The sequence below is a fragment of the Mytilus galloprovincialis genome, chromosome 4, assembly GCF_965363235.1.
Source record: "Mytilus galloprovincialis chromosome 4, xbMytGall1.hap1.1, whole genome shotgun sequence".
Classification (NCBI taxonomy): Eukaryota; Metazoa; Mollusca; class Bivalvia; order Mytilida; family Mytilidae; genus Mytilus; species Mytilus galloprovincialis.
Window position 1 is genome coordinate 68,894,790 of NC_134841.1, and position 72,089 is coordinate 68,966,878.

The 72,089-nt window shown below is 33.5% G+C and overlaps 1 protein-coding gene, 4 long non-coding RNA genes and 1 pseudogene across 5 annotated transcripts; 5 read left to right on the forward strand and 1 right to left on the reverse strand.

Moving 5' to 3' along the window:
- Positions 1-15,369: 15,369 nt before the first annotated feature.
- Positions 15,370-17,594, forward strand: LOC143070727 (uncharacterized). Its single transcript, XR_012976665.1, has 2 exons — positions 15,370-15,859; positions 16,631-17,594. It is a non-coding gene; the product is annotated as an uncharacterized LOC143070727 (long non-coding RNA).
- A 73-nt stretch (positions 17,595-17,667) lies between these two features.
- Positions 17,668-19,838, forward strand: LOC143070728 (uncharacterized). Its single transcript, XR_012976666.1, has 3 exons — positions 17,668-17,777; positions 18,228-18,401; positions 19,427-19,838. It is a non-coding gene; the product is annotated as an uncharacterized LOC143070728 (long non-coding RNA).
- Positions 19,839-26,657: 6,819 nt separating this feature from the next.
- LOC143072807 (uncharacterized) lies at positions 26,658-36,362 on the forward strand. Its single transcript, XR_012977321.1, has 4 exons — positions 26,658-26,736; positions 27,803-27,923; positions 28,413-28,623; positions 35,993-36,362. It is a non-coding gene; the product is annotated as an uncharacterized LOC143072807 (long non-coding RNA).
- LOC143072808 (uncharacterized) lies at positions 29,078-35,546 on the forward strand. The gene is made up of 2 exons (XR_012977322.1): positions 29,078-29,306; positions 30,014-35,546. It is a non-coding gene; the product is annotated as an uncharacterized LOC143072808 (long non-coding RNA).
- A 1,054-nt stretch (positions 36,363-37,416) lies between the features above and the next one.
- LOC143073744 (zinc finger MYM-type protein 3-like) lies at positions 37,417-39,384 on the reverse strand (annotated as a pseudogene).
- Positions 39,385-42,419: 3,035 nt separating this feature from the next.
- Positions 42,420-52,669, forward strand: LOC143072809 (uncharacterized). The gene is made up of 8 exons (XM_076247913.1): positions 42,420-42,557; positions 43,924-43,947; positions 44,639-44,743; positions 45,612-45,712; positions 46,753-46,858; positions 48,446-48,619; positions 49,451-49,611; positions 52,470-52,669. The coding sequence occupies exons 1-8, from the start codon at positions 42,485-42,487 to the stop codon at positions 52,566-52,568; spliced, it is 843 nt and encodes a 280-aa protein (XP_076104028.1). The 5' UTR covers positions 42,420-42,484; the 3' UTR covers positions 52,569-52,669.
- Positions 52,670-72,089: the final 19,420 nt, after the last annotated feature.

Sequence of the window (72,089 nt, forward strand, 5' to 3'; positions counted from 1 at the left end):
ATTAAGGTGTGGTGTTTCCTAAAGCTTCAAAGCATCGGTAGTGTTTACTTACCTAAATCATCAATTAATATGCAGTGTAGGTAATTAAATTGATAAATTTACATTCTCCATTTTAATCATACTAATTGGACTTCTTTGAAAAACCAGTAATTAAGTTTGATGTCTATACTCTGAAACAAACGTCTCATTTAATGAATATACATTTCTGTTTAATGAGCGTTATAAAAAATTAATAACAAGCCAGATTGAAAAGAGAAAATAATCATTTGTTACACGAAAATCAGTATATGCTAAACAAAACGCACAAAAAGCACAATTGGCGCTTTCAGAAAATGCTGTATATTTGTAAATAAATCCATCAAATTGCTTGCTTATAGAAATAAGACGTTACCGTTGGTAAACGGATTCTACATATTCAAATAAGTACTTGGTCAAACAAGTCCACTGCTTATATCTACCATTTGGCGGAATGAGACAAATTGTTTAAGTAATGATAATTTTATCCGGTCTTTTTTACATACATAGAAACGACCTGTAAATAACAACCGCCATATTCTTAATTTTTTAGAGAGCATTTGAAGAACAAATGGTAGGTTGAACCTAGTTGTATGGCTAGCCAAACTTCCCGCTGATATGACATGAACAGTGGGATGTGCATAATTTCTGTGACCGTGATATTTATTTCGTCGAGCAGAAGTTTTATATAATTGTAATTTATTGATAGCACTACATCTTGGACTAGAGAAAATACCTGCAACGTTGTCATTCCACCACTGACTTGTCTCCAACTCTCTTATCCATAGTCTTCTCTCTCTAACGATATAGTGTGTTTGATATAGGGTCATTTGTTGAATGATTTTCAACAATAATCCGGACTTTCATTGAAACAACAAGAAATAGTCAGGGTGATTAGAATATTAAAAGGGAAATTTGTTATTATGATCACTAACACAAGACCGATGGCCATGTATTTTAAATCGAGTCTTTGTCGAGTTTCCCCGAAAAAAGAGCACATTCAGTACCGTACACAATATTGGAAAAAGTACTGTACAGTTTAAATCCTCATGACTGTGTGTTTTGAAGCTTTAGGTGTTCAAGTTACCTTGAACCTCGGTAGATATTGTATACCATAGGTTTCACGATTTGACGGTGACATTTGGAAATAAAGAGTAATATTTCAAAAGATCATTGAAATCTAAAAATATATGAAATTTGAATATAAATAAATTCTCTGATTTTTTTACAAAACAATAAGGAATCTGAAAACTGCACACGTGTTGTTTTCATTTCATCCTTTATTAAGTATGATTCTGTGATACGTGTACCCGATATAATCGGTGTTGTAACCATGAAAACATCCGATCGATACCTGTTTTTCATGGGCGATGTGTTCAGTATAATATTATCTATTCTTGTTGTGTGCATACAGTTAGACTACCAGACTAATATAATCAATATCGCATCTATAATACTAAAATTACGAGGTCCAATTTGTCAGCCGTCATCACGTAAAAACGACGAATCAAAGAATTCAACTTTATATACAAGTAATATAGTACAAAGGTGTAGATTAAAAATTACACCACTCCAGGCCCTTTTGTTTTCCACGTAATTAATATGGCCAATAATTGGGAAGTTCCGGGTCGAGTCCGATAACGATACCAATAGTATAATCACCTGTTACCTATTACCTTATCTGTACGTTCCGCATCTGACAGGCGCACCACCAAACGGTGTATTCAGGATTAATATGCTATATACACGGGTCATAATCACAGGGTTGGCACTACTAAATTGTCAAATTGTTACCTATTGTAGTATTTTAATCCGTAAGACTTTCTAAGATAACAATACGAATACTAAAAATCTGGACTAAAAATAAGTTTCAATTTGTTAGCAGGCATGACGTAAAACAGCGAATCAAAGCATGAATGCAACTTTATTTATAACTAATATAGGACAATGCTGTTGATTAAAAAAATACTCCATTCCAGGACCTTTTGTTTTCCAAATAATTAGTATTACCAATAATTGAAACTTTATTTATAACTAATATAGGACAATGCTGTTGATTAAAAACTACTCCATTCCAGGACCTTTTGTTTTCCAAATAATTAATATTACCAATAATTGATAAGTTCCAGTTCGACGGGTTCAAACAGAAAGATTTGAAAGCAGAGAAAATTGTGAATCTTATAATCGGCATGACTTTATCAGATGACAGTACTAATACTAAGATAAGGCTTGCGCATAGTTATATACTTTAATTCAGTCACGGACCCGAGATATCACGGGTGTGTTCTAGTGTATTCTATTCATACGCATATCTCTGTAGTCTCTGTTGTTAATACTAGCATAACCTTCGTCAATTAAAATTTCAGATTTATTTATGAATTTAATTGACTTGTTGTATAAAGTAAAGATTGCTTTATTAAAATCAAAATATATTGTTCAGATATACATGTACTTATCATTAATATTGATATCATAATGATGCAGGATGAACGAAATACGAAATATTTATAGATACGTACATTTATTCTGTTCTGTGCCTTTTTTGCAGCTTACATATAATTACTGTGTTCTGTGCATTTTAATTTTTGTAGTTTTAATTTTCACATTTTACATTTCGTTTCTCTGAGTGTTGGCGTTTGTTTTTGTTGCACTCCAGTGCCTCTAATGTTGTTTTTTTTTTGTTTCGTCTTATAGTTATCTGATTCCCTCGGTTTTAGTTTTAGTTTGTAATCCGGGTTTATTTCCTCTCAATCAATTTATGACTTTTGAACACCGGTGCACTACTGCTTCCTTTATTTGTATGAATCAAGTGTCGAAAACTTTTTCGCGAAAACTAAATTTTTCGTTAAACCGATATTGCAACATCACTCGATCTACGTAACAGTAACATTGAAGGAGAAATCACTGAAGTATTCTATTTTCAAACTTTTAAATAAGCTCATGTGGACCAAGGGGTCAGTAAAATCTAGCACTTTAGTACGTCATTTATCGTCCGTTTATATTTCTAAAAAAAATATCCTGAAACAACTGAGCCATATAACTGGAACCTTCATCCAGCCTGCAAACTAATTTTACTGCCATTACTGAACAATTGAACAAAGGGTGTTTAAAGCTAGTATTGTCTATTGTCGTCAACCGTTAAAGATCCGATAAAGTCAGACAAATGCAGAAATGTTTCTGGACATCATTTCACCAAAAAATATTGAGATAAATCAATCTTACGAGTATCGTGAGAGAAATCTTAAGTCATTTTCACAAAGGCGGTCGTAAAATAATTTTTTATCTTAAGAGTATTCTTAAGATGTTATCTTATGTTAACACTTACGACTACTTGTACTTAGATAAACAATTGCATTGCAACTTTGTTTCACTTTCGTTTCACATGGCATGATGCGCAATTACAACTTTCGATTATCACTTCAATCCAAAATGGAAACACAAGGACAAGTTCTGTTTGTTTTAAATAAGTATTGTGCTGCAAGAAACAATATCTGTCTAAATCTAACAAACAACGCAAAATGTTTACTTTATTCTGGTTTATGTATGTTGATAACGCTAAACGTGATATTCGTATGTCTGTCCCTGTTTGTCAATCTATCTTCCAGTTCCAAGCCCCATTCACAGAAATTGATGAATGAAAATAATTTATAGATGTGAAACCACACTGACCATGTCTGCTTGAGATTTTTATAGATTGGCTTTTTATACCGTTTGTGTACCTTTGTGAACAAAAACTTATGGGTATCATTTGATATATAAGGTTAGATACAAATATTACACATGTTGCACAAAGAGAACTGACAGAATGTCGTCTGTTGGAAAGGGGGAATATGTCAAAGAGGTTATATGGACATGTAAATAAGAACACGTACACGTACATATTTTCGAACATTAATTTTATTTTGGTTAAAAACCATTTATAGTTAATTTATACAATGTTGTTCATTTTGTTTAATTACTGAAGATGAACTTATAAAAATAACTTACTTAAATTCTGCATCACAGATGGCCTTCAAATTTAATACGCGGTACTGTTTTCTACACACATGATTTGGCTCATCATCCCCTGACATCCCTTTGATGAGAATCAGCGTCCCATCAATGGCACCCAACACATTTGGAGAGCTACCGATGTCGAAAACTCCGAACAGGATCGTTCCGGAACTATTTTCCTTTACTCCATCAATCACTGCCACCGGCTTTCGAAATTAGTTCCAAATTTTGGAACGAATATCTACGCAAAAAATAATAATTTCCTCTGAACCATTAATAATTAAGTTCCTCTGGTAGATGCAGCTGAAAGTTATAATGAAATAAAGATGAGTATAATTAATATTAAAATTCTATGTTGAAATAAAAGCAATATATTATTTTTTGATATGTAATCAATCTGGAAAATCCAAGAGAGGGATATATGTAAGTGTATATTTGAAATGTGACGTATTATAAAAGTTTTCATGTGTCAAACGCAAGTCGTCTGGCACATACATCTATCAGTTTCTTCGAATATAAAAAAATAATGACATATTTTTAGTGTTTTTGTGTCACATGTTTTTATATAAGAGGGACGAAAGTTACAAGAGGGACAACTCATACATCGAAAACAAACACGAGAATATCGTATCAATTGGGAGATGTATACCCCATATGCAGGTGCTGCTGGAATGTTGCTATTTAGAAATGGAAAGTTCACAATTGGAAAGTTGAAATCATCTCTTTTGTTGTAAAGTTTTGTTTTCAACCGACCCTCATTTGCAATTTCTAGATGTAAATCAAGATATGAGGCCGACTTAACTGTATCTGTTGTATCCTTTATCTCTAGCTCGATGGGATAAATGCGTTCAACATAATCACCAAATTTTGAATTATTTAGTGAAATTATAAACTGATTAATCATAGATTGACTTCAAAATCAGACTTCAGAACACATAATGGCATGATTGCTTTTCCTTCATAATTCAATTTGTAAATATTGTGCAAAAGTTTTTGTTTTATTTAAACTGCAAATTGCGATACATTTAATAGCAATTTATAATAATTTGATAAAGAAATTAATTCATGCGAATAACACAATATCAGACACAAATAATTTTTTTATATCTGACAATATTAAAAAAAATTCTATTACCTATTATATCAACTATATATTTTGTTTTCTTTAATGAAGTTCATTTTCCCCTTTCTAGCTATTCTTCACTTCACTTCTATGCGACATTGTCATTCTACCTATCTCGCCAACATCTATATTTAGCATAAAAGAATGCATAACTGTTGTACTGGTATTATATTTAAAGTACATAGTCTATTGCAGGAATACGTCCTTGTTTGTTCGTTACAACCATGGCCTTGAGGCCATATGTTGTGACATTAATATTTGAAGCCATACATGTATGTTTGCATCCCCCCCTTTTCCCCCCTTTAAAAATTATCACGATTTTGCCGGTGTGCATTTTTGTCTTTTATAATGGAAATAAGTGTTTTACAAAATATTTGCAAATCCTTTTTTTATAATTTTCTAAAGATCTTCTCAGTAAATTTAATCTGTCACGGCATTTTTACTGCCAGTAATACTGATAGCAGTAAGGGCCAAAGACTGTCTGCCACTTTTATGGGGCATCAGACTTGAGGTAAATTGTGAAGACTGTTAAATTGTCTGCATACGTTTATGTTCAATTTGCAATAATTATGTTTTCAGTGTATATGATTGAGAAATGTCAACACAAAAAAAATATGATTTTCTACTGCATACTGTGAAGAAGAACTTTTCCCTATTATTTGTATGCATTTTTCTTTTTAGCTTAAAACTATTATTTTGTGAACACAACTGGTGTCGATTAAAGCTTATTCACCAGTTTTCAGCCATATTGACTTCAGTAGCAACGAACGGTCAATCCGGGTCAAATATCTTGAAGAGCGTGTAACGAAAAAAGCCGAAGGCAGTGATTAGTGAAGAGTAGTATGCGAACCCGTATGCCGATCGGAGCTGGAACTGCCGCGGAGTTTGCTGATGTCGTAGAACCTTTCTTTACCCTCCTCTGTTCGGCTTCTTTTCTTGGGAACTTGATGTTCTGAATCTTCTCACAAATAGCAACGCAATCAGAATGAACTACTCTAGATGCAGACGCAATGGAAATGCTATGCAAATCTGCAACATTTGACAAATAGTCACTCTTTGCAATTATTCTCAATGTTGTCATAACCTACGAAATATATATATTACACGCTGCAGCAATATGTAGTACACCACCGGCAAATTCCGGTTTACGAGGATATATAATGAGTGGGTAAATAGGATTTGTTCAAATCTTTTATACTTGCAACGAGTGTGTTGGTCTTTTCTTCCTTGCTTGGATTATCTTTTACATCGTCGTTGATATCATTAACTCCGTCGTTACTCTTCTCGTCAAGGACGCCATTCGAAAATAATTGTACGTCAACATTTCTTACTATTTTTATTTCTGCATTACATTTTTTGTTCAAACGTGATCACTTTCTCTTGCATTTAATTTTAGATTGCTCTTTCATGGCACTGCCCATGTTTACAATAGTTATCAAAGCTACCAGGATTATAATTTAGTAAGCCAGACGCGCGTTTCGTCATCATATCAAAATATTTACAAAGCCAAACAAGTACAAAGTTGAAGAGCATTGAGGATCTAAAATTCCGAAAAGTTGTGCCAAATACGGCTAAGGTAAGAAATACCTCTGCTAATTTTATATTTTGTTTTCAGATATACAAGGAATATTTTTTTTTTTATTTATCGGTAAGCGTTTACTTGTAAAAGAAAAACCGAGTGTGGATCTGTTGGTTTTGTTATAACTAGTTCCAAGTGATTGTCTTTGTATATCAAATAATTGCTGACAGAGTGTATAAGGTTCTTTTTACATTCAGATACTAAAACACATGAGCAATAAATTTCAAATGAAAATATAAATATGTACAAATTTTCAAACAATTCATGAATAGAAAGAAGAGTTTATTTTAACCCCAAGTAGACGTCTTTACTCAAAATTTAAGTATAGATGTCTGTTTACCTGTAGTATAATACCCGCAATGAGAATAATGTAGCTGAAATATAACCATTTAGGGACATGTCACCGTGAATTTAAGTTTGAAAGTTGTTCATGTTTAATGAATGTTCAGAGGTGCAGTGACCATAAAGGATGATGCATCGTGGATTAAGTGGAATGCTGAGTTCACCAACCTTTCCCATATCCAACCGGTAATTTTAAAAGGAAATATTTTGTTCCTTCATGGTGTAAATACTCCAGTGCTTCCGCTTGTTTAACTTTTGAACTAACACCTAAAATACACGTTATCATCCCATGCATCTCCTTTCGGTCTTATTTGTGGAATGCTTGGTACACCAAGCTTTTCCTTTAAACCGGTAAATTCAGAACTAAATCTCCTATTCCTTCGTTGAGTAAATTCTCCAGTGCTTTTGCTTGTTATATCGTTCAAATCAGTTGCCTTAGTACCAACATCTTCTGATGTCTTTATAATCTCATTGTATGATTCTGTTGTTTCAATAAAAGTTCCCTCTGCTGGTGGTATAATGAAAGCCTCATTGTCTTCTGTTCTCAAATCGTTCACACTGTTAAACTTATACCAACATCTTCTGTTGTCTTTCTGAAATCACTGCATGATTCAATATAAGTTCCTTCTGTTGCTGCTGGTGATATAATGAAAGTTTTCTGTCTTCTACTATTCTTAAATCGTTCAAATCTGCAACATCTCCTGATGTCTTTCTGAAATCACTGCATGATTCAATAGCAGTTCCCTCTGTTGCTGATAGTGATATAACGGGAGTGTCCTGGTCTACTACTGTTCTTAAATCGTTCATATCTGTTGCCTCGGTACCAATATCATCTGATGCTGTTTTTATTATCTCACTGTACGATTCTGTTGATTCAATAGACGATTCCTCTGTTGCTGCCTTTAAATCTTCCTTAAGAACTGCACTTATATTACTTGCTTTTGATTCTTTTATTCCCCTTGCAATACATTAGTATCATACCATCATAAAATATATGAGTAAGACCATAACCCGTATATCATCATAAAATTTATGAGAAGAACATAACCCGTATCATTCCAAAACTGGTTTTAGAATAAATGTGTTTATTTCCGATGCAAAGACCCCATGAGTGCACTAATGTTAATGCCAAAATTTGCCATCCTGAATGATTGACAACAGTATCGTAACTATATTTCTTCTGAATAAGTCTAATAAAAGATTTGGTTAGCTTTTAGATAATTGTCAACATTTTTGTGCTTTGTAAAGAATATTACTATGAAAGATTGGATGCGCAATACCACGCCACCTCTAGAATATTTAGTTTCACAATATCTTTGATCCCAGTTTTGATTGTTGATGAAACTTGAGGTCTTGACTCAACAGTGACAGCCTAAATTGATCGCCTTTTAAGCCGGAATTTCCCCAGTTGATAACCTACATTATATATATATAATGTTTAAATTATTTTTTCTCGACCACATTATTCATGAAATAATTGTCTTTGGTCAACGAGCAGGCAATGATTATTCACTCATTTAATTGATATTCATTTTATTCATGAATGTATAAATTGAGGAGAGGTGTATTTAATAAAAGTCCCCATATGGATCTGAACAATGAATAAAAAGTAAAATCACAAAAATACTGAACTCAGAGGAAAATCCAATCGGAAAGTCCATAATCACATGGCAAAATTAAATGACAAAACACATCAAAAACAAATGGACAAGAACTGTCATATTCCTGACTTGGTACAGGCATTTTCAAATGTAGAAAATGGTGAATTAAACCTGGGTTAAAAGCGCTAAACCGCTCACTTCGATGACAGTCTCATCAAATTCCGTTATATTTACAATGGTGCGTGAATTTAACAGACATAATAAATAAAATAGTCAAAATATGGGTACATCAGTCATCAACGTGTAACAATTTTAAAAGGAATAATTTAACAGAACACAAAAAAAACATCTTTCTACAAACACATTCATTAATTCGCGTGTCTGACGTCAGAAAATTTTATTTGTTACATAAATTTGCCGTTCAATGTGTATACCAACAACCCATTTAAAAATTTCACATGGGCAATGTTAGCATCCAGGGTTAAAAAATCAAAGTATGTAAGAATTAATTACAGAAGTATACGGATATTTAAATAGTCCAAAAATTATATAGAATTTATAAGAATCCACAAATAGTTCATTCCACTACACGATTGAATAATTTTGACGTTTGTGGGTTCAACGTATTTTCTGATTCATAATAGAAATATATCATAATGACATAAAATAGAACAATATCATATTGACAGGATCTTTTAAAGTACAGAGTCAAGTTATAAGGACCTCAGAAATACAAAAAGTCGCATATACAAAACACACCAGCAACAAATGAAAGACAATACAAACACATTGACGGGATGTTTAAGTACAGAGCCACGTTACACGGTTATCACATAAAACAATCCAACAGTTAAAGTAATATTAATAATAGAACAAAGACAAATTAAAGAACAATATAACACGTTGTTAAGATGATAAACAACATCAGTACGCAAAATCTATACATCAAGACCATCATGTATTATTTGTGACGTTGATACGGAATGTTTATCAACAAGGTTTTGGTACCTTCCGATGAACTTTTTTAGAAAAAGAACGAGACGTTCTTTGACATACTCCTGGTTCATCAACTTTCTACTCAGGACACTGATGACGTTTTACAAAGTCTGAGTAGGAGCTGCAACTCTTGAATATCGAATAAGTTAGGAAATATGTATCCCATATGTAGGTGAAGTTGGTATATTGCTAGTAAGGTGGGGGAAATTTATAATTTCAAAATTAAAATCGTCTCGTTTGTCATGGATTCTGATACTGAGATGACTGTGTAAGTCAAATTCGAGATATGTCTAAAATTGAGGCGGAGGAAGCCGTGTCTGTTGTTTCTTTAATTTCTAGTTCTGGGGGATATATTGTAACGCCGCCTCTCTGGTGCTAGAGTCGGCCACCAGATAACACAGGATCACAAAGAAAAAGAGAGTAAAAGAATCTATAAAGTGTCGGGCCAAAACACGTTACAGAAAGGGAGATCGTATACTTGTGTTAATCTATAATTCTCAGTTATGAAATAAAATATCTAAATAAATAAAGTTTCATATTTTATTAGTACGAAAAGAAATAATCTCCGTTGGAGAGAATGGGTCTTGCAGGCTCTGTCACTGGTCTGGTCGAGTTCCCGGTAATGATTGGTTTACGTAGACATACAACACTAGTATATTTCTCAACAGTCAAGTCTCAAAGTTGTCCTTTATTCAGACTATTTCTATAATCTCCCTATATAAAGATTTTACTACCATATTCCACCTTATACCACACCAACTTGGTATAATAAAAACATCGAAAATATTAAGTGCTGAGACCAATAACTTTAGCACCGTGAACCACAACCTTAGCACCGTCACTGGCAACCTGATTTAGCACCAGCACCGATAACCTTAGCACCGTCACCGGCAACCTTAGCACCAGCACCCACAACCTTATTTAGCACCAGCATCCACAACCTTAGCACCGTCACCGACAACCTTATTTAAATTTGCCGCTTTCCAACTTTGTCAACCCAACAATCTCTAGTTTCAGTTGTTGTTTTTGTATTTACACTTTCGACTGACCAATGGCAGAGCTTGTTACATATTGTTTACCAATCGGCAACCATGGATCACATAAGGGAAATTCCCGTAATGTTGATATTGTTTGTAAACATGGATTGATCTTCATCAATAAAGATGGGTTTTGACTTTAAATTTATTAGTAGATCATTAGAGCAGTTTTATTTGAGTTTATAGTATAATAAGGTAACTACCGCGAAAATACGGAATCTGTATGTGAAATAAAACTTCTTAACAAACTAACATACACAAATCTGTCGTATCATGGAAACAACAGCCAAAATAGCAAATTACAAGTCCAACTTTGCTTGCAACATTAAACATCTCAGTAACAACTATCGTTTATTCTCAATAATTTCAAGAAACTATACAGACGTAGGTTTATATATAAAAGGGGGGAATGTCGGCATTACAATATTAATGGAACACAATCAGAAAAGTTCGGATTGTTTATGGAAAGAACATCTTCAATATATTTGAAAGTGAAATTAAATAATCTGGCTTCTTTGATCCTCTTGTTTTTGACAAGTGTCTGAAGGAACTCAGATTCATATGAAAATAAAAAGAGGTCGGCAAGAAGAGGCGCACAGTTTGTTCCCATAGGAATGTCGATAATTTGTTGGAAAAGTCTACCGCCAAACTCAACAAATATGTTGTTGATAAGAAACTCCAGCATACTGACCACTTGTTCTTCTGTGTAGCATGTTTTACCTATTTGTTTGTCACTATTAATGAAATATGCCTTATGATATCCCAAAGTAATAAATGTATAGCATATGCTACCATTTTTATGTTGAAAGGCATTGTGAATTATATCTTTTAGGCGATTTTTTAATTTCACATGGGGAATGGTGGTATACAGAGTTGAAAAATCAAAAGTTTTGATAGAACTTATTTCAGAAAAGACCGAGATTTAAAATTGTCTAGAAGTTCTTTAGAATGTTTAAGAATCCACATATGGTTAATACCACTACGCGAGTAAACAGTTTCACAGTATTTCTGAAGACCCTCTTTCACTGAGCACAGGTTTTTAGTCAATCTAATCGACAATTCTTTAGTGGATCATGAAGATGAGCCAGCAATATACTGTTGTTTGTACGGAATTTTATGAAGCATTGGTATCCAATGCAAACAAGGTTAGTCCTCTGATTTGCTGTTCAATGTAATGTTTATTGAAGCCATGAAGGACTTATGATTTGCCATTATCTCATTCTAGTCAAATGATATGTCTTTGTATGTGGGACTACCCGAGTGCTCATTTATACCTAATTCTTTTACAAGGCATTCGTAAAAGCTTTGTCCGCAGGAACAACAACATACCTATCATGAAGAGATGATAGACATTTCATGGCCTCTTTGTCTCTGAAAACTGACTTTGAATGGTTTTACACTAGTAATTTTGGGGCCCTTTATAGCTTGTTGTTCGGTGTGAGCCAAGGGTCCGTGTTGAAGGCCGTACATTGACCTATAATGGTTTACTTTTTTTAAATTGTTATTTGGATGGAGAGTTGTCTCATTGGCACTCACATCACATCTTCCTATATCTATTTGGTCGATCGTTCAGTTTTTCAACTTGTGAATGCGACGTTTAATCAGAGACCTGATAGTATTAACCCATTCTGACAGAGTGTCCAGTTCAACTTCTTCTCACTTAGCCCATGCTCTGGCGTAGTCCTGAATGGAATCCATTTTGAAGTTATGGTTCCAATTGATGTGTTGGGGTTCTCTAAACTTAGAACAATGAGAAATCACCTTTCGGAGATTTTCATGTTGAATTATGTTTAGATCCCCAGTTATAACATGACCAGAGGGGCTGTAATTGTAAGGCGAGTGGGAACAGTCACATGTCGGAGGATTTTTTAGGTATTGTTCTAAGTCTAGGTCCTGCAATGCTTGTTTATAGTTAAATATTTTAGGTGCAATGGTTTTGGTGTAACTGTAGGATACAATAGGAACAGACTGATTTTGAAAATAGATAGGAATTTTAGATGTTACCTCCTTGTGATGTAGAACGTTGCAGATGTTGATTGCATCAATTTCTCTATTGGCAAAGTCAACAGGAAGGAATTTCCTTTTTTCCTCATGTAAAGGTTCCGATCTTATTGGTTTGAAAAGACGGAAAAGAGCTACATCACAAATAATACTGACTAGTCTGTATATTGAAGAAAATGTATTGGTGCCTCCTTTGTCAAGTGCATAATATCTCAAATGTTTTAGAAAATTAACTGGCAGTGAAAATAGAATAGTTCTAATGTAATGTAACCCTAGTGGATGATGAAGATGAGAAAGAAGGTCATTAAAGCTCCCAGAGGGTGATCTAGATTTGGAAGACTTTTTTACATTAGGCCGATAGTAATGTTTTTGCCCAGGACTACGTTCTTGTCGTAAGGTAGTATTAAATAAACTCATTACATTAACATCACTGCAGGCAGGACTTGAGAAATATCCTACTCCTTTGATATTATCATTGCAACCATATGGCATTGCAGTCCCTAATTCCCTTATCCAGAAATTTTCTCTATCTTTGCGGAAATGAGTACTTAATAGAGGGCTATTTGCAGTGATTTGTGTGGTGATAAATTTTCTCGGTGATGCGTACTTTCATAGAGAGAAGGATTATGGTCCGGTTGATTAAAATGGTTAAAAGAACCCTAAATTGCGGATTTTTATTATCAGACAGGTGTTGAATCATTCTTTTACGCAAAGTGTGACGAGTTTCACCAACATAAAGAAGTCCACACAAAGTACATTCGATTCCGTACACGACATTGTCCGTGGAACAGTCCAGAGGCTCGAAAGATTTAGTATAATATCTTTTAGATGTTAAATTACTAGTAAAATCAGGAGTCGTGATTGGACGTGTTAACATATCACATGTCTTACACGTGCTCCTTTTTCCTTTTTTATGTTTACAAGAAGAAATGATAGGTGTTGATTCACTTGTAGCCGGTGTCTTTAAAAAGTCGAAAATATTGACGCAACATGGCTTTAATTTATGAAAGGTATCTGAATTTTTAAAATAGTAATTACCTTCTGGCTGAATATAAGTCAAATCAGGGGTATCCCGGAGGATATTCCGTGGAACACAAAAAATCAAATGCTACAGTGTTCCGTGCAGCAAAAGAGGACCTTGGTAACCCGGGCGACGTCCCAGCCAGTTTGTTCTTTGTGTCATTTGTATACATCATGCATAAAGCTACCAAGTTAATGATGCCCTCGGGGAATAAAAACCATTGGTTGCTATACTCGGCTCCGACAAGACAAAATGTAAAACAATTCGCACAAGAAAATCAACGTTCAGATTTATGATATAACACCGTAATCAACGGCACAAATTATGATAACAGTAGCCAACGACATTCGTGGTAGCACTAACCTACATATTCGTCCCTTTATATAAGCACAGGCACGTCCAGAATTCGGCGTGATTACAGAAACCGGACTACATAGCTGTCAATGTGACTTAACCATATCTCCCCACACAAGTCAAGCAAACATTGTGGTCGATCACACGAACTCCTTCACTTGGTGGAAGAACACCCATGAGTATCCTGTTTGACTGGGTGTTTTTTTTTTTTTATTAAAGGTTAAATGCAAAAAGGTAAACAAAATTCGCAGGCATTTGTGTCTTAAATGTGGAAAATTATTCTTATCCGTAAATTCCAAACCTCGCTGGTACTAAAATTAACAGATAAATATCAGTGTTGAAAATCGCGGGAAATACCAACCTTGTTTATCTCCCTTTACTTCCTTCTCGGTGAGACCTCATATGAGTCCATCGTTACGCTATCAATATCTATCATTCGATCGTAAAATTGTAAACGAATTGAACAAGCTATGGTGTATTGTGTGGCATTCAACTGCAATACTAGGTCAGGTCAAGGATATTGGTTGTTTACGTTCCCGAAAGATATGGATACAAAAGCAAAGGTGAAAAGACAGAACTTCCTTCCTACAGAGCATTCCAGATTGTTCTTTACACTTTGACTTCGATCAGTTTGTAATAGATGCAAAGATTGCCGCGTCCGTGAAGTTTACACCAAAACAAAAAGACTGAAGACAAATGCTATACGCATAATATTTAATACAAGTCGGGGGGAAGACTTCTACCCTGGGCTCTCGGTCATAAAACTTTACTCAGTACTCCGAGTACAAAATACAAAACACAAAATTCAGTATTTTAATTGGTTGATTCTTGAGTCTGAGTGCAAAAATCGTGCTCGAATGTTTTAGGACCACAAGGCCTGGGAGCCAGCCCGAGTAAAAGGAAGAGAGTCAGACATGCATCTAATTTAAATTCGATGAATAAATACACAGAACAAAAAGAAATTGGGAAACACACTTCCCCTTCATCAGAGACCTATATATGTATCTGCTTTCATCAATATACATTGACATTGGACTCCTTGTAACACATTAATTAAAACAGCAAGAATTAATACCAGTTTATGAAATGATCTGCATACATGGTTAGTATTATACTGTAGAGTAATCCCATTGTTTGTTTCACGATCTTTGGTTAAAAAAACAGTATAAATTCCAATTTTATTTTAATTTTTTTTTCGACCTCCTACCCTATACTTTTTCATTGTTTTTATTTTTATTTTTTTTTTCGACCTCCTACCCTTCCTTTTTTTAGAGGAATCCCGTAAACCAACTAATAAAAAAGTGGCCTTACAAATGGATAAGTCAATAAATGCTGTGAATCATTGAACAATGTACATGTATATGAAAGTGCAAGATGGGAATGTCATTATAAAAGTCATTAAAAAAATTGTTTAACCTGCATGAAGCTAAGAATAAGAAAAACAAATTTTTTTGGGGCATAAGTTGAAATATATATACCACGAGCTCTAAGGAGCTTAATTTTGACTGAATAGATCTATATACATGTAAATTTCTTCAGTATTCAGTATTGCAATTTCATTTCAGATATTTCAGGGATTCAGTGAAGGCAAGGTGTCATCATAGTCATTTGATACTGAGAGTGAATTGACATAAGTGTTGGATATGAGTGCTGATGATTAACATGTAGAAGAATCTGAAAGTAGTTGTTTGAGTGAATTAGTACTACATGATCTGGAGAAGTATGCCACTTCCATCTTGTATGACAGACAACAGACAGACATTTAAAATGTTTTACCAGACTGATAACAAAATAGTGGTAGGTTTGAATGTCAATCACTGATCTTTTTCTAAATGTACCAGGAAAAAATAATCTGCTTTTAGGTTGCTGTCTCATTTACCATATATGCACACATTATATACCCAAACAAGTGATATACTGAACTTTCAGTGTACATGTACATGTCAAGATAAAACTTTGAAAATTAGAATTGAGAATGGAATCAGTATCAAAGAGACAATTTTAACCCAAACAAAAAAGAGCAGAAAATAGCCCAATGCCTCCTATATGGGTCTTCAAGCAGGAATTAATACATTTATAAATATCAACAAAAACGTAACAGTAAGGATGTATACACTATTAATTCAATTTAAAGCTTTTTAAAAATTACCCCCTCCCCCCCAGAAAAAAAATTAACAACAGTTGTTTTGCATTACATTTTCTAGTGAATGTGTCTGTATGTGATCACAAAGTAAATATAATTACAATATAGTTTTGCAATGAAAATGCAGTCATTGCAATTTGAAACTTATTAATAAACACAGTCATATTTAAATAAGATGATGTGATATGATTACCAATGAGACATCCTGTAGAAAATGTTTATTATATGGTGAACAAAATGTAGAATTATTTGTCAAATTAAACTTTTGTTACTTCCTACATGCTTGCAGGTTAATTAATACATGAAAATGGAACAGCATTTTAACATATATGTATTTAAAATTGTATATGAGTAAAACATGTATGAATTATTTATTCTGATTCATTTATATTTAAAGCTAAGTAATGTCTCCTTCTTTTATTTAGTATCCTCAACAAAATGCCAAGATTCAAGCTTACATTCCAATGACTGACAGTAGTACACAAACAGAACATATTGTCATACCACCAGAACTACTTGGAAGTAATGCCAGCAGCCAACTTACAACAATACATCTTATCGCTATTTAGTCCAATCCGGGAAAAACAGTCATTTATACAACTTCCTGTTTGGAGGCTTCCAAAAAATAGAGGTAATCAGTAGTGAGCTGAGGGAGGGAAAACTTTAGAAAGCGATCTTTAGGAAATTTTGATAGATTATGATCTACTTTTTTCGAAATTAAAATTGAAGTAAAAAATATTTTGTTTGAAGTATTTACGATAGTTTAAACAGGGTCCAAGATAGCTTCAACTGGATTAAAAAGTTTTGTAATTTTAGAACTTATCCGGAATGGAATAAATAGCGATTAGGTGTATTGAGGAGGAGGATGAATTGAGTGATTCAGATGATCCTGAATGGGTACCATCAGATGAAGAGGATGAAATTGAGTGATTCAGATGATTCTGAATGGGTACCATCAGATGAAGAGGATGAAATTGAGGGGGTTATAGATATCAATGAACAGAAAAATGAGGCTAAGGAAAGAAAGTTTATTGTTTTTCAGACCGAATTAAATTATTTATTTAGGGAATTTATAGAATGTAGGAAAACCCGTACCTCAAAGGAAATAGTAATAATAGTGACTGGAACATTCATTCAGATCAATATAAAGTGTGATTGTGGGTATTTAAAAAGTTGAAAGAGTCAACCAATTTCTTAATACCATGCCAGTTGGAAATGTAGTTTTGGCTGGTGCCATTCTGTTTTCAGGCAGTAATCTTAGAAAGGCATTAAACTTTATGAAACATCCTGGAGTTCAGTTTTTTCACTGAGCACTTATAATTATATGCAAACTGTCTACTTAGTTCCTGCAATAAACTCAGTCTGGAGTAGAAAACAGCTAGAACTAGTTGTGTCGTAGTTCTCTTATATTTGATGCGTTTCCTTCAGTTTTAGTTTGTAACTCGGATTTTTTTTTTTTTTTTTTTTTTTTTTCTCTATAGATTTATGAATTTCGAACAGCGGTATACCACTCGGTTGCCTTTATTTATGGATTTGACAACATCAAAAGTGATAGATATGCAGTTGGTACAGGTAAGTGTGTGGTTAAAACATCATAGTAAATATAAAAAAAAGAAAATGTGGTATGATTGCTAATTTCATCACTCTCCACACGAGACTAAATGTCACAGAGATGAATAACTAAAAGTTACTGCACAGCCTTGAACAATAAGCAATTATTGAGAATATATATATAATATACATACTGGTTCAAAATTATCCAGAACATGCATGCAATATTTGCTATTGGATGTTAAGCAAACATTAACCAACTTATCTATTAAATTGAGCAAACTATAGATGCTAATTTAAAAGACGTTTTATTTTTAGATAAAAGAAAATATAAAATAACCTTTCTGCTCATGAGGATTATCAGTTTTACTGTCGTTAATATCACTTTGATATTTTTATTATAATAATAATAATAGTATGAATAAATTTTAACCTCTTCTTTTAACTAACTTGATTCACATATTTTTTCAGAGCAATGAGGTAAAAGATAGTTATGCAATGGAATAAGAGGGGTTAATAAGATGTTTGAACTGTCTTCACAACCAACACGTTCAAGTATCCCACCTCATCACAGATATACATAGCCAGGTGAAGAAATTCATGAGAGAAAAAGGAACCAAGCATCCAACACATGTTTGATGTATGGTATGTAGAAAAATGTATTCATCAGTCTTATGATGTTTTAATTGGTTGTTAGAACATAGTTACATTAGGTATGCCAGATGAAAAAATAAGAGTATTTATTTGTTCAAAAAGAGTATTTGTTTGTACTAATACATAAATTTCGTATGGAAGGTCGTGAAAAAACAAGAGTTTTGGTGGTTAAATACTCTGAATATCTTCTTCCATTCAAAAGTTACGGCAATTTTAATTTATATAAATTGGCCACTTTTTAAGTCTTTATGACGAAAATATAGCTAAATTGGTAAAATATCAATTTCCAAGGTATCTTCTCTATTTGAATTCCCTCACCTCACATAATTGGTATTCCTGTTATTTAGTCAAAAATGTCTAAGTATAGAAACATTTTTACACATGTAATGCATTTTTTTCATTTTTTTTTCGAAGTCAAATATTGCTTTCCAGCACTGCGAAAAATTTGTCCGCTTCAGTGAACTGACTAATGACTAAGTCGAATGTTAATTTCACCTTAATTGGATATTAACACTTATTATAACTGCTACATCCCTACAAATTGGTACATAGAGTAATTTTGCAATGCCTGATCATATAAACCTATCACAATTAATTTAGCATCAGCAGAAATGAGTTTTGGACACATAAAATGAGGATTTTGATGAAAAATGTTGTGTGTGAGGATAGTTCTCTATCTTACACCAACTTTTATAGCTTATATAGTCCTGAAAATTTGCATCTATGGTTTATTTGGCATATTCCTTCAAGTGAACACCTCAAGTTTGATGTATCTTGTTGGAAAAGAAGTGTAAAGTACCCTTGATAACCAAAAAAAGCCTGAAAAATGACTACATCCACTAAATTTACATCTCCCAAAAAGTTATACATGTATTATACTGCTTCAACTCAAAACGTGAAATATTGGTTCTAACACATGTCACATCAAAAAGACATTCTAAAATATATTGTTTTGTTACTTTTTAACCGTATGTGTAACCCAAAATTGTGTTGAATATTTTCTTTTGCTTTTGTAGGTAGGACTGTTTGATACACATTACATGTTCAGAATTTTGACACATGACCTCAGTTTTCAAGAAGTTCATAACCTTACCAAACTGAAGCATTGAAGATTACAACAAATGTTACAAAGACTAAATTTAAACACAGATATGATAATGATTTCCAACCATATAGTTTACGAGATGAAAATAATTAATAAACATGATGAATGTCTGAATCGAGTTTTTATTTCAAGACAAACAAGCTAGCAAGAAAATTGAATAACAAATTGCAAATAACTTTTTTGTAAATGACAACAACAATTATAAATATTCATGGTTGAATTTAAATTAAAAACACAACAAAAACAACATCAATAATGAAAAAGATCTTGTATCACAAGAATTAAAATAGAGGTTCAACATCAAATTACCCGTTGCTGGCCAAGTTAAAAAAGAGTCTTCCTTGTAATCATTATACAAGTCTTCAATGTCCTCAAAATCTGCAACATGTATTAGAAAATGTCTCAAACCAGTAGTAGGTACAATATCAAAATGTAAATAAAAAAATTTAGAATCTATAACTTTACTATCAACTGGACTAGGCCAGACAAATGCATTTGACTTCAATCTCTTTGGTTTCATGAAATTCACTCCATACGTCAATGCTTCGCTTGACAAAATTTCAGTAACCTCACCGGGAAACCAACCATTTTGATATTCAATAGCAACCCATGTTCCTATTGCTACCTCTTTTTCCTTGTCAAGCTCTAATACATTAATTAATTTGTGTTTAAAATTAAAAACAGTATTTGATGAAATATATAGATATTTTTTATCTATTTCCTTATTCATAAAATGTTTGGTGTACAGAAGCTGATCTCTCATATTATTTCATATTGTATATTAAAAGTATGTTTACCACCTGCTTAAGAATACAATTGGTTGTAGATAGAATTAATCAACCAAATGATTCATCCTTTTTTTTCACATTTCATATTGACACTTCTTTTATTAGCTGAACACATGCGTAATTCATCTCTTCCAAAGGGGTTCAATTGAAAATCCTATGAATATGGATTCAATGACGTAAAATTATTCCCTTGCAAGTGAATAATTCAGCATTGATGTTTCTCATCTTCTTTTAACCAAATTGAGCCAAAAGTCCAATTATTATATCACAGTTCACTTTCGTTTAAGAATAAATACAACAATAGTAAAAAAGTCCGAAAATAACTAGTAATAGTTCCTTCTCCATCTGAGCATACTTTGTTTCGGTATCAGTGAGAGCTCTACTCGCATAAGCAACTGGTCTGTCTTCATATATAACTGCAGCACCAATTTCAGTTTGTGAAGCATCGCTTTGAACTGTTAGCTGTAGTTTAGGATCATAATATTTCAAATCCGGCTCAGTAATCACTAGCCTTTTGATTTCTTCAAGTGCTTTATCGTGATTTTCAATTCAACAAAATTCGGAGTCTTTCAAAGTTAGCTTTCGAAGTGGCTTGCAAATGTCAATAAGTTTTGTAAGAACTTGCTTAGATACGTTACAAATCCAATAATTCTTCTTACTCCGGAAATAACTGTCGGTTTTGGCATATCCATTACGACTCGAATCTTTTCTGGATCCGGCTTCAAACCTTCGCTGGTTACTAGAGGTCCTATGAATCGACTTTCCTTCAATTTTAACTTCAACTTTTCTTTGTTAAGTTTAAAGTTTCTTTCCCGACAACGTTCCATTAAAGCCCGAAATTTCCTATCGTGGTCATCAATGGCTTCTTCTTCTGTATCGCCTTCGCCATAGATAAGAATATCATCTACTATGCTTCGTACACCTGGCACTTCAACAGTTTGGTCTTGCCTTCGCTGATATTCTTCTGGTGCAGAAGATAAACCATACGCGATTTGCAACCATCTGTAGTGTCCGAACGGTATGTTGAATGTTGTCAACAACGAGCTTTCTTCAACCAATTCCACGTGCAAAAATCCATTCTTGGCATCAACGACACTAAATACCTTTGCTCTACTCAGTTCTGAATAAAAAAGAATGGCCAACGTAGATACAAGTATCTTGTCTTAGGGAGGGATAAATCCTACTTTGTAAAGGATCACTCTGATTCGAAGAAAAAATTCTCTGAAACTGATATTATCAAGATACTTGATTTCTTGATTGACAACATATTTGTTACGTTCGGAGGACGTGTTTTTCAACAGACTGTCGGCATTCCAATGGGAACAAACTGTACCCCTCTACTTGCCGACTGTTTCTTTATTATTATGAGGCTGACTTCATGCAGGAACTTCTTAGGAAGAAAGATAAGAAGTAAGCAGTATCCTTTAACTCTTCTTTTCGCTATATAGATGATGTTCTTTCACTAAATAATTCAAAATTTGGTGACTATGTGGAACGCATCTATCCAATCGAGCTAGAGATAAAGGATACTACAGATACAGTTAAGTCGGTCTCATATCTTGACTTACATCTAGAAATTGACAATGAGGGTCGGTTGAAAACAACACTTTACGACAAAAAAGAGATGATTTCAGCTTTCCAATTGTGAACTTTCCATTTCTAAGTAGCAACATTCCAGCAACACCTGCATACGGGGTATATATCTCCCAATTGATACGATATTCCCGTGCTTGCATTTCCTATCATGATTTTCTTGATAGAGGGTTGCTTCTCACAAGAAAGCTATTAAACCAAGAGTTCCAAATGGTGAAGTTGAAATCATCCCTTCGTAAATTTTACGGACGCCATCACGAGTTGGTTGACCGTTATGGAATAACCGTTTCACAAATGAAATCGGATATGTTCCTTACGTCGTAACTACAATCCCCTTCCCTTTCATGAATGTGACCTACCGAATTAGACTATTTACCGGATTTGTTATCACATAAGCAACACGACGGGTGCCGCATGTGGAGCAGGATCTGTTTACCCTTCCGGAGCACCTGAGATCACCCCTAGTTTTTTGGTGGGGTTCGTGTTGTTTATTCTTTAGTTGTCTATGTTGTGTCGTGTGTGCTGTTGTTTGTTTATCTTTTTCATTCTTAGCCATGGCGTTGTCAGTTTGTTTTAGATTTATGAGTTTTACTGTCCCTTTGGTATCTTTCGTCCCTCTTTTCTGGTAGTAAATCATCGATAGTTGGTAGTGGTAAATGACTTCTTATCAACTGCTGGTTCAAATGCTTCGGATCAATGCATATCCAAAGTTTGTCTGGTTTTACGACCGTTACCAAACTTGAAACCCACGGAGTTGGCGTTGAAACTGGTTTTATAATTTCTAACTTTGTCAGTCTTTCTAATTCGGATTTAAGCTTCTCTTTAATAGCTTTTCGTGGCGGATGTACTGCAGGATTTGCAGTATTGTCCAATTCTAAATGATATTTCCCATGCAATTTACCAGTCCCTTCAAATATATCTGCATATTCCTTCATAACAATTTCTTTTGAAAGGGGTTTAGAAAGGGCACCCTGTCTCACTGCTTTAATATTTTCATAATTTACATTTACCAAATGCATAGCTTGCACTGCTTTGCTACCTAACAACGGAGTCAAAGTGCCATCTTTTACTACTACAAATTCTGCCTTAAACTTATCATTGTTTTTTGGATTGACCAATTTTAGAATGCATGTTCCTATCGGTTTTATTGTGGTAGTGTTGTACATTGTCAGTATTTGACTAGTTTTCTGTAATTGGTTAATGTCAAGCTCTTTCTATGTTCTTGCAGTGATTATATTGCATGTTGCTCCACTCTTGTTAATTTGCCTTTCTCTTTCTTGCCTATTATTTTCATAGATGCATATATGTGTCTACTGTGTTTTTCCTTAACAGAGTTTACATTGGTGAGTGTATCCGTGTTTATTTCAAAATAATCATTACTTTCATCAGACTCTTCAGATATTGCTCGTATTCTGTGTCCTGGATGATGTCTTTGCCTGGATTTTTGTTCTGATTTGCACATGCTTTCAAAATGATTTGCTTTACCGCATTTCATACACTCCTTCCCAAAAGCGGGACATTTTGCCTTGCTAAATTCATGCTTTTTCCGCAATATTTACAAGCAGAGGAATTTTGTGCATAAGATGGTTTAGTTTTATGTGTATATTGCTTTTGCTGTTGATAAATAGAATTTCTTTGTTTGTGTTTTACACCATGTACTTCCAAGTATGAAAATTTTTCTAATGTTTTTATTCTCTCCTGCTCTTGAAATTTGCAAACATTTCGGCAGGTCTAAGTCTATAACTCTTAGGCCACACCAATTTGATAAATAGTTCTTCGGACATTTGCTCTAAAAAATATGGGGCGAGCGAGCGAATTTTTTTTGTTTTTAAAAAATTCTTGAAAATGAGTTTTTGACAGGCGAGTGGTCTGCAAGAGGACCGAGCGAAATCTCTTTTTTTTTAATTGTTACATGCTAGTTTTATCAAACAGAATAAGAAGGAAAAACACCGATGTTTTGATGAATAAGACCTGTTACCCATTTGAATACTTTATTCTGACTCTAAGCATACAACTGTAGACTCTTTCAACTTGCAGAAGCAAATATTTGAAAATAATCTCTTAAATTTGACTTAGAAATGGCAATATCAATATCCTTCACAAATGTAAAGAGCATGACAATTATTAAATTGATACTTTCAGTTTGTAACTTTTTGATGAATAGCCTTTTTTGACAATGTTTAAGGTTAAACTCCTCCAAGGGCTGTTCCAAAAATAAATGTAATGGGGGGAGGGGAGAGGGAAGGAAGGCACTTTTTATTTGACCCCACCATGCATACATTTTAAATTGGATATTTCATTTAAATGTGCAAGCAGTCTTTCTTAAATACCCACTACCCATGATCAAATTTTAATACAGGTGCCTTAACCCCCCCCCCCCCTAAAGTTTCTGAAGGCCACCCACACTCTATAGTACTAGCCAGGTCAATGAGGTCACACAACAGTTTCTCTGGGCCTATCAATATCTCCTTGCCCTGTTCACACGATTTTGTTTAAGTTTCTTTAGGAAGTTCTATTGTTTTTTTCATTAACACATTTTTTAAGAGGGACATGTGGGTAATTCATTTAAATCATTGTTTGGATCGGAGGGTGTTCTATCTATTTCAAAATTCACAAATTTACAGTTTGACTATCCCAACACAGAAATATCCATGCCAGTGCCAACATTGATAGGTGCAGTCCGAAATTACTCTGACGTCAAACGCCGGGCTATTTGCCAGACAAGTCCCAGCCCCATATCGATATCGAAATATTGAGACTTTACCCTTTTCGCTTTATAAAAGATATGTAAATGCTGACGAACAACGGATAGCCGTTTGTTCAATAATTGCCTGTCCTCGGCGTTGAGCCGAAACCACAACAACTGATGGCTTGACATTTTGATTTTTATATTTCCTTTCACTTTTTATTGATTGATCACACGTGCGTTTGAACCCAGCTTTGGTTACAGGGGAAAAAAGCGTCAGTGAGAAAAACAAATTTCAAGGCAATACTAATTTCGGAGCGGCAGGCCAACCAAAAAAATACGGAAGCGGTATTTTTTTTTTTTTTTTTTTTTTTTTTGTTGAAAACTTGATTTCGAAAAAACAGGAGCGGGAAAATCCATAGAACAGTCTATAAATCAAATTGGTGTGGCCTTAGATGTGAATCTTGTATACCACGTATAATTTTGTCTCTGATTAGTGACTCTTACAGTACTCCATAGTTGCAAGTCGTTGCTAATATTTTCAACTAGGTGCCATACTTGCCAGATGTCTCTTCTTTGTTTTGGTTCCTCAGGTTAAATCTGTATATTTCTACAGTTTCGTTTCGTTTTGGATTGCAATACCCATCAAAAACGCCTGTAGGACCATTGCTAGCGTCCCACATCTGACACCATGTTTGGAATGGTGTGAGGCAATAAACACAAAGGCAGTTTCATTTTACATATTTAATAAGCTACATAATAACAAGAGCGTGCGCATGCTACATCAGCAATCTATTAATGCATTTTGGTTGTGCAAGTATATCTAAATTAATTCTTACTTAATTCTGATATTGAAATATTAATAGTATTGTTACAGCAGGATAATAAAAATAATAATTCAAGTTTCAGTAAAATCAGAGGTTGGTTTTGAAAGAGTTACGATTGGGGACTTCCCGTTTTGAGTTTTCCTCGAAGCTTGGTATTTTTATATTACTTCTTACGCTTTACCTCCCCTTTTGTAGATATAGATATGATATACTTCAAGGAGTCTTTATAAATTTTAAAAAAATTATTGATATGAATTACAAGTTTACACATCAAATGCTTATGATAATAGGCAGTTGTACCTAAAACAAAAAAGAGAAAAAGAAAAGAGAAAGAGTCTTATAACGTTTTCCCTATATATCCTTTTCCTTACATCATTTGCAGTTTTGTTTCTTCCACTCCGAATGATCAGTGTTTTCATCCAAAGCTTTCTTTCTAAAACTAAATGTGTGTGGACCAACATGATTTTCTATAGTGTGTGTCAAAATGATGTCTACATTCGATAAGGTGAATTTGAAGTTGGTTTAAGGATAAACATGTACTTATCTAAAATAAAGAATATTTGCAATGGATAGTTGAAACGATATAATGTCAATGGGTGTACATGCATTGGCATTTTTAAAAAGTTGTATTTATTATATGACAGTAATAAGAATGTCAGAAATAAAAAAAATCTTTTGGCTTGTAGTTGGAGGCTACGTTTGGTGAACTATGTATTTGAAGCACGTCTCATTTTCTTCTACCTATAGGATAATGCCGTCTTATAAATACGTTTAACCAACACGAATAATTATTTGAGACAAAAAGGGTAATACAAATACGGATATTTCTTAGAATTGATGGTCATCCTTTATGAATTACGGCCATTTTTTACAAATTATAGTCTTCGTTTTAACAATCACGGTCATCCTTGTTATATGTTAAGGTCATCTTGAAAATATTTGATGACAATTAACGGTCATCTTAGCGATTTTTTCAAATCCAATTTCCTGTTCATACACATTTCTCGGTAGTAATTTGTGATTTCCGTGTGAATCTTTTATAAATTTACTTCGTACCAATGCCTTTGTAAAGAAAATGATATAGAAACACTTTAACAGACAATACAGATACCGACCTAATTTTTCATCCGACATCTTTGGATGACCGTGAATGCAGTTACGGTCATCAGCTTTACCCCAGTGAAATCGTTTTTTGTTAACTTTAAATTTCACTTATCGATTTTTTCTTATCTTTAAATTTCATTTGTCATGACTATTTTTAGATGGCATTTTTACATATCAACCGTTTGTTTGTATATAATTATCTTTTTAAAAATGGCGTCCACAGGTAAGTTATAAATATTTCTTAATGTATCGTATATTATTACCATTACTTAATATTCTACAATAAGTGTTCTAAACAAGGAAGATTAAAGCTCAAAACTGTTTTTGATAGACCATATATAGAATACAGCAAGAAACGGTTACATGTAATCACGGGAAATCATCCCGTACCCTTTTAAAGAACTGAATGCTTCTTTTATGATTTAATTTAAGAATTGAATGCTTTTTTTGTAACTTCTTTGGGGTGTATAAACGTAGACTGACGTACATTTTGTTCCGCGCTTCATTCTAAAAATGTGCGCACGGTCAGCTATATATACATACATATGAAAACCTACGAACTTATGTAATATTCAAGTGGTTTTTATTTTGAAAATTCTTTGTCAATAATGCGACTTTTTGAGCAAAGGAAATGTCTTACTAGATTAAGAATATCTGCTCACAAAATTGCATATTGAAACTGGCAGCCACGTGTGTACTCTTCGACAAAACCGAATTTGTCTCAGGTGCACGCAAGATGAGTTTGAAGATGAAATTTATTTTTTAGATAAATGTATCACCCATTTATAGCAAATGTGAATATCAAGAGTTGGCCACTTCTTCAACGGTAGCAGGAATTGGAGATTGAATGCAACATTGTAGTATTTCTGTTTAAGGGAGCTACCATTTAATTTTTATGGGGGGGCTAGGATGAAATTTGAAAAAAATAGGCAGGACAGGAGTTTTGAGTAAAAAAAAAAGCAGGATGAGACACTTGCAAAAAAAAAAAGTCAGGACGACAATTTAGGTAAAAAAAAGTCAGGATAAACATAAAAAAAAAGGCAGGACCGAACAGAGTGAAAAATAAAAAGGCAGGACAGAGATTACAGCTAAAATAAAATGCAGGACAAAATTTTTCCTCCTAGCCCCCCCATAAAAATCAAATGGTAGCTCCCTAATCCATTTACAACTGTCATAACTCGGTGAATTACAGTGACTATTCTACCGACGGTTATCATAATTATATGCTGAAATTTTCTCAGATTACTTATTTATTGTACTTGAGTTTAAATACCAAATATTTATTACAGATGAAGACAAATTTGATCGTCAGTTATATCATAAAATAAGGAACTTTTTGCAAGAAGGAGCAAACGAGAGTATAAAAAACGACGGAGACGAAATATTTCCAAACATTTATGTGGGAAACGAGTGAGTTTTATTAAAGTATTTTTTTTTCTACCAATGAAACTTGAAGTTAAATTCTGAATAAGACAAAAGGCGATGAGCACAGTTTGGTTGATTCTCATTTTAAAATTTCACATAGTTCTTACGAGAAACAATTTAAATTATAATTGATGAAATTATAATACATATTTCTTTTTCAAAGACAAGTATCAAAGATTAAGTATTCATACTACCACTTTACATACCTTTTAGATAGAGCCTGATATGTAATCAAAATGTCAAATAACATCATAACCAAATGAATATTTGCAACAATGAAAATTACGAAATTTGTGTTAAAAAACACAAACTTACAAAAGACTTAGAACTGATGCATGCAGTACAAATAAATGTTAGTAAGTTTGCACTTAATAATAATATGTATCTAAAATGAAGTTCAAATACATTCGCAAAATAAAGGAAAATTAGCTTATTATTCAAAAATGTGATGACTTGATCATAATACTTTTTCAGATTTTTGGCACGTGATCCGGCAGAAGTCAAGTCAAACGGTATTACGCATGTGTTAAATCTAGCAATGGAGGATGTAGAGACCGGAAAGAAATTTTACAAAGAAATAGGTGCCAAATATTTCGAAATATTTGCTGAAGATGATCCAAAATTTGACATAAAAAATGTTTCTATGAGGCATGTGAAATAATAGATAAAGCATTAAAAGACGGAGGTAAATCTAAAAGCATAACGTAGTAAACTACTTATCATAATGGGGATGACGTACCAACAGTTGTCGCTTTTACGGTGCATGATAGGTATCATCTAGGCCAAAGTTTTCGGAATCTTATTACCACTGTTAAAATTCTTTTGAAATAGCTTGTTTTCCTTTGATTTGTTTGGTACACCATTTGCTACATAAGAAAATGCCTGTACCAGGCAAGTCAGGAATATGACAGTTGGTATTCATTCGTTTGATGTGTTTAAGCTTAAGATTTTGCTATTTGATTAGGGACTTTCAAATTTTCCCCGGTATTTTTGTTATTTCAATTTTTAGACACAAAATAAGCGGTATCTACAAGTAAAAGTAATATCAATCCTTAATTTTGGGTTAATGATTTTTAGACAAGACAGCCGAGATCTTAATAAGACTAACTTAGGTTGCAATAGGCCGGATAGTGTAAGAGAAAAGGATTTAAAATCTACAATTTTAAAGCCCGTTATCCATTGGGTACAAACTCGAAGATTTTAATTTGGGCAGGTGGTGGTTCACTGTTGGGTATTTAACATTTGTGTTTATTAGTTTGATCGCAACCTCGCTTTGGTCTTTTCGAAATACGTCGGCAAGATTGCAGCAGACGAAAATTGGACGAGAAAATAATCTTCTTAAAAAAGTTGAAATAACACCTGAAATAGGTTTGATAAAGGGTTATAAGTTTATTTTGATATACGATAAAGACGGATTGATATCGATTTAATCCCGATGTCTTGAATTTTTAGTTAAAAACGACATTTAAAAACATACAAAAATTTAATGTGCAAATGAATGTCGAATTTAAGTAAACGGTCACAGCCAAAAATAAATCAAACCAAGATTGTGTTAGACATTATATTTTTATGCAATTTGAAAATGTGAAGGAATTTATAACTGTTATTGCCGTACTTTAGTGATATAAGGGGTTTTCAAATCAACCAAATATTTTCACAATGAAATTTTGAAATAGCTTATTGTCAGCATATAAATTGATGCAGTCGATAACTTAGTTCATCTAAATACAGGACAAAAATGAGCAAAAAGTTGAGTGTTTCGACTCTATTTATTGACAAACTTGTAATGACAAACTTCCGGTTAACGGTGGGCATAAAAACCGGAACCGGCTTTGATAAACTCGTATGTTTCGGATTTGCACAAATGGCAAAACAATCATTTTAGTAAGTAGTAATTGATTTCTTAGTTTATATATCCTGAGAATAACACGAAAGAGCAAACTATAGGCATATAATCGGAGAGAGATTTGTGAAATACGTATGTTTTTGGATATTCACTTTTAATATTTTATATATACATGTATATATAAGGTAAAGCACATGTATTTGAATGAAGATAACACATACACTTTAAGTTTCAGATCATGTATAGGAGGTCCGGCAGAAAAAGGGTGCCGACAAGCAGGGCAAATAATGGAGGCGCAGCGGCTGCTGCAAAGAAGTCGAAACAGCAACAGGAAGAGGCGACTGCTAATATTGCAGATAGATTACCTAGAACAAGTGGAACATCACCTGTACAGCTCGGCTCAAACACAGTGACAACTAATGTACTACCACACAGTCCAATAATGATCCCAGCAACACTGCCAGCAGAAACAATTTACCCTGCTCCAGGTAATACAACATTACACCAACCCCTAATTAACACAGGTTATGCCTTACCCATTGAAACGGTTAAGGCGTCAGATGACATAGCGCGAAACGTATCGCAAAATGTCTAACAAAAAGTAATAAATGGGGAATATGTAGATATGGGCAGTTTGTTAAATAATTCACAAAACATAACAGGAGTGAATCAAACACTTACATTTAATCAGGGACAGATTATATTACAACCTAAGCAACAGGATACAAGAATTAACACAATAGGTATATGGACGGATGCCTTTTTAATATATATCAGTATTTATTGTACTATACATACATCTCAGTTCCAAGAACTGTTGAAGTATATGCAAACTGTCAGGTTAGGGGCTAAACGCTATGCAGGTTTAGGATGGAAATTGTATGATGAACAGTTTAGACTACGTAGATCACAGGAGCCTGCTGGATCCTGGTCTGTCATAGACACTGAGCTATGGTTATTGTATATGCAACCAGCAGGTCCAATTAATGGGCCAGAGTTCAATATTGCACAAAAACCAACAAACAATTTTCTTAAATGCTATGCATATAATTATAATGGGACGTGCACCCAACAATATTGCACATACAAACATGCTTGTTTAAAATGCAGTGGGGTACATCCGGTTATATATTGCACTAATAGCAAAGTGACTAACTCTAATAATCCTCAGTCACCTGGGATTGTTCAGAGATTCAGATCAGCCCGGCCTCAAGCACCACAAAAAACAGCATCTAATTTTCAACCCTTTGCACCTAGGCAAATGCAAAATAACACAAGATTCCGTTCTCCTGGAGCATTTATGGGACAAAGGCAAAACCCCAGTCAAAATTAAATCTTTAAGAGAATTACTGTCAAATTATGAAAACAAAACTGATGCAGCAATGTTATTATTGGGATTTATAGAGGGGTTTAGATTAAACTATACTGGTCCAAGGATCTCGAGTTTTGCAAGCAATCTCATTTCGGCAGAAGTTCACAAAACTGAAACGAATTTAAAATTACAAAAAGAAGTGCATCTTGGTAGAATGTTGGGCCCCTTTTCAAAAATACCAATTTCAACTTTAAGAATATCTCCTATTGGGGTAGTTTCAAAAAATGACGGTGGATGGCGTCTTATAACTCACTTGTCATATCCTCTAAACTGGAGTGTGAATGATTTCATTGATCCAGAAATTTGTAAAGTAAAGTATTTTTCTTTTGATAAAGTGGTTGGGATGATCTCTGAATTAGGAAATAACGTGCTTTGCGCAAAAATGGACATTAGTCAGGCCTTTAGAATTTTATTGGTTCACCCAGCTGATTTTGACCTTCTGGGAATTTTCTTTGATGGGAAATATTATATTAATAAATGTCTGCCTGAAGGCTGTTCTATATCATGTGCCCTCTTTGAAAAATTTGCCACTTTTTTGCATAAAACAGTTGCATTGAAAGCTGGCATTGAGACTTTAGACCACTATTTGGATGACTTTTTCTTTGCTGGTGAAAGTTCAACGGATAATTGTACCATTTTGATGGACACTTTTAATGAAGTATGTAGGCAGCTAGGTGTTCCACTAGCAGAGAATAAAACAGTAGGTCCTACCACATGTATCACATTTTTAGGCCTTGAAATTGACACAGTACTTATGTTGGTTAGAATCCCCCCTGAAAAACTGGATAAACTTAAATTTATGCTTGATCAGGTCTTGTCGAAAAAGAAAATGGCACTGAAGGAACTTGAATCAATTACTGGTTTAATGGCATTTTGTTCAAGGGCTATTATATCAGCCCGTGCTTTTATTCGTCGTTTTTACGATTTGATAGCTTCAGTTAAGAATGGAAAGCCTTATTATACTGTCAGATTGAATTCAGAGGTCAAAGCAGATGCTAGAGTTTGGCTAAATTTTCTAGATCAATTCAATGGTCAGTGTTATTTTCCTGATAGATTTTGGTCGACTAATGAAAGTCTGGAATTATTCACTGATAGTGCAGGTAATGTTTTATTAGGTTGTGGAGCTTATTTTCAAGGTCACTGGGTACAATACCAGTGGCCAAGTAGTTGGGCTGATACTAGCATTTTATTGGATATAACATGTTTGGAGCTTATTCCCATTGTGCTGTCGTTCATGATATGGGGTCGTTCATTTAGAAATAAAAAGATTCTGTTGAGAATAGATAATCAGGCATTAGTAAGCATTGTGAACAAAAGAACATCAAAATCAAAGAGAGTTATGATATTGATAAGACAACTAGTTTTTCTCACTATGAACAATAACATACAATTTAGGGCACAACATATTGAGGGTGAGCATAATGCAATCGCAGATGCTCTTTCTCGATTTCAGGAACAACGTTTTATGGACTTGGTCCCGAATGCAGACAGTTCTCCAGCAGCAATCCCACAAGAATTCCTGTCGATGATTTCAGAACTGAAATGAATCATTTACTTATAAATTCATTAGCACCCAGTACACAGAAAGCATATTTGCATAGCATGGACATATTTGTTAAATTCAGAGAAAATCATGGTTTTTCTGATGTCTGGCCTATTCCGCTTGATGACTTGGCATCATTCATTGTTTATATGTTTAGAAAGAAATTGTCCCACTCAACAGTATCTGGCTATATTTCAGGCTTAAGTTACTTTAATAAAATCAACAATTTAGAAGACAATACACAGAAATTTGTTGTCAGAAAATTGATTGAAGGAATAAAAAGGTTGGGGGGCCCAAATCAAAAGGACACTAGATTACCCATAACGAGAGATATATTGGAAAAATTATTGAGGTCACTGGCGGTGATTTGCAAAAACGGGTATGAGACAAAACTGTTTATGGCTTCATTTTCGCTAGCCTTTCATGGTTTTATGAGAGTAGGTGAAATAACAGTTGATTGTAAAAATAAGCAGATGCATACTGTAAAATTTGAAAATATAAAGCTTTGTGATGCAAGATTAGAGGTTTTATTGACGTCATCTAAAACTGATCAGTTTGGTTCTGGAACAACAATCGTTATTTCTAAGCAGAAAAACAAAAATGTATGTCCAGTACAAATAATGGCTAATTTTATTAAAGTTCGCCCACCTTATCTGGGACCTTTATTTTGTCATTTTGATGGATCCCCCCTTACAAGATACCAGTTTTCAGCATTATTAAAAAGGTCTCTGTCAGTAATTGGTATAGAAAACAATGGATTTAAGTCCCATTCCTTTAGAATTGGCATGGCAACTACATGTGCATTAGAAGGTATTTCTGATGAACAAATTAAAGAAATGGGACGTTGGAAGTCACAGGCCTTTTTGCGTTACATTAGGATTTAAATGCCTGAACATCATATATGTACATTTATTTGTGTAAATATGTTTCTATATTTGCTTATTTTGTAATGCAGTCTTGAGCTGGCATTTAAATAATATTGTATTATGTAAATAAATGGTATGTCCTGCATCAATATAAGCAAGTAATAATTGCTTTCTAAGAATTGCAGGACATGCTACAGTTTGGATCGTTGGATCCTCGATTATTAAGCATGCCTTTGGGGAAGCCAGAGGAAGACCGGGAGGGGTAAACTTGGGGCTGCAGAGGATGGGAGTAAATATTTGGTGGCAGGGAAAATGTGGAGGTAAAGTGCTGGACATGAAACAACAAATAAGAACCATGTTAAAATATGAAGATCCGCCAACTATATTAGTTTTACATATTGGAGGCAATGATATAGGGGAAAAAAGTTCAAAAACTCTTTGTGAACTAATAAGGAAACAGTTCAGTTGGATGCGTCAACTGATGTTGGACACAGTTTTTGTCTGGTCTCAAATTATTCCGAGATCAAGTTGGCGTTACTCTGACAATATTAATGCCATGGAAAAATGTAGAATGAGGGTTAATACCTCTATAGCATCATTTTTAACCAAAACAGATGGTTGTTACCTCCGTTACCCTGATATAAAGGCTAATGAATTATTCTTAATGAAAGATGGAGTGCATTTGACGTCTTTGGGAAATAACATTTTTTTGAATACCCTCCAGGGAGGATTAGAAATGATCATCAGGAATCTTGGCATTAATTTAACCTTCCCCGACTGTAAATAGATACAACTGTTATGTTAACATTTTATATCTGACGTTTCAAGTAAGTTACTAGGAAGTAACTTGAAAGTTAATATATTAAATTGTATTTGGCAAAGCTTCGCGCAGCTACACCCCCTCTTTTCAGTGGCGGTTGTCCAATCAGATCAAGTTGTTACCCTGATCTTATCGGACAATTTGGCACATTTCGCTGCGCTGGATTTAACATTCATATATTCAGTGAACAGTAATGATAGCCTCTGATTACCAGGGCTCATCAGTCAACTTCTCGTACCAGACATATTACTTAAATATATTTATATTAGTGGTTTGCCATAATTTGCGGTAGCCACATTATAATTTACATATATATTAAATACAGACATTGATAAATATATTTCAGAGCAAGATTGCCAATTTAAATACATATTATATATCATATATGTTATATTTTATTCAAGATAAAGCTGTGGCCAAATACTGCCAAAACCTTATTATCTATTTGTTATGTTTTGGGCCTCGAGGATAAAAGGATTTAAAATCTACAATTTTAAAGCCCGTTATCCATTGGGTACAAACTCGAAGATTTTAATTTGGGCAGGTGGTGGTTCACTGTTGGGTATTTAACATTTGTGTTTATTAGTTTGATCGCAACCTCGCTTTGGTCTTTTCGAAATACGTCGGCAAGATTGCAGCAGACGAAAATTGGACGAGAAAATAATCTTCTTAAAAAACCCACCACCCTCCCAATGTAAATTAATTTTGTGTTACATGTGTATTTGTTCTGAATGGAAGTAAGAAACCAGATACTGCTTTTAAGTTTATATTTCAGCTTAATTCTGCTAATGGTACTGAGATGGGAGAGTAGGAGACAACTAGTGAACACAATGTAGATGTAAAAGTGGACATTGGCAGAGCACATTTGGCACATTTCGCTGCGCTGGATTTAACATTCATATATTCAGTGAACAGTAATGATAGCCTCTGATTACCAGGGCTCATCAGTCAACTTCTCGTACCAGACATATTACTTAAATATATTTATATTAGTGGTTTGCCATAATTTGCGGTAGCCACATTATAATTTACATATATATTAAATACAGACATTGATAAATATATTTCAGAGCAAGATTGCCAATTTAAATACATATTATATATCATATATGTTATATTTTATTCAAGATAAAGCTGTGGCCAAATACTGCCAAAACCTTATTATCTATTTGTTATGTTTTGGGCCTCGAGGATAAGAAGATTTTATAAAATACGGCGTAAAAAATGATGTCAGATATGAAGAAAAATTAAACACTTAAACTTGCAAAACGGACTTGTGAGTTAGAACAATTCATTTAAAGCAGCTATACAATTAAAAGTTTATAGCCATTAGCAGATTAGACAAAAAAACGAGAGCATTCAGGTATGAAAGGTAAATATACTCTTCAATGCGTCTTTGTTAAAATACTAATACACAAATATGGTTAATCTTCCAAATACAACACACCTATTTAGTTGATATTATCTGAGACTACTATATAACATGTGTTATAGTAGTCTCATATATTATACACACCACCCATGTGCTAGTTCATCTCGCTGAACTTCTTTTCAGTTTTCAATATCTAAAAAGTAAAATTCATCATCATTATTTGTAATTTTTTCAGGGAAAATCCTAGTACATTGCGTGGCAGGCTATAGAAGATCTCCAACAGTAGCCATTGCTTATATGATGATAAAGAAAAAATACCATCTGTGGGACGCCATAGTAGAGGCTAGATCTAAAAGAAAAATATTTCCAAATGATGGTTTTATAGAACAATTGTGTATGCTAGAAAAAGAGCTTCATGGGTGATAGCAATTTGTGCAATACACGGATAATAACTTTGTAACTAAATTACAGGGTATTCAATTTCCCCATTAATACCTCGATGTACATTTTGCAGTATTTCTAAATCAAATTGTGTTTTTATCTTACATTTTGTTATATGTTCAATATCCTTAATTAACCTATTTAATAAAATTATTTATATATCAGGCTAAATGTGTCTTTTAGGTTAATTTGTCCTTACTGTATATGAATAAAAGGACACAGGCTAATTTGTCCTTACTGTATATGAATAAAAGGACACATGGGGCAAAAGTCGAAAAAATGTATAGCGACACAACAACGTACAGACATTTACCCTTCTTACAAATCGAACACATGTGTCCTCATTGCAAGAGGGACTGACTTACAAACGAAAAGTTCCGAGAATCGTGATTCCGAGGCATATCGAGTTGCCCATAGACACATCCAAAACTCGCTAATATATAAGCGTTAACCCCCTGAGAAAAAGAATGTCGTATGATTGCCAGTGAGACAATTCTCTACCAGAGACCACATGATATAGAAGTTAACAACAATAGGTCACTGTAAAGCCTTTAACAATAGCCAAAACCCATACCACAAAGTCAGCTTTAACCTAAAAGGCCTCGAAATCACGAGTGTCATTCGGTTTAACGAGAGAAAGGATCGTGAAAGAATATCTAACGGTGGTCAAGTATTGCGAGACGATCGTGAAAGCTCTAGTACCGGATCGTGAAAGACATTTAATGTAAATTTTTGTTCAGAATCTGTGAATAAACGCTTAATTTTCAAAACTCAAAACAAATCAGAACAAAAAAACTTGTCTGTCAAAATGGTTCAATTTCCTCAACATTACTGTGTAATAAGATAATGAAAATATTTAGTACTTTATGAAAAAACACAAAAGGCACAATGAATGTCTATGGAATTAATTAAAATTGTAATATGATTTTTACTAATTTCTTTGATCTTTTGTGTGCTTTAAAATCTGATGTTTTGGAAAGAAGTGCATTAACTTCCCGATTTGAACGTTATTGCACTGTCGTAGGATTATTCAACAATCTCCCATTAGAAAACCATTGGTGGGAGGAGTAAAAAAGCAGTGCATTAACTTCACTGAAAGTGCACAGTAAGGCTCCACCTCTTTTTTACATAAACAAATTATTTATAACTTCTTTTAATGTGTATTTTTTAAGTTCTTTTTTTATTTGTCCCTCGTTTTTTCTGTTCCCAATGTTTTTGTTATACAGGATTTCCCTGGGAATTGTAAACTTCTTTTACTTGAAAAAAGAGAATAGTGTGTTTTTTTTTTCTAAGATTCGCACAAAAATTAAACTCTTGTGTAGAACCTCACAGGGAATATCTCTGAAAATAGCAAAAACTGAATAAAATGAAATTTTAATTACTAGTACTGTAATTTATACATTCAAGTGAATATATATATAAAAGCCCACCGTTATGCTTTACATTAAATGAAACAAATTCAAAGTTAGTCAGTTACTATGATAACTCGGCAACATATTAATTCAATGAAAATTAAAGTTACAATTGAGAATGTAACGGCACCAGAATCATTCAAACGGCATGTATTTGTGATATCACCCAGACAGCGTTTCTTGTTCAAATTCCTTTCAAACGGTTCGGCCACAGCAGTTTTGGTTTGAACGGATTCCTGTAAACTTTCATTCATATCACGATCGGACGGGGGTTCAAGACATCCGATACTCGCTTTTGAATGTTACTGTTAGCAGTCTTGTATGTTCAAACGCCTTTCGTAGAGCGGTGCCAAGTCCTTTCCATAATCTGTTGCAGACAGCTTATCTATTCCTGCTTGATATAGCGCAGTAGCACATGTTCTTTTTCCTGAGTGGTTGGTAAAGTTGCCAACCAAGCCCCCCTCCCCCCCCTCCATTTTCACACATTTCACGCATTTAACCATTCAACTTGTTCACTCCTAACGCGGACTTTCCGTAGCGATGCTTATCTTGGACATCAGAAATAAGTGGTTTGCGATAAAATACGCCAGATCCAATTGCCTTCAAGTATGTTTCATAGAAGTCAACTATGCATCTTGGTTCTGCAAAAGAAGAATTATGAACTTTAAAATGTATGTTCCTCCGGTAAACTTATGTTGCATGTATAGAAACAGAAATAAATAACAAGTGGTATTTATTAACAAGTTTAAAATTAGTATAAAAACTAGAAAACTCAACTGATTAGTTAAAAAAGGGTCCCACCGGCAAAATTTTAAATATTTTATGGGAAACAGCTGAAGATTCAGAAAATGATATAGGCCAGTCAGCAACCCCGTCCTGTCTTGCTCGAGTGGTTCCTGAGATGAAGCTCCCACAATAACTAGCTTTTGAGGGACGGACGGATGGACAAAGTGAAAATAAAAGACAACCACGTGCTTTTAATATGGGAGTCTTCAGATTTCTACAAGTTTATACGATTTAGCCTGAAACAAATTTGTCACGGCTTTGTCATTCTTTATGTTTCAAAAATACATAAAACGTGATATGCTTATTGCCGTTTTAAAAACATGTTTTTTAAATAATTTAAATGCGTATACACTTACCTCTTGCATAGTGTTTCATATCTTTGTTATCCAGCCGTAAATCGCCTAAACCACTTTTGAACGTCTTGTTGTTTCGACCAATGAATCTTATAACTCTTCCAGTGGCATCTTGTCCAGTTTCGAACTGAGAATGGTCCAGATTTCTGTGCTCGTCCCGTCCAAACAGTTTGCAGTTGTAAAAAAATACAGTATATTGCAAAGAAGTTGAATTTGTCGTACCGAGCACACCATTAGCACACAACTTTTCTTCGTCGTCATCGGATACGGGGTCTGCCCTGCGAACCTTAGTGCCTAGTCCTTTCGATAATGAGTCATTCATTTTTCTTTCCAAAACGCGTCTAAAATGAGCAAATCGGCCATCTTTCTGATCCAGAAAGTTTTTGTCGTGGACATTCATGTCCCTACAATGTATAAGGAGACCACAAACAATGTAGTATAAAGATTTAGGCGGATACTCGTCTCCGTTTTGTTTCCTCGTCTCCATAACAAACTTTTCTAGCCAATAGATCATACATTCCGCGTTCATCATATGTAGCTCAATAATAGGATCCCCGATCTGAGCCCGGAAAGATCTCTAAATGGTTAAATACACCCACTGCCCATTTCGTGTTCTTTTTTGTGTTAGCGTTCATTATTTCATTGACTAGATTTGAAATTTCTTCATCGGTGACAACCGTAGTAAAACGGTCACTTGGAGCTAGTCCGAGATTACTCTGACGTCCAACGACTGTTTTGCCAGACAAACTGGGGCCGTGGGACGTCAGAGCTCATCCCATATCAAAAAGTGGATATTTGCCCACCCTAAATAGATGCGCTGCTTCGTCGCTTCTGGTGCCGATTGGGGGCCTTGGAATTTTATAAATCGGGCATCAATCTGTTCATTTTTCATTTATCTCTTCATTTATGTAAGTTTCACCTACCTGCCAACCTTTATTTTTCCATATTTTAACAGTTTTTACAGAGACCCATCGATTTCTGCATTTTGACTTTCACTTTCAACCTTTTTGACAGACAGTTTTATTTTGTTGTAAATTTGTCTATGTAATTAATTAGATTAGATATTTTACTGAAATTTCGTATGTCTTCTCGATTAAATGTCTTTCACGATCCGGTACCCGAGCTTTTACGATCGTCTCGTAATACTTGATCACCGTTAGATATTCTTTCACGATCATTTCTCTCGTTAAACCGAATGACACCCGTGGAAATATAAACAATACAATCAAGAAAAATAACGGCCTGATTTATGTACATGACATTAACGAAAAACATTTATGATGTACAGCGAAAACCGTTATTACATTTTACTCATGACACAGATACTAGACTGCTTCTCTATCGCAATATTCAGTATGTTACACATATATAGCGCATGACTATCATCTGAAACCTGGAACATAGAACCGGGAACCAGGAAAAGACATAGACACTCGCACCAATCAATCCGTTGTCATGGTGATCATATAACCTGTGTATTGTTGATTTCGGTAATTCTTCCTTGAATACCCTACTGAAGCAGTGTGTGTGTTATAACCAAACATAATTACGATGTGAACATGCTTGTGCTATGTATCAGTTAAAATATGTAAATGCAATTCGAAATCCGGAAGTGAGAAATGGAAACTTGACCATAGGCGGATCCAGGGGGCCCTGGCCCCCCTTTTGTGGGAAAAATTTGGTTGATTATATTGGGAATCATTGAAGCATGACTGGAGCGTAACCCCCCGCCCCCCATTGGAAACCTTAATTCATCGTGTTGGGTTTTTTTTTAATATATTCTAGTTTTTAGTCGTCCATTTGTATCAATTTTAAGAAAGCTCCAGATATGAAGCTTACTTTTAGTTTTAGTGGTCATTGATGTCAAGTCAACTAGATATACGAGTTGCAAACACTCGTAGAATTGTGACATAAGATGAGATGACATCGTCAATATACGTGTATCTGGAATGTTATGTTGAACCAAATAACTTGACAAGATAATGTTTTGGTCTTTGGGAAGGTTGTTTATAAATTCTGATTCATATTAACAAAAACCAGTCGGCCATTAAAGATATGTTCCAAAATATTTTCTTAATTTTTCTCGGAATAAGAACATTCGTTTTGTAAGAAAGATTTCTTAGTCTAATTAAAGTCATAAGAAACCTCAAATAAAAAAAAAAATATGCATATTTTTTTTATAACTATAAATGGATAGTTTTCATTATACAACTTATGTACATACACGTTTTTCTGAGGAAAATTCTTTAATTTGTCCACATTTAGAAGAAGTTTACTTATTTTTAATTGATTCCTTCCAGGAAGCAATTCGCCGACATATTTTCCGTATGCATAGTGACCTGAGCGTAACCCTCCTCGTAAAAATCAGGTGATTGCAATACGCATGGATCTGTCATTAAAATAAACAATTATCTGATTGTACATGTTAAACACGTGCTCAAAACATATGCTTTTTGTTATTTGTTTACTATAAGGTGACAATCGGTAAACTTCGGCTTCAAAACACGGCATTTAATGAGTAGCCATATTTGTTAAATCATAACAGACAGAGAGAAAAAAAATGACTATTATACGATATATTTGCGTAAAAAATGAGAAAACCGTGCATTTAAGACTAAGTTTATGATATATACATGCATTGGTTCAAGAATTTGATAAACATTATTTTTCACCACTCACTCGTTTCATATGACTTTAAGCATTCAAAACATTATATCAAAAAAGTTATTCTAAGATTCACGGTCAAATAGTCAATTTCAAAATATTCATATTAATAATAGTATTCAATTAATTCATATCTAGGGAGATATTAACCCCTAAATATGAATAATATATCAATATAGTAAAGATGGATCGGCTAAGAATAGCGAAGATAGGTCGGATAAAAATAGTGAAGATATGTCGTTTACGGATAGCGAAGACAAGTCGGCTTAGGATGTCTATGCCGGTAGGTCAGCAAGTTCATTGAACAGAATACAATGTTGAATTTACTTTAAATACTTTAGTAATGATGTAGTACTTTCAAACAATTGATAACAACTGTTCTTATTTTAGAACCAAAAATTTACAGTATTAGATTAGTGATACAAATTTGGTATACTAGTTTTGTACCTCCATGGTGTAAATCTATAAATGTGCTAACATATTACATTGTAGGATACTTCATTTTCATTATGCACTGTAGTTTATTTTATGATAATGCAAAAAGTACAACTCTGACGGGTCAGAAAACAAACATGCATTTACATGTAAAAAAAAAAATATTTATCGTTTTACAAAAAAAATGAATATCTTACTGGACTGGTACAAAATCACTGTAGAAAATGCGTGTACCTAAAACTAACTTCACATTAAAAGTACATGATGATTACTTTCAGCTTAAGAAAATGTACTCACTTTTCAAGTTTAAAAAGTTCTACCTTATTTAAGTACATTTTCAGTACGTCAAAACATCTATAGTACCACTATAAGTACACATGCAAAAATAGCTGAGAAGGCCGTTGCTTTTGCTAAATCGAAATGTGAAGGTCGTTTAAACCAAGAAAACCTTGGAACAATTTAGAGTTGGCTAGTACTGTACCGGCTGTTTATCTTATCTCGCTTTGTTTTAATTCTGCTTTTCAACGTTCTACATAACATTCTAATAAAGGTCACAATAACCACTGATTAAGCTTATATTTGACTATAATAGATAATAATCAAGAGTAGCTCCTCACAAATACATTGGCATTCAAAATGAAGGCATCTGTTCTGGTGGTAGTGCTGGCTTTCTGTGCCATTCATTGTAATGGATTCTTATTTGGACAGGGTAAGCATTTGATTTGTTTATTTATCTAAAGCAATATTTGTTTTGCATAATAATAACTTAATTTTCACTGAATACCAGAAAACATGAATTGAATTATTCACTGTGTAAGACTAGGGACGAAGTCAACTGGAAATATTGTCTTTCGGGCACCATTTAGTTCGTTTTGGTTAGACAAGTTATCCAAAGCAATATTTGTTTTTGCATGTCAAAACTGACTTAAACTGGCAAAATTTAACAAATTATATATGATTCTGAATAACATTGAAATTTTCTTGAATAAATTGTTGAAATATATTCAACGTATATGTTGTATAAAACTTTTAAGGTTGCACTTTGTAAATACAGCTGTTTCTCAAACCACGCCTCTTTTGAGGAGATACAGATCTCGAATATTCATAGATAATCAATTTTGTTAACATACTGGTTCTCAGTTATGATCTCTATGTTTCATCTCATAGAGACATAACTTGGGAATGTTACCAGTAAATATACATATATGCATATTGTTTATATTGCAATCTGTGGTAATCCTACAGTCGAGGTATGGTTAGTTAAGACATTTAGTGTTAGTTTAAACTCTTAGAAGTTCGGTGCATATAAACGTTGAAAATATGCCGCACAGCATGCACAAAAATATGAAGTGCATATGAACTTTCCATTCAAGGATATGATTTTTTATCACAACTTCGTAGTAAAAGTGGTACAGTTTTAGCCGTAAAAGGAGTTCCTATGGGAAATCGCATTGTCAATATTAACAGAAATGCAACCTTAAAAATTTGAATTCTTTATATAGGTTTTGACGCCTGTATCATTTTGAATCTGTAACTGGAATAAAAATCTAGGAAATTGCTCCTTCCAGTTTCGACGTAGTTTTCATTTCTGATAAAGAGGTATATGGCTGTTAAAAAAGAAATTTTGGCTTTAAAATAAAAACAACTAAATGATTTAATAGTTGAAGAAAAAGAACCAACATTTCAAGTAATATTCACTTATCGTTTTAAATTATTACGGGGAGCTTTTTATGAATGCTAGTTTGAACGATATTTTGTGACTATATATTTATGTATTAGTGATTTATAAACTATAAGACTGTCATTTAAAAGAACGAGATTTTCTCCAACTTTTATGATTTTAAGAAAACAAAACGGTTGGTCTATTATGTAAATTGGCTTCAATCTCGCCTGCGGTGTGACGGTTATTGCCTCATTAAAATTTTTAATTTTCATTACGTTAATATACATGGTATTTTAAGTTGCGAAGAGGAATTTTTATAAGGTCAAAATATAAATACGAGTTCAATTAAGCACAATAGACCAATAATAGCAAACTATTGAACATTTTAATTTTACGTTTTCTTTTTTTTTAGACGGCACATGGGATAACCTTAGAGGTATGTATTGCTGTTCTAAATGGAACTTTATACTCATGATTCGCATATCGAATGGAACCAAACTCCATAGATCACGCTGTATTTTAAAATTTATGTTATTAAAGAAGAGAATTATAGTTGCATATTATAACAAAGATGTACATGTACAAAATATGCAAAATTGAGTAATCCATCAAAAAAGTAAGAAATACCTAAAGATTTTCCAAACAGAACAAACAAAAAAGTTCACACACAAAGCGTGATAATCAGCAAAGTATTTATGATATTGGAATGTGAACATTTGATAATCTCCTTAAATATCACATCAAAACCAACTAAATGACGAGTTGCATATACAGAATGTACACAGCCATGTATCACCATCACTGATGGTGACCCGATGGATAAATCTGTTGTAGAGTTGTCACTGGTTCAGACGTACTTATATTATATACGTGTGTGTTTGTCTCCTATGGACAATGGGAAATCATACTGTTACAACATCTTTTCATTATATATTATGAAATTAAGAATATATTGTTTCCTTGAAGTAAATCCAACAACAACAAAAAAACGAAAAAATATTGATCTGATACCCGAAATTATAAATTGTTTCGTTATACGCTCTTTATTTAAGATTTTTTTTATAATATCAATAATAAATATTAGCTTTTAGAACATATCACATTAACATTAAAACTTTGATTTTTAGTTACATGGGGAATAAACCCATTCGGTAGTATGAACTTTGCAGCTATGCCACTAACAGAGGCCGATGCAAAATCTAAGGGATTCCAGAAGATATCAGATTGTGGAGGTATGTTATCAAAAATTGCTAGCCCAATTGACTCCCAAATGAGATTAGATAAACAAGTTTTCCAACAGATATTTTGAATTCCTATGGGAACAACTTGTGCTTCTCTTCTAACCCACCCTTCTTTTATTCGTATGAGTAGATTTCACATATAGGATTAACCAATAAGTTAGCATTTTCCTTTTAGTTCATATTGGAATTAGGTCTGCTTTTTTTTCGTTTTCTGACATATATGAATTGACAACGAGGTTTGGTTGAGATCTGAAATTTTCAACAAAAGAAGTGACATATTTTCCTTGTTGTACATCATTCTTATGCAACACATGCACACGGATTATGTATCTTTCACTGGATACATTATTTACATTCATGAGCATACTTTTTTTCCAGAAGGCAATCATTGACACAGGATTGCTGCTTACATTGAAGATCTAATAACAAGAATTCAAAATTTTGAGAGTCCAGTCTAGTCAAAGGGGCTTTATATATGTTTATAAAATTGAGAAAGGAAATGGGGAATGTGTCAAAGCGACAACAACCCGACCATAGAGCAGACAACAGCCGAAGGCCACCAATGGGTCTTCAGTGTAGCGAGAAACTCCCGTACCCATAGGCGTCCTTCAGCTGGCCCCTTCAAAAATGTGTATACTAGTACAGTGATAATGGACGTCATTCTAAACTCCGAATTATACACAAGAAACTAGAATTAGAAATCATACAAGACTAACAAAGGCTATATATCATTGTATTAGTCTTAATTTGAAATAAGTGATATAAGTGTTTTTAAATGATTGGAAAACGTAACTAACTTTAGTTTCTATATGCTCTTTTTTCTTGTGTAAAATTTTAGAGGGTTTTTTTCTATTCATAGATTCGAGTGGATTACATGGTCGTCGATATGTAAAAGACAACGACATGGCTCTTATTTTAATATATGACGTACAAGGATATATTGCTGGAATATCTGCTGCGGTATGTAATCCAGGAATTTCTTAAACAAAGAGAGAAACAGAGAGAGTTCTTTTAAAGTCATATACAATCATCAATGCAAAAAGAAATTAAGTTAAAGTGTATACAGCAAGATTTCATGTTTTACACAAATAGTCCTACAGTGGTTTAAAAATCAGATTAAAAAAACAACACAGCGTTTGCTTTAATTTTTTAATGTCTTTATCTATAAGAAAAAAATTCAGTGCACGCGGCGTAATTGAAATATGTTCATATTTATATACATATACAACTATGTGCATACCAAATTTCTAATTCATAAAACGTCTGATCTCAAGGCACACTATTACTCGATTTATTTCACTTGACTGGGCGGAGTTTAACCGATTCGCTCATAATACACCAGTCCATCTATATATAGGTGTTGTAGGATAAACTCATTAATGAAGTGTCCAGTCATTCTTTTGTAAATTCCTTTGATGACACTGATAGGTGATTAAAAATCATTAAAAATTATAACGGCAATCATCCTTATCACACACATCTTCAGATAGATTGATTGTCCTAATGCAAAGTAAAACGTAAGCTCCGCATGATCAGTTGAAATAACATCGGTAATACCTGTTCGAATATTTATTCAGCAGGAAACTTTAATTGTTCCCGTCATTCAGAACTGAATTGGCAATAACATACCAAAAGGCAATTAAATTAATTAGTTGAAGAAGGCTTGGCAACATTATCATGGCCCAAATATAGATGTTTACCTGCTTAACGTCCATTGTCATATTCAAACCAAAAAGTACACTACACAAAAATCTGAAGATAGAGAGAATAGGTGCTTTAAGAAGTAGATTTTCAAACATTACTTTTTTTTCTTTAAACTTATTAAAATATTCGATAAGAATATTTATTACAACAATTTTGACTTGTTTGTTGTTAATAAAACGTATTCAATCCTCTAAAATTAAAAGCCCGATGAGTATATGCTACAATTGAATTAAATTCTTTGCATACCACGGACACCTCGCAAGCTTAAATTTGAAATTTTATTTATATTTTATCAGGTCTCAAATAGCCTTGCAAATGGATGGCCATCAACCTTCCTGAAGAATCATCCATTTGTATTGTCAGGCAACTACTACCATATTTCAGCATATTTCGTCGACCCTGGTAAGTATAAGTCATACTATTTCAAATTTGTTTATATACAAACTAAATATCGTAGGAATATGGACAGGTAAACATTTATTTAAACTGTCTAATTAGATTTATATTAGAAAACAATTCTAGATATTAAAAAAGTAGCAGACCAAAAGATTTTATCATATTGCTAGCATGTTAAAGGTTTCGATTGCTTGCTTGCTTTGTTTGTATTAAAGTTTGATCAATCATTGTTATTGAGATTGACATCTAAAAACAAAATATAAAGGCGGAGTTAAACTTGTATACATTATATTTAAATTTGATTGGACATTTTCAAATACTCAAATTTACCTATATACAGGTTTAATTCCGCCTTCTTATATTGTTTGCATATGTCAATCTTAAGTACAATGCTAGAGCAAAATTTAATACAAACAAAGCAAGCAGGCAAACCAAACCTTTAACTTGCTAGCATTATGATAGCAGCTGTAATAATGATGTACTTCTTGGACATTGACTTTTGCCTAAGATCTTAGATACTTAACTTACTATGGGTTCTTATAATGATGAATGTTTTCAGCGAACGTAATCGTTTAATTCCTTGGTTTCCTCAATAAAATAATCATAATACCTAACGAAGTGTGCATTGTCGTGATAAATAGACTGCCATGAAAGATATTGCCCATGCATACGACCCGGACAGTATCTATTTAACTAATATATAGAATGAAATTCAAAACAGTGTAGCTGTGGCCATTGATTGACACATTAAAATCATCCATTGACTGGGACAATTTAGGTGAACGTTTGTATGTAACGACCAATGCTCACTATGTACTTTTTAAAGACACTTAAACTATGGGGTCACCAAAGGTTCTCAACACCTAAATAAAGTAATTCGAAAAATTAATCAGAAATAACACGATATTTTGATTTATATCAATTATATAAATCAAAACACAAAGGTTATTCCTGATTAATTTTTCGAATTGTTTTATAATTAAAGGCGTTAAGAAACCTTTGGTGACCCCACAGTTTAAATGTCTATCGTAGGTACGTCGTGAACAGTGGTCGTTACAGACAAACGTTCACGTAAATTGTCCCAGTCAATGGATGATTTTAATGTATCAATCAATAGCCATAGCTACACTGTTTTGAATTTCATTCTATTTCGGATGGCAAATCCTTTAAATAATAACAAACTTTTACTAAGATACATAATGTTTATTGCAATAGTAATTTCCCCATTATTTCCTAAGAGTGTTATGACTAATACTAGTAGAAGTATTAATTTATTAATGTATGTATTAATAGGTGTTTATATTAGATATTTTTGTTTATGCTTTAAGGTTTAATATTTTCTAGCTTACAATATTTTAATCTTTAATTATATCAGATAAAAAAAAATTCTTTAACAATACCGTTAAATGTTACTTTTTTCGTAAGTAGTTTATTTATCAGCGCTCCAACACTATTATAGAGTTGTCATATATTTTGGCGCTATATTTTAGCATCGAGCACCACCAACGACGCAATAATAATCGAAATGAGTATTTGGTGAGGTAATATATGTACCGTTTATGATATTATCAAATATGATATTGTCTTTCACAGCGATCGTTTGTACGTCTGGTAGATCAGCAGCTGAATATAAGCAACAGGGAGTTGGAACTGACCTTTACATTCAGAACGGAACAGACCCTATTACAAATGCAATCAAAATCCCCCATGAACAGAGTGATATATCATCTACTCAATGGACAGAGGGAAAATGCTTTCCGTCAATGGGTATGACAAAATATAATCGTTTTGAAAGATACCGACTATAAGGTGCATATTCGGCTTACAATGTAGTAAACATTTAAAAGTTACAATTGCATGATCTTAAATTTGGCTATACATGCCTAAAGATTAAAGTGTTCAAGGGAAAAATCGTACATTTGTTTCGATTCACCAACTTGAAGGCAACAAACTAAATTATGTGCAAATTTTGTAAAATTTCTTGATTTTCCTTGTTTTGGATCAACCTCGGGGTATAAATTGGATTGGATTAATCACGGACCTAAAAAAAATATATTTGGTAAATTGATGTACATTTGTAATAACTAATAACTACAGTTTCTAATATGAGAAAGGCGCTACCTTAAATACCAGCTTTATACCAAGACTATGTCCTAAATATTGATTGATTGTTGGTTGCTTAACCATGTTAACATCCAGTGGCAAATATTTCATGCATGTTCAGGACGATACTTTTTAGATTGGTCGTGTAGAGAGAGTTTTCGTTCTTTATCCCAAAACGATGCTTCTACCATAAGTGCCAGCTAAAGCTGGCATATAAAATTATGGTTTTACTTTTTTTGGCTATAAACGATTTCCACAAAATAAAATTTTCATATTCAAACCAATATTTGTTTCGCATGCACATGCAATAGGCGCATATTATGATGCTTTAAGATGTTGAATTTTACGCATTGTCTATACAATTCTATTTCTCTTGGACTAAACAGACAAATCTATTCCTGTGTATATGTTATAAATAGAATCTTGTGAAGATAGAAATGAAACAGAATAGACTAAGTAGCAAAGTACTTATACATTATACTAATTGTTTTACAGGTAAACATTACTGGTTCAACGTCAGAAAGGATATGAGTTGTGATGAATTTTGGCCAGTGTTTCTATTGTATAATGGTGGTAAACTCAATGCTTTTGGTTGGGCTATGCAAGCAGATCTAACTTCACCAAGAGTTGAACATCCACCAAAGTCAACAATTTCGGTATATATTTTACAACCATGAATTATTATGCTACTTTAAACATTCGTATTATTGATAAGTACAAGAATTGTCATTGAACTAAAAAAAAAATCGACTAAAACACTCAGTGATGGAAAATGTTACTCTTAAACTTCGTTTGATGAATAGTGGTGTCTTGCTTTTAAAAATGAGAGACATGAAAAAGATTTATAATAAAATATCTTTTTGTACATACATTTTTTTAGGGGCATTACAGATACTCTTCACTTAAATATTTTCCAAAAAAAAGGCCGATATAATTGTACAGAAAGATATATTTTGTATAACTAGATTCTATTCACGGACATGGGACGACCCGGTCATGTATATGAAAATTAATGTCAGATGTGCAGAATACCAAGTGTTTTCATAAAACCCATCACGTCTTTTAAGACGGTAGTAATTGGGTACCTTCATGACGAATAGTGGTACAAGCTCTTGTAAATTGACGTTACCGGTATTTTTGGTGCATGACGATAAAATGAACACTTTCTATAAGACGATTAAAAATCGATTGTTTTAACGCATCCCGGTCTTTGTTGCGAAAATGACACTAACGACAATTATGTAAGACCTCTGACGAATTACGATAAGGACATGTTGACGAATCACGGTAAGATTTTAAGCAATTTAAGCAAACGGTAGCCGAAAATGGCCGTTTTACGTCTGACGGTTAAGGGCATTAAAACCCTATTTTAATTGTAAACACAAATTTAAGAAGCAATGCATTACCTTTTAAAACATGACAGAAACAGTTACATTGAATTAAATTTGTAATAATAAATTATGTGTCAGGCTTTTAAAGTAACAACTACACTTATAAGTCTGATAAGCATGCACTGTTGTTGTTCTAATTAATAAAACCCGAACATGCATCATTATATGCAGATGTGCAGTTGAAATGAATTGAATAAAGGTAGGTCGAAAACAGGTTATCTGACAAATTTTAGACTGGAAAAAAGGTTTATTGATATTTAACGTTCTAAAAAATCTGTACGACCTCGAGTCTTGCTTGTATGTAAGTGTTCGGGATTGGGTAACATAGTTTGCAATCATTCACTTCATAGCGGACGTGATAGAAATCACCAAACTTGCACATTCAACTACAAGACGGAAGAGACATGTGATTTGTGTTGTTATACTAATTGAATATGGGGAGGGATTGCATTTGATCTGTTGGATGGTCTTTCAATGGCATCTTTGAGCGTGTCTGTTAAATCCAAAATAGACTGCCTGGGGAAACGATACCGTGCAATTAAATGGTCATCATTTAAAAAAGGTCGTCGGTTCTGTCACGAAAAACTCTTCTGTTTATAATATTAAAAATAAGTAAGACAGTTTTTTTTTTATATAGACTTAAGAGTGGGTTATAGCAAAGTTTTTGCTCTTAAGATTTACTTTAATTTTTTTGTGAAAAACCTAAAAATCCTAATATTACTTTTTATCTTATGATTTTTTGTGGAAAGGGCTACAGAACTTTTAGTTTGCTTTCAGTAAAATTCAGTTTTCCTTGATGCGGTAAAATTTAGTATTCTTTCATTTGAACGTACACGTGGTTCCATTGTATTTATGTCATTAAGGGGTGGAGTAAATGCTCCATTTACAGCAGTGCCATTATAACAAGATACACCCGTCAGGGCTGCACAATCACGAGTCTTTAATAAAAGCTCAACGGAGATACTTTCAAGAAGTAAAAAATTGTCTTAATTTTGACTGTTTAAGTACGATACATTTATCTCTGTTCGTTTTAATTATCGAAAGGGACACCCTACTTAAACCAATCTCGATAAAAGCATAAAGTTTCAAGTACAAATATATATCAATCCAAGCATAATCAAGTTTGTGCACGAGTGTGAAAATTCCTGATAGTCTGTAAATCTGGTATAACAAGTAGATGTGGTATTCTAGCCGATGAAATACCTACATACAAGAGACCTGCGCACGGACTTCAAGTAAATGTATAACACAGCACGGACATCAAAAGTGTGAAAACGCAAACAATTATAACCTAGACATGCGCATTATTCCGAAAGAGAAAACCGACTCATACAAAAAAAAATTAAAAAATACACGAAACCAAATATGAAATTTCTCGTAATTATATAGAATAGACTGTTGATCTTCCATTATGAATGGTTTTACACTAGTAATTTTTGAGGACCTTTATAGCTTGCTGTTCGGTGTGAGCAAAGGCCCCGTGTTGAAGGCCGTAACTTTACCTATAATGGCTTACTTTTATAAATTGTTACTTGGATGGAGAGTTGTGTCATTGGTACTTATGCCACGTCTTCCTATATCTATGAAAGACAGGTTACCATGTCTATTTCGAGAAATCAAAACATTCTCTAAATTTTGTACTAGTGTGGACTGTAAGACGAACATTATAATACCTTCAGTCAATGACGGCAGTGTTAAAAAAGAATTTAACCGCCTATGTATGTACTTCTTATCTTCGTTTGAATTCACTTATATTTCAACGTATGGATGACAAATCTTTTGTTGTCATTGATAAATGGAAAAGTATTTCGACGTTGGTCAGCCAGATTTCGATGTACTGTAAAAAAAAAAACGCTTGTGTTTTTCTGAAGATTGTTTGTCGATTTCAAGATGCCTCTTAATTTTATTGTGTCATCGTTTTTGTCTTGCTCTGCATATACCCTACGACATTTCACTTTGATTTATAGAATCTATGTTTATAATGTTTTAACTAACTTATTTAATGAAGCCGAACATGACCCTTACACTGATAATTGCGCAACAAACATATATATACGTGTTTCAATACGCTGAAACAAATATGTGAATGAAAATCTTACTTTATTTATGATTTATTATTACAGGCATTCATGAACCCACCACCAGACTGCATCTACAAAACTGGAACATTATCTACTTTACATATTTACCTGACCAACAACCCAGCTATTGATACATGCTAAATGAAGTTTAACACTTAAAAACATTAAACTGTATAATGTCGGGTATTAGATATTTTTTGTAACATATAATCCTAAAAAAAAATAAAAATGAAAATATGTTACTTAATATGTACTTTAATGGACAATATTGTAAAGTTTGATAACATTGATCGATGTAGATCTTCTCCATCTTTATTGAAATCACTCAAAATTCACAATGTTGTAATCAATAACTGTCTATTAGTTATAACGGTATAGTGACAGCGCCCGTGATTTCGATCCCTAAACGGCTTTTTTCAAATACTTCAAATGCGCGGCAATATTTTCACAACACATCTTGTGTCTTTATGAGAGATTCAGACAGCACCTGGTCTACATAGAGTGCAAATGTATTGGGATAGAGTGACATGTCTTTCTGGGGACTGTTGTTTTGTGAGCTTGTCCTAAACCGTAAAGAATCATCGGATACGTACTGCTTTGGGTTCTGTTGAGTGTTGGCAGACATCAAAATAACGACAAACAATACAGTATCGGCTCCTGACCTAGGACAAACACTTAATAAAGGGGGAAATTAAACAGTAAACATCATAGTTGTTAATTTCTGTGTCATTTGGTCTCTTGTTGATAGTTGTCTAATTTGCAATCAAACCCCATCTTCTTTTTTATATTGTGATGAGTGTCATGCAACAAATTCATTATATATAATTTTATCAAAAGCTTATAATGATAATACATGTACATAAATGATTATACAGAAACAGGCCTAGGGACGACCGATATATGGAATTTGACCATTAGAACCAATCATTCATATCTAAAATCTAAATGTACAAATCAAAATTTATAAAACAAAACTGAACTTATCTGTGAATACACAAGATACATTGAGCTATAAAGCCTTAAATAATGTCAATAATCTGTCCTACCTCTATGAAAAATACGATGTTTTCCTTATAGATAAAGCCTCAAACAGTATGGTTTTTATGTGTAAATCACATAACATAAAGTATTTATAAAAGAATGAGTTGAAGGCAAATCATATAGCCGAACAAAACAGCAGAATAGAATTCGCCGTTTCGGAATCTAATGCATTATGGGTAATATTGCGAAAAGCGTACACCAAAACGTTGTGATTGGTTTAAAACGTTATAAAGAATAGAAACTCAAACGATGACGTAACATTAGAATGAAATTCAAAACAGTGTGGCTGTGGCCATTGATTGACACATTAAATTCATCCATTGACTGGGACAATTTAGGTGAACGTTTGTATGTAACGACCACTACTCACTATGTACTTTTTAAAGACACTTAAACTATGGGATCACCAAAGGTTCTCAACACCTTAATAAAGTAATTCGAAAAATTAATCAGAAATAACACGATGTTTTAATTTACATCAATTATATAAATCAAAACATAAACGTTATTCCTGATTAATTTTTCGAATTATTTTATAATTAAAGGCGTTAAGAAACCTTTGGTGACCCTACAGTTTAAATGTCTATCGTAGGTACGTCGTGAACAGTGGTCGTTACAGACAAACGTTCACGTAAATTGTCCCAGTCAATGGATGAATTTAATGTGTCAATCAATGGCCACAGCCACACTGTTTTGAATTTCATTCTATTTCATTTTTGTGTACGATCAATGAGATTATCCATAGTCATTTTGATTCAGAAAAGGCGACTGACGAACGGTCCGTCAGTTCAGTGTTTTTGTGATTTTAATTTACACCAATGTATCAACCCCACAAAAAAAATGACGTCACAGGTAAATTTTTAACAGTTGAATATAATAATGGGGATTAAGTTTGAAAAGGTGATGTTTTTTGTTTGTTTTTATTAATATTAAAAGAATATTAATATGTATGGAATTCTGTAAGTAACTGTGTAATTAATTGTTATACTAACTATGTCGACTTCTCTTCTAAATCAAATTGTGTAAAACTACAAACGATAAGACAAAACAATATCCAATCGGAATTCAATTCAATTCTTTATTACTTTGAGCAAATGATGCTCATCAGTACAAATATAATATATATGCAAATACAAACTATCATAAATAAATACATAAAACATACATAACTGATAAATGAATACATCCGAGAAGAATAATAATCTATATTAAGTATTGGTAACTTATGACATGTCTGTTCTACGTTTAAATGCATGGAAAAGAAATTTACAAAGGTTACATATGTCTTTTACATTTTCTGTGCTCAACAACTGTATAAGCTTAAATGACGATGGACGCTTATAATGAATAATATGGCTTAATATACTGTCTCCTAATTGCATTATAACAATCACACTGTAAAATGAAATGAAACTCGTCTTCTGTTGTATTTAAAGTACAGAGAGTGCATTTTCTTTCTGATCTATTAACACCGTGATATCGTCCTGTTTCAAGAAATAAGTTATGCGAAGACAATCTTATTCTCGTTAAATACACTCTAAAATTCACATGTTTAGTAAGGTAAAATTGTAAACGAACATTATTTACACAGTATTTATATAAAAACCCGCTTTGGCGAGCCACCCAATAATTGATTTCAATATTGATTAGCTTGATCAAATATTCTAGTTTTGACTAACATTTTACGTCAGCAACGTCATTCGCTCCCTTGTAACTGTATCGTATGCCCTTTAAAAGCTTGATACTATCTGAATTTGAGTTGTGAAAAGGCGTTATATAGTTTTCTGACACAAGGTAAATGTGGTCGAAGATTTTACAAATCGTATGCGCAATACTGTGCAACTGAAGGTTTCTTCTTGAAACTTTTCAAAAATTTGAAATTTAAAAAAAAAAAATAAAAGCGATATGAACCCCTTTAAAAAATTAGAACCCGACCATTACATTTTGTTTTCCGTCTAGGACCAATAACCATCAAACCCAATACCAGTCTTTCCTTTGTGGTAATGAACCTTGTAGTACAATTTTAGAGAGATCCATACACTTAAACACAAGATATTGTCTGGAAATTAGAAAAAAAAATTGCCATTTCTTTTGCCCCTTATTTCTGCATGTTTGGGACAATTATCCCCGAACCTAACCCCAGTCTTCACTTTATTTGTGATATTGTTCCTTGTGGCACAATGCCAGAAAGATCCAAAAACTTACACACAAGTAATTGTCCGGAAACTACAAAGTTAACAGGATTGTTTTTTGTCCCTTTTTTGTTCCTTCATTCCTAAACTGTTAGTACCAAAACCCCCAAAATGAATCCTAGCCTTCTACTTGTGGTATTGAACGCTGTATTACAATTTCAGAGCAATCGAAATTCTTATACACAAGAAATTATCCTGAAACTAAAAAGAATGCTTCTTTTATGCCCCTTTTTCGTAAAAAGTTGGAACCATCATCCCCAAAATAATCCCAACCTTCATTTTGTGGTATTGAACCTTCTTTAAAATTTATATAGATCCATTCACTTAAGTTGTAGTTGCCTGGAAACCAAATGTGTCTTCGGACGACGCAGACGATGACGACATCATAGCAATATACGAACCGAAAAAAAAATTGCCCTCGTATAAAAACAACTCTTTGATGGCCAAGTCAACAAGCACCTAAACAACAAGCCCTATAAATTTAAGAAAGTATTTTTTTACAAACATAATTTGAAACAACATGCACCAAGAAAACAACAAAAAGTATCAGTGTGATTTGTGTAATCAGGAATTTGCAACTTCTAAAGACCTAGCAAATCACAAAGCAGGGAAACATGGCAATACAGTTCACACATGTCAATACTGTGGGAAAAGATATAAATGGCCAGCCAGTTTTTATAGACATAAACAAGTTATAAATAGATATAGATATTAAAGCAAACTAATAAGTTTTTCATTTGTTGCAAGTCTAATTATCACATTAATCTACAATAAAAATTCATCGCATCTTCGAAAATTCTACATCAGAAATGAATGCCATACAGTGATAATTCATCGCATCTATAGTGAAAATGGATCGCCTTTAATAATTGATATTCTATATTATGTTGCTTTTATAACACATATTTGAACTTTAATACATTTATTTTACATTAAAAAAACACATCATAATGAAAATATGTTAAAATTTAGTTTCAAATCAATTATTTTGGTAATTTCAAAACGTAAACAAATAATGTTTTCCCATGATCCTTTATTCTACAATGAACATACTCGCATACAACAGTGAAAATGAACTGACTGGATTCGCACTTTATATACACTGTAAGAGTGTCATTTACAACTAAATTATCTTGGTTAAAACAGAAGTCATTCAGACCCAAATTAAACAATTATAAATACTTCAGTTGATAAATCCAACTATTTCTGTTATTACATTGATTCCGTACCTGCTCTTTGTAACAATTTTCAAGAATACAATTATTCGTTGATAAAAGTTTAAACCAGTGTCTAATAATATTATACAATCTAGAATATATCAAAGGATATCTACCAAACTAATAATACACCATTACATTCGTTGTACATTGTTTGACACCTTAAATATTTTTGCAAAAATCTAACTGAACTTTTTCAATATTCGGAGCTTTATGAAAGCCCCATATCTCACTGCCATAGCATAAAATACTACTTATATATGTATCAAACAAATTAATGTATGTGAAAACATTCAAATATAAGGATGACACTTTTGATTTCAAGGCAAATACAGCTTGCCTGCCTTGCTCAGCTAATTGCTTTTGAGTTTTTAAAAATTTTCCGTTATACTTCAACAGAATACCTAAATAACAAAATTTATCAACAATGTCAATAACACTACCATCAAAATACCACTTTTCTTCAACCCTCACATTACCACCATTTCTAAATACCATAATTTTTGTTTAAGCATTGTTTACAGTTAAACCCCATTTTTGAGTGTACAATAAAAGTGTGTCTAACATATCTTGTAAACCTTTTACAGAATCAGAAAATAGTATCATATCATCGGCATACATAAGCAAATATAGAGACAATTCCTGTACTTCATACGGTACATTACCGTTATTTAAAAATTCCATTTCAAAATCGTTCACGTACAAAGAAAAAAGGATTGGAGAGAGTACTTCCACTTGCATTAAGCCAACTGTACTCGTAAACTGCTCTGAATAAAAACCATCAATTCGTACACATGATTTCACATTTTAATAGAATGAAATTCAAAACAGTGTAGCTGTGGCCATTGATTGACACATTAAAATCATCCATTGACTGGGACAATTTACGTGAACGTTTGTCTGTAACGACCACTGTTCACGACGTACCTACGATAGACATTTAAACTGTGGGGTCACCAAAGGTTTCTTAACGCCTTTAATTATAAAATAATTCGAAAAATTAATCAGGAATAACCTTTGTGTTTTGATTTATATAATTGATATAAATCAAAATATCGTGTTATTTCTGATTAATTTTTCGAATTACTTTATTTAGGTGTTGAGAACCTTTGGTGACCCCATAGTTTAAGTGTCTTTAAAAAGTACATAGTGAGCATTGGTCGTTACATACAAACGTTCACCAAAATTGTCCCAGTCAATGGATGATTTTAATGTGTCAACCAATGGCCACAGCCACACTGTTTTGAACTTCATTCTACATTGATTTAAGTAAAGATAAAAGTTTCCCTGTTAAACCAATTTTTGACAATTTCAACCATAAATTCAGTCTACATATTGTATCAAACGCCTGTTTGTAGTCTACAAAACAGCAATACAAACGATTCTTACTGGAGTGTTTTTTGAATGACAGTTAATAAACTAAACATCGCATCAGCTGTATTGCTGCCCGGCCGAAATCCAAACTGTGCATCAGTTATAATGTTATAGGTATCGGAACAAAGTAATTATCTCATATTCATAATGGACGTGAACAATTTGGCCAAATTACTAACCAAACTTATGCCGCGATAGTTTACAGGATCAGACGGATCGCCTTTTTTTAAAAACTGGAACAAGTATCGCAACTGTCCATGTTGTCGGCAAGTAACCAGAAGACAATACCCTGTTGAACATTTCCTTTAAGAACGGAATCAGCACATCCTTATATTCAATTAACATTTCGTTCAGAATCCCGTCAATTCCATGACTTTTCCCACGTTTCAATTTGGAAATACATTTCAAAATTTCGTCCTTCGTGATAACACGGTCAAGTTCTTCGTATGTAGTGTCTTGTATACTCTGTGTGTCATTGGCTATTGGAGTGTTACTTGATGATAAATCTTTGAAATGTTCAAAAAATGACGAAAGGGGGACTTCTGTATTATTAGCGCGATTCTTTTGGAGCATTCTATAAAACTTTTGAGGGTCACTCTTACGTAGATGCTCAAGCATGTCACCTTCTTGACGTTTATACTGCCGTTTTAACTTATTTTCGAACACTTTGTATTGTCTCTTCGTAGAGATAAGTGTCTGATGATTTTCTGCTATTTTGTTCTTATTAAACATATTTAATGCACTTGCATAAATATGACTTAGCCTTCTACACTCACAATTGAACCATGGCTTATCAGTAGTTTTACATACACATTTTTGGCTAGTACGTTGAGCTCGAGAGTCAATTGATTTATTACTGGTAATTCTAAAAAATGGAGCAACAATATCCGTTAAAAGAGGGACAAAAGATACCAAAGGGACAGTCAAACTCATAAATTTAAAACAAACTGACAACGCCATGGCTAAAAATGAAAAAAGACAAACAAACAACAGCACACACAACACAACATAGAAAACTAAAGAATAAGCAACACGAACCTCACCAAAAAACATGGGGTGATCTCAGGTGCTCCGGAAGGGTAAGCAGATCCTGCTCCACATGTGGCACCCGTCGTGTTGCTTATGTGATAACTAATCTGGTAAATAGTCTAATTCGGTAGGTCACATTCAAGAAAGGGAAGGGGATTGTAGTTACGACGTAAGTAACATATCCGATATTATTTGTGAAACGGTTATTCCGTAACGGTCAACCAAGTCGTGATGGCGTCCGTAAAATTTACGAAGGGATGATTTCAACTTCACCATTTGAAACTCTTGGTTTAATGGCTTCCTTGTGAGCAGCAACCCTCTATCAAGAAAATCATGATAGGAAATGCAAGCATGGGAATATCGTATCAATTGGGAGATATATACCCCGTATGCAGGTGCTGCTGGGATGTTGCTACTTAGAAAAGGAAAGCTGATATCATCTCTTTTGTCGCAAAGTTTTGTTTTCAACCGACCCTCATTGTCAATTTCTAGATGTAAGTCAAGATATGAGGCCGACTTAACTGTATCTGTAGTATCCTTTATCTGTAGCTCGATTGGATAGATGCGTTCCACATAGTTACCAAATTTTGAATTATTTAGTGAAAGAACATCATCTATGTAGCGAAAAGTAGAGTTAAAGGATATTGCTAACTTCTTATCTTTCTTCCTAAGAAGTTCCTGCATGAAGTCAGCCTCATAATAATAAAGAAACAAGTCAGCAAGTAGAGGGGCACAGTTTGTTCCCATTGGAACTGGGTAGTAAAAGTTTCAATATAATTGTCAATACCATCTTGTGATTTTTTAGCATCACAAAAAACTATTTGGCTGAGTAACCCATTATTCAAAAATTAAGGATAAGTAACACTGTTCTTTTAAGTCATCGTTCCCCCGAAAACTGTCAAATTTACTTGAAGATACATTACGATTTTGTTGTTCATGTGTATAAGACAGCGCTTTGCATTGTAGACGTATGTGAAGAGGCGCATGATCACTGAACGAAGTAAAGTTACTAACTATAAACTGTTCCACAATGTGAAAATAGTCAAACGGTACTATCAGGTAATCAACCACACTCATACCACGCGAACCACAAAAAGTAAATCGTTTGCCGTTCCATCTTTGTGTCGACCATTTACAATTCGAAGTCCAGTACTTCTACACTTTAACAGTTTTGTTCCGTACTCATTAGTACCTTAGGCTGACTTTATTAATGCCATTAGCATTCTATGAATCACATGGTGAAACGTAACTGTAAGAATACTTTTTAAATGAGCAAATCTGAAAATCACATAATATGTCTAATCCCTCGACACTTTTAGACACAAAAACTTGTTAATTAAGTTTGTTGAGATTTTGCCAGATACTATTTGTTATCCTTAGAAATGAAGATAAATAATTACACGAAGTGCGATTATAGAGTGGAAAATGCATCATCTCTGCAAATAATTTGACGTTTAATTGACATTTGAGGACACATTACTATTGAAAACAACTTTAGTTGTTTATCTCAGTGACGTTTATGATAAGGACCTAAGTCATATTCATTCAATTAATTTCGTTTTTGTAGTGTAATGTACAGTACTTATGACAGCTGGTAACCTTCGAAGTTTTAATTATCTAATCGAAGTACAATCACAGTTCTTAATGCTTGTGGTTTCATAGCGAAAACTGATTATGTTCACTTTCTATTTGTCAAGATTTTTTATTTTGTGAAAAGTCTTTTTATTTTTATAAACTTTAATATAAATTCAATTTATTTTCATATATCCGCTTCAAATTTGATGGATTTGATTTAAAAAAAAAACGTAAATTATCTTGGTATGTTATTATCTAAGGCAACAGTAGTATATAAACTCATCATAGATACCAGGACTAAATTTAGTATATATGCAACAGTAAATATGGTCCGGTAGGAAAATTTGTCCGCCGGACATTTTTCCCTAGGTTATCAAGTCCATGGCCATAATTTTACTAGGAATAAAAGTCCTAGGACAAATTCTCCTAGGAAAATAAGTCCATAGCTCGTAAAATAAGTCTGGCATTTATTTTCCTAGTAAAACATAAAGAAAGTGGACCTAATTTCCTAGGAAAATTAGTCTGAGGAAATATTTTATTTTAAATCTCAATACATAACTCTTAATATTAGAACAACACTTGAAAATAACAAACATGGACGTTTTTACCTAGGAATAACAGGGACATGGACATGATTTCCTAGAAATATTAGTCTGGTGATTTTTTTTTGATTTTTTTTCATAATATCAATATACAATTCTAAAACAATATTAAAACAACACAAGCCATGTTAATTAACCTTTAAAAATAATTGATATGGATGTCTTTATCTAGGAATAATAATGACATAAACATGATTTCCTAGGAAAATTAGTCTGGGGACATAAATTAAAAAAATATTAATACATAACTCTAAAACAATATTAAAACCATTTATGTAAATAAACCTTTGAAATTAAATGATATGGATGTTTTTATCTAGGAATAATTATGGCATGGACATGATTTCCTAGAAAAAATTTGTCTGGGAACATATTTTTTTATATATATTATTACACAACTCTTTAACAAAATCAACATATAAAAAATACATGAAAGGTACTTGAAAAAGTTAGTTTGGTTAAAAATAACCTTTAATCTAAATTATAAAAAACATGGACGTTTTGCCCTATTAATATTAATACCACGGACATGATTTCCTAGAAAAGTTAGTCTGGTTACTTACATTTTATCAAAAATATAAAAACACAACTCTTAAAAAAATGTTAATTATGTGAATGAATTATATGTTTCAGATTAAAAAAAAAAAAAAAAAAAAAAGACATGGACATGGACATTTTTACCTAGGATTATTAATGACATGGACTTAATTTCCTAGGTAAATTAGTCTGGGGACAAAAATTACTAACATCAGACTATATTTACTAGTAAAATGTGTAACCATGGACATTTTATACTAGGAATATGGGTCCGCCCGGACATATGTTACAAGGAAAAATTTATCGCTTACATATACGCCAGACGCGCGTTTCGTCTACAAAAAGACTCATCAGTGACGCTCGAATCCAAAAAAGTAAAAAAGGCAAAATAAAGTACAAAGTTGAAGATCATTGAGGACCAAAATTCCTAAAAGTTTTGCCAAATCCGGCTAAGGTAATCTATGCCTGAGGTAGAAAAGCCTTACTACTTCAAAAATTCTAAATTTTGTAATACCGCTGTTAGAAATTCATAAATCGATAGAGAAAAAACAAATCCGGGTTACAAACTAAAACTGAGGGAATCGTATCAGATATAAGAGAACTACGACACAACAGAAACACAACATTAAAATGAAACACTGAAACGAACTGTTAAGAGATGTCATACCACTAATTCAAAATCCCCATCTATTCAACATAATTTCGCCATTTTCACAGCTTTCTTAACATTTTTTTATTTTGTCAAAACAAGATCAAAGAAGACAGATTATTTATTTCACTTTCAGATATATTGATGATGTTCTTTCCAGCAACTATTCGAACTTTTCTCGTCCTTTTTCTAAAAAAGTTCATCGGAAGGTTCCAAGACCTTGTTGAAAAATATTCCGTATCAATTTCACAAATAATACATGATGGTCTTGATGTATAGATTCTGCGTACTGACGTGGTTTATAATCTTAACTACGTGTTATATTGTTCTTTTAATTTGTCTTTGTTCAATTACTAATATTACTTATACTGTTTGGTCTGTTTATGTGATATCCATTTGACGTGGCTCGGTACTTATACATCCCGTTAATTTGTTTGTATTATATTTTATTTTTGCTGGTGAGTTTTGTATAATTATGCAATTTGTTTTCGTGTTTCCTTGTTTCTTAAAACATGACTGTACTTTTAAAGATCCCGCCATTATGGTATTGTTCTATTTTATGTCATTAAATTATTGTTGTATTATAATACTTTGAAAGACAAAATTATTTCATTCTCGTAGTAGTATTAACCATATATGGATTCTTAAATTTCTGAAGAACTGCTGGATAATTTTTAATCTCGGTCTGTTTCTGTAATTAAATCTAACATAACTTTTGCTGTTATAATCCTGCATACCACCATTCTCCATGTGAAATTATAATTGTTTCCTTTTATAGCTCACTATGCGGTATGGGCTTTGCTCATTGTTGAAGGCCGTACGGTGACCTATAGTTGTTAATGTCTGTGTCATTTTGGTCTTTTGTGGATAGTTGTCTCATTGGCAATCATGCCACATCTTCTTTTTTATATTTGAATAGACATTGAACGATAAAATTTCTTTTTTGTGACGTTTGCATTTTCTGACGCCCAACACGCAAAACAAGGAATGTTTGTTTTAAATTTGTATGATAGAAGCTTTTTGGTGTTTTTGTTTTGTATGCTTGTTTGTCTTGAGAAAGTAACACAGTGATGACTGCTGTAACCATATATTTTGATGTGTATTATCCTTTGATTTTGCCATTCGATTAGGGACTCTCGGTTTTGAATTTTCCTCTGAGTTCAGTATTTTGGTGATTTTACTTTTTAACTTCAGTTTCACTTCATAGAAACCAGGTATATCCTGATGTACATATATTATCTTTCTACATGCCAATTTTCAACCCCTGTAAAAAGTCTTCTTAGACTGACCTGCTTTTTGAAAGACCATTACTACTATAAAAAAACTGGTTTTCTGGAAATATTAAATTAGTATACTTTGGAGCGCACTGGTCTTCAAATGTAAGTGCAAATTCATAAACATGTAAATTTAGTGTCAAAATGGTCGAAATATATTTCTCTTTCACCAAAATTTTCATTTCTGCATTTGTTCGTTAGATAAACCCTTCGTAAATTTTACGGACGCCATCACAAGTTGGTTGACCGTTTTGGAATAGCCGTTCACAGATGATATCGAACATGTTCCTTTCGTTGTAACTACAATCCCCTTCCCTTTTCTTCAATGTAACCTACCAAATTAGACTTTTTACCGCATTTATAATAACATGAGCAACACGACGGATGCCACATGTAGAGCAGGATCTGCTTACCCTTCCGGAGCACCTGAGATCACCCCTGTTTATGGGGTGGTTAGTGTTGCTTTTTCTTTAGAATGAAATTCAAAATAGTGTGGCTGTGGCCATTGATTGACACATTAAATTCATCCATTGACTGGGACAATTTACGTGAACGTTTGTCTGTAACGACCACTGTTCACGACGTACCTACGATAGACATTTAAACTGTGGGGTCACCAAAGGTTTCTTAACGCCTTTAATTATAAAATAATTCGAAAAATTAATCAGGAATAACCTTTATGTTTTGATTTATATAATTGATATAAATCAAAACATCGTGTTATTTCTGATTAATTTTTCGAATTACTTTATTAAGGTGTTGAGAACCTTTGGTGACCCCATAGTTTAAGTGTCTTTAAAAAGTACATAGTGAGCAGTGATCGTTACATACAAACGTTCACCTAAATTGTCCCAGTCAATGGATGAATTTAATGTGTCAATCAATGGCCACAGCCACACTGTTTTGAATTTCATTCTAGTTTTCTATGTTGTGTCATGTTTGCTATTATTTGTCTGTTTGTCTTTTTTCATTTTTAGCGATGGCGTTGTCAGTTTATTTTTTATCTATGAGTTTGACTATCCCTCTGGTATCTTTTGTCCCTCTTTTCAGTAAACAAAGAAATAAATTACCAGCGCGTATTTATTATATATATATTTTTTTTAATTTACCGCAAAGAAACCAATGATTAAATCTTTGAATACCACAGCGATTTTATTTTTCGCCAATACAAATTTATGTGTTTGAATAAGCAACTGCACTTGAACAGCGTATTACTTCGACAATTGCAATAAAGGAACGTAAAAGAAACGGGCACGGGTGGTGGTGTGCACATAATGGTCTGTGATTAAGGGGCTTCAAGGTTTGTTCTCTTTTGCAGCCGACTTAAATACGTATTTGATGGGTTCAATATATATAGTGATTCGAAGTACTAAATTGTGAATTTGTTTTGAAATGAAAATCAGTAGAGAAAGTTATATCAGTTAAATTTTAATACTAAAACGCGAAATTTATTCGTTTTCAAAATGAAGAATTTGTCTTTTTGTAGAAGTATATTGGTTTTTTTAACGTGTATCATAAAATTTCATAATCTATGATCTGTGTTTGGAGTTGTGAAAGTTAATGAAATTCAAATTTTAAACATCGGAAAAAGCGAATATTTAATATTTAAGAAACAAATTATTATGTCGATGGAAACACGTTCCACGAAGACCTTTGTGTCATCAGGCGCATTTATTACTTGTCCTGCGGAGTTGGTTAATACGGGAGAAAACTATACACATTTCCCTCTTGTTAGTTTCTCGATCCTCTGTAATTGGTGTCCAGCTTGTACATTTCTATCTCTATGTTGTCTTTATCTTGTAAATATAACGTAATTTAATGAGACTGTCGTACAATGAGAGGTTTAGCGCTATAAAACCAGGTTCAATCCACCATTTTCTACATTTGAAAATGCCTGTACCAAGTCAGGAATATGACATTTGTTGTCCATTCGTTTGATGTGTTTTGTCATTTGATTTTGCCATGTGATTAGGGAATTTCCGATTGAATTTTCCTCGGAGTTCAGTATTTTTGTGATTTTACTTTTTATCATGTTTGTTCAGCCTCGAATGCGTCAATAACCGATTGAATAAACTCTAACCTGGGAAGTCATTTTCTATCAGTGTTCTTTGTGTATAGTATGTAAAAGTTTAGTATCATTCGGTGAAAAATGTTGATTGCAAGCCTTTTCCACATTGTTTTTGTTTTTCGTTTGTCGTCATATTCGACTCATATCAATATTATCAACTTCACCAATATTTTTGCTGTTAACGGATGTAACGGGAGTGAAGTTTTGATGTGCAGATTGTCTACTCAAGCGTTTCCCGTTTTGAATCGTGTCTGGTATAGGAGGAAGATACACTCCCTTCACATCCATGCTACTGGTTTGGGAAAAGTTGTCCAACGAAGGGATGAGAGATTAAAAGAAGGGTTGATTGTTTACGAAGGTTGAGGTGTAGAAGTGGAAATAGCATTATATGTAGCTGACAGACAGGCATACATATGGACGTTGAACTGGATGTCATCATCTTGGTTTCAAGCTGATGTAAGTACTCTAGAGATTACCATTCGAGTGTGAACAACATATGAGGTCACATTGACTTCAGATGTAGTGACTGGAATAATTGAAGTTACTTTGATTACTGGCGCGGTGACTGTGGAAGATGTGGTTGCAGTAGAGATATTAGACTGACGAAGAAGTGGGTTTGAAAAGTCTACACTCTGTTGCATCCTCTCATTAAATACTATGAATCCAGGGTTTATAAAAATCCTACTATGCTCAACCACCTTCCTAGATTTTAGTGCGATCTCTTCAATTCTGATGTCATTCTTCTCTCCATTAACAAATTGTAGGTGTGACTTGAGATCCGACCTTCTACGAATACTGCGGCAATATTAAATCAAGCATTCATACCTCTTCACAGATGATATAGGTCTCTCTTCCCATGACGAGTCCCGAATGTTACGGGAGTGGAGTTTTAATATGTAGATCGTCTTTCTCAAGTGTTTCCCGTCGTGTTTCCTTTTCCCCCTGGTTAAGAGAAATTCGTCATATTATTAATTCTTGAGAAGCTTCGATGGTTTATTAATCGATTGTTAATGTTTCTATTGGCCATACAATTATAAAGTCATTTGAGTGGTCGACGTTCTAACCAATTATTGGTGTTCGTTCCAAGGGTTGAAACAGCCGTCAGTTATGACTTTTTAATCCCTGACTCCCGGGGCTACGTGCAGCTGTTTGTGTACTCCCAAAAAGACCCGACCGGGCTCGGGACAACTGAAAGCGTCCCGATGGGAAGTACCATATAATTGAACTTGGAGTCTGGAACGTCAACCACTACACGGAGGATACAACTGGTTTATTTCCGTTTGCTGATGTTGACGCTTTTATAGCGGATGTAAAGGAGCAAACCGTTTTGCGGTTTTGTCATTCTTTATAGGCAATGTACATGATTTCTCTTTGGCTAATAGATAAGGACAGGTTCTCCCGCAGCTGAGAGTACCGGAGTAGCTGCGGCTTTTGACGTTTGACACGGAGGGTTCCTTTAAAGTAAGTTCTGGGCGTTCTTAGATTCTGTCAAGCAGATATAACTATTGTAAAATAGATCGATTTCTTACATTATGTTTTTACTATATGACTTCCTTGTGTATCATCAGCCGGTACGGGTCATAAAGCTATCCACGTTAAGGTAAAACATTATTAACATATCCTAATGTTGCTTCCACAAGCATCCATAACTTAAAAACAAATTGTTGGGCTTTAGTTGGTATGTACTGTGTCGTAACAGTTCTAGCTTTTGTTCAGACAAGAGACTCACCGATAGAGCGGTCTCGGTTAGACGTATAATATCGCTTCAATTGCATGTTTGTGTGACCTACAAGGGGTTTTATACCATCCAGTTGATTATAGATAGTGCTCGGAATTTCTCTGTGGTGTTTTCTGGTTGTCAATTAAATGTAAAAACGGAATATCAATTGGAAACGATTTCTAGAAAACATTTTTTCTTAACAGTATTGTGGACCGACTACTTCTCTTTGCCCAATACAGTGCAATGGTTTCCAATAATACCAATATTAAAATAATTCGCCAGAAATCTTTCAGTTCTCACGGTGTTAGTTTACCAAATGTTGTTCGGAAGCGAAGACGAAAGGAAGCACTCAAAACTAAAACCTTTAACTTTGGACAGCGGTGTTACACCACAATATAAGAACAAACTGTAAATTTCAGTTGTAATTTTGCAACGTCACAAAGATTTTGGGACAATTTTGGCTTGGACAATGGAAGAGAAAAATTCGGAAGCAAGAAAGATGTATTCATGTCTTCGTTTTATATCAAAATTATATCGGAATATTAACACAATTTTTCTATATTAAATATAAATGCAATATGATTTCAAGTTTAAGGTACAATGTATATCCTTAATAAGTAAATGTATAATTAGTGTTTCCCCTATCACACAAAAAGGTCATAGTAATCCTGATATCTATGATGAGTTTAGAATGAAATTCAAAACAGTGTGGCTGTGGCCATTGATTGACACATTAAATTCATTAATTGACTGGGACAATTTAGGTGAACGTTTGTATGTAACGACCACTGCTCACTATGGTGACCCAACAGTTTAAATGTCTATCGTAGGTACGTCGTGAACAGTGGTCGTTACAGACAAACGTTCAGGTAAATTGTCCCAGTCAATGGATGATTTTAATGTGTCAATCAATGGCCACAGCTACACTGTTTTGAATTTCATTCTATTTCGAGCGTCACTGATGAGTCTCTTGTAGACGAAACGCGCGTTTGTCATAAATATATAATTTTAATCCTGGTATCTCTGATGAGTTTATTTATAACCACTGGGTCGATGCCACTGCTGGTGGAGATTTTTTTCCCGAGGGTATCACCAGCCCAGTAGTCAGCACTTCTGAGTTGACATGAGTTATCATTGATATGTTCATAATAATAAATTACCCGTCATCAAAATTTAGAATCTGTGAAATACTAAGGCTTTTCTACCTCAGGAAAAGATTACCTTAGCTGTATTTGGCAACATTTTTAGTATTGTTTGGACCTCAATGCTCTTCAACTTCATACTTTATTTGGCCTTTTCAACATTTTGGGATTCGAGCGTCACTGATGAGTGTTTTGTAGACGAAACGCCCGTTTGGCGTAAATATGAAATTTTAATCCTGGTATCTATGCTGAGTTTATTTACTTGAAAAAGGGCATATAGAGCGCGCACAAGTTTATTAAAAAAAAGGGGGGCACCTAGAGTGTAATGAAATTAACAACAGGGCACCAGCAGTATGCTGAAAACAAGAAAGGACAATGCATTGTCATATTGTATTCATCAATCATTAAACTATATGATGGACATTTATAACAACATTATTTTTAATACGCTTCATTGTTACTTTTGACTAACAATTTGACAGTTGGATGGCTAGTACAAGTACAAATTTTCAGCACCAAGTTCAATGCACAAGTATTTTGATTGTGAAAATAGAGAAGTATAAAGCAAACTTTGTTTATCAGAAAAATAAAACTTTTTGTGCATCTACTAAAGTTTGAGATTCTTTATTGTTCATTTTATTGACAGTTTCAGTATAACTATTTTGATCACTCTTTAATTCCATGTAACTGCAGTTCTGTTCATTTTGGACAATTCATGATTTTTTTATGACGTCTAGACGCATTGAAACACAACCACCTTTGTTCCATGCGGTACTTCTATTTGCTTCAAAAGTGTTCTACAAGAAAGGATATTGCGTCGTTCTATGCTAAACATGGTTGTCATTTTTAAGGCCCTTTATATCTTGCTTTTTGATGTGAGCCAATCGTACTTTCACCTATAATGGTTTACTTTTAAAAATTGCGACTTGGATGGAGAGTTGTCTCATTGGCACTCATACCACATCTTCTTATAACTATTTGGGGAAACACCAAGTCTTGCTGACCTAAAATGTTATTAACATAATTGATTGCACATACTCTTAAGCATGTGAGCTTTAGAAATTTTATTTGTTTTGCATGCAAAGAAAGATAATTCAAACTGCCTTTGGCGACTCACAGTCCAACTTTAGTCAATAAAACAGATGAATTAACATTTTTTTAATAAACTTTATTTTTCTTGTAAAAAAACAATGCTTTTAGTATCAAAAATCATCAAGTCGTACTAACCACAAACCCACTTGGAACAACAGTAGTGTCGATATTTTTCTTTTATTTCTAATACATCGTCAATTACTTTGTCAATCCTTGAAGAAATTTAACTGAACAATAATCAAGAAGAAGCATTCTAAGCAAAGTATATGTGTATCCATTCTGTAAATAATAAAGGGCTACATTAAGGAAATTTGTCGAACCTTCTCATAAGAACAGAATTGTCGCACACATTTTCACATCTTTCACACACTGTATGTCTGATACTTCCAGTGTCAAATACAATGTAAACAGGAAAGCACGGTAGGTTTTGGGATTTAGTGTTACACGTTTTGTGCATTGATAAATTAAACAATAGGAACTATTCACAATAGTTTTATTTGATTGAAACTGTCGTGTGCCCTGATCTACATTTTTTAAGGGGGGGGGGGGGGGGGGGGGGTTTGTAAACGAATGGATAACAACTGTCATATTTTTCCTGACCAGGTTCAATCCACCATTTTCTAAATTTGAAAATGCTGGTACCAAGTCAGGAATATGAAAGTTGTTGTCCATTCGTTTGATGTGTTTTGTCATTTGATTTTGCCATGTGTTTAGGGACTTTCTGTTTTAAATTTTCCTGGGAGTCTTTTTCTGATTTTACATTTTGTAGTCTCTTTAAATTTTGTGTTATTGACAACGATGTTTGAAAAAAAACAGACTGACTAGATAAAGTTGTCATAAATTTTGATACAATGGTCAGCATTATGCTACAATTTTAAAAACTATAAAAACAAACAAATATGTAACAAAGAAACACATAAAGGCATATAGTCAAAGCACAATAACACATTGACGGGATGTGTAAGTACCGAGACACGTCAAATGGATATAACCAAAAAAACAAACCATACTAAATTGTTAAACATAATATTCATAAAGACAAATAAAAGAATACTATAACATGGTATTAGGATGATAACAACGTCAGTACCCAGAATATGTATCTTTAAGACCATCGATTTTTATTTGTGTAGTTGAAACGGAAGATTTATCAATAAGGTCTTGTTACCTATCAAGGAACTTTCTTAGAATGAAATTCAAAACAGTGTGGCTGTAGCCATTGATTGACACATCAAATTCATCCATTGACTGGGACAATTTAGGTGAACGTTTGTATGTAATGACCACTGCTCACTATGTACTTTTTAAAGACACTATGGGGCCACCAAAGGTTCTCAACACCTTAATAAAGTAATTCGAAAAATTAATCAGAAATAACACGATGTTTTGATTTATATCAATTATATAAATCAAAACATAAAGGTTATTCCTGATTATTTTTTCGAATTATTTTATAATTAAAGGCGTTAAGAAACCTTTGGTAACCCCACAGTTTAAATGTCTATCGTAGGTACATCGTGAACAGTGGTCGTTACAGACAAACATTCACGTAAATTGTCCCAGTCAATGGATGGATTTAATGTGTCAATCAATGGCCACAACCACACTGTTTTGAATTTCATTCTAAGAAAACTGACGAGTCGTTCTTTGACATACCCCTGTTTCATCAACTTTCTACTCTGACATTAGTGACGTTATACCAAGTCTGAGTAGCAGCTGAAAGCTCTTGAATATCGAATAAGTTGAGAAGTACAGAATATCGAATAAGTTGAGAAGTACAGAATATCGAATAAGTTGAGAAGTACAGAATATCGAATAAGTTGAGAAGTACAGAATATCGAATAAGTTGAGAAGTACAGAATATCGAATAACATAGCAAATGAACCTCATGGTCTTGAGACATCTGAAGATGTCTTGAGACAAATTTCCAAGACGCGTCTCAAGACGGACTTAAAGACGCGTCTTATAGACACTGTGTCTTGAAGACATGTCTCAAAGACATCTTGAGACATATAAAAGTGTGTCTTGAGATATGCCTCAAGACACATTTTTGTCACATCCATGTCTTGAGACATTGGTTTAGAATAGTGTTTGGTGTATTTGAAAACAGACCACATCCTTTATTCTGTGTATGAATATAGGAAGATTTA

Coding starts and splice junctions, on each gene's coding strand:
- LOC143072809 (XM_076247913.1), top strand. CDS start 42,485: ATGAAGGCATCTGTTCTGGTGGTAGTGCTGGCTTTCTGTGCCATTCAT. Junction 43,948..44,638: donor CACATGGGATAACCTTAGAG/GTATGTATTGCT, acceptor TTTGATTTTTAG/TTACATGGGGAATAAACCCA. Junction 49,612..52,469: donor CACCAAAGTCAACAATTTCG/GTATATATTTTA, acceptor TTATTATTACAG/GCATTCATGAACCCACCACC.